Genomic DNA, 71,249 nt, shown 5'->3' with positions numbered 1-71,249 from the left:
CTCGAGGCTGTGAGGTGCTCAAGCCCTGAAATCTTGATCATATATGGTGCGCGAAGCACTCGCGCTCCATATAGAGTAGCCCCCAAGCCTTAGATTGAATCGCATAATCAGGCTGAGGGTCACTTCAGTCTTTTTGCTTCTTTATTTTCCAAAAAAATTGAAAAATAAATTTCTGATGCCTGTATCCCGCAGCCCCCGAGCCTTAAATCAAAATCCCTTTTGCTGCGAGTAGCCCCCGAGCGTAGATATGAAATTAAGGATTTAAGACGTGGCATCAGATTTTATCCTTCAAATTATTTGCAGGATTCATCAGATCCAAAATCCGAAAAGACCTCTTTTCGGGTAAAATCCCAGAAAAATGATACAATTGGATCCACCACACTGATTGCACCCGAAATAACATCAGGAATAAAACCCGGGATGCACGGCTCTATATTCAGTGCTCACGAGAAACGTTACTATTTTGGAGAATCTGCATTATTGCATCTTTGACTGCATTCGTGAATGCTGCCAAATGCACTGTCATGAATGCGTCCGTGAAACGTGCACTGTTGATTCACGGGTTCTCCTCAGTAGGCCCCCTTGTGGCTATAAAAGGTAGGGGTGAGGCCTTTGCCAAAAGCATCAAAGTGTAGCGACCATGGCTTTTCCTTGGTGTTCTTGCTCTCGCCCTCCTGAGATTTGTATAGTTCCTTCCAACAGAAGATGCTAGAAGAGAACTTGCTAGTGACAAGAGAAGTCTCAGCTGCCTCCTCCTGCATCTCCACTGCTCTCATCGGATCCATTTTGGACATCATGTCCTTATATCTTCCAATGAGGCTGGGTTTCAGGGGATGAGTGGAGTCTTGTTGTGTCACATCCTAGGGATTCCTAGGGTGTAAGCCCCCAAGAACTGCATCTCTGGTGGGGAGACTTAATCTTGTCATAATCGTACTCTAGGAGAAGAAGAAGTTTCTCCAGAAGATGCTACAAGAGGACTTGCGAGGTGATTACTGTAATCTACCTCCATACTCTTGAAACTTTTCTCCCAGAGTACAAGTATCATTATTCCCTTGATGGAAATAACAAGTTTGTACTTTATCACGGCCTCGGGCCGATCTAGCTGCAGCAGGCGTCGACTAGAAGCTCCAAGAGATCTAGGTGTTTTGCATGCAGACCCGAGTCGTTTGTAAAGTTAGGTAGAAAGAAGTACTCGAGTTGTAATATCGAGTAGTTGTACTGAATCGAGTACTTTTCATTTGTCCTGGAATGTAATCCCAGTCAAGGAAAAAAGAGTCAAGTAGTTGACTAGTGATGTGAGTGTTTTCTTTTTCCAGAGTGTAATCTTTAGAAAAATGAATGTCTCAGAAAATCCCATTTTTTCCGCAATTTGCAACAGACTGTTGGCCTGTTGGGTGTTTTTACCATGTTGCCACCGCCATTATAAAATGAAATGGTAACTTAGGTTTTACCCCACCGGCCGCCACTTGTTTTTACTGTTTTAGATCTGTCTTCGCTCTCAAGCTCCCAGATCCAAAGTTCTTGCTTCCTCTTGCTCCCCACTTTCGCCTTAGGGTTTCCGCCAGTGTATGCGCGTGAAGCGATCCGTACATTTTCGGATGGTCCCCAAGAAAGCGACCAAGTGGAAAGGTGTGGCTGCAGAGCCAACCCGTGATGAGGGTTGGAACACAAGTAAGTGTTCTCAATCTGACTTAGATTCTCTGGTGTCGCAGGGTCTTTTATTCCCTAGATCTGTTATCCAATAGCGTCCTGCCTTGGGTTCAGATCATCCATATGAAAATACGGGGGAAATCATTGCTTTTACCTCATATTTGGAACGGGGATTGGGGTTTCCATGCTCTTCTTTCTTTCCTGGGCTCCTGCGCTACTACAAGATCCAGCTGCACCATCTGACCCCCAATTTCTTTGTTCAAATTTATATCTTCGTGCATTTGTGCAAAGCTTTTCTGGGCATCGAGCCCCATTTTGAGCTCTTCCGCTATCTTTTCCATTTGAAGCCGCAACCCGACTCCTTCGTTTTAGATGTAGTAGGCGGTGCAGGTCTCCAGCTTAGACAATGGAAATATAGAGAGTATATTCCTTATAAACTTAGTAATCAAGTAATCGAGTGGAAACCCAAGTGGTTCTATATCGAGAACCAGTCAGGGAGCTTTCCATCAATTACCCTAGGCCCACCAATTCAATGGCCTGAGTGGAATAAAAAACCAGTCGAGGAGAGTCATATCTCTGAACTGCTCGAGTGAATTGCCGTTCTGAGGCAGAATATGTTGACTGGGGAAGCAGTCATATTTGACTGGATGAAGCGAAGAATCCAGCCATTGCAGGCTCGGGAATCGCTTGGATTTCAGTACCAAGGAACAATTGATCCGTCAAGATATTCGAAGGAAGAGATCTCGGATGATGTAGCATTCAGTCGAGTACAACGACTGCTAAAGAATGTAAAGAAAATCCCAGTTGTTCCTGGTGCATTTTCTGCTGTGAATCCTCCAAAGCAGGTACTCGATAAGAGTAGTCGATGCGCAGAAATCGAGTACTTTACCTTAATGTGTACCTGATAGAATTTTGCTCTCTGTAGGAGGATGTGGAGCGCTTTAAAAGTAGTCCTTCACTGCCAGGCATATATTCTCCCTGTTGTTCTTCCAAACTCTCTCGATCTGTTAATCAAGTCTAAGTATGTTCATATGCAATTTCATACAAACAATACTGACGTATAACTTTGATTGTGCAGATGAGGAGGAAGCTGGGGAGAGGAGTGATAGGGAACTTAGCCCTCCTCCAAGTACCGGTACCCAAGCCGGGGATTCCAGTGGTACTCGATGTGCGGCGAGGAAGCGTCGCAACTCCTCCCAAACTACTAGCGATAGGTAAGTAGCTGGTTTTTGAGTAGTCGAGTAATTCTGTCTTCGATTTGCTGATTTGTGTTTTGCTTTTTTAAGTCTGGTGGCTAAAGTGCCACGGATATCAGCATCTGGGGATGATACTGTAGTGGGACAAAATGTCCCTTCCACCACAGTGGACCCGTCAAGTAGGACCGGGACTACTCTTTCGGTGAGTAGTTCCGATGTAAATACTGCCAGCGATGCGGGTAAGAAGGCCATGGTTGTGAAGCCTGCCCGCAAGTTTGGCATCAAGGGGCTTACTCTGATAAGAGCTCCTACGTAAATTCCTTAGAACTTGTATGTATATGATCTGTTTTTGCATCTAGTAGTTTTTTAACTACTTTGTCTTTGCAGAGATGCAATCCTGGATGAGAACATGGAGGCTGAGAGCCACTCAGCTTCCCAATCAGGGGTGGAGAAGGTCCCGAGCACTCCAGACATGAGTGATCAAGATGCGGAGGCGATGGCCAACTCCTTGCTTCGGGATTCTCCTTTGCCTAATCTTGAGAGGGCTGATGAGGAAATCCCGGAGGATGGTGGAAGCGACAAGCTTCCATAGGAGGAGAAGGTGAGAAGCTTCCTGAGGGAGGCAATGAGAAACAGCCCAAGACGACCCCTACAGGTAAGCTTGTAACACCTTGTAGTAAAGGTATCTTTTGGTTGCTCTTAATGTGATTAAGTAGCATGTACTTCCTTTAGATTCCCAAATCACAGGGAAAACTATAGGAAGGATTGAAGAAGTGCCCAAGAGGGCTGTGGCTGAGGCGCAGGCGAGTACTCCCCAGATCACATCGGGGGGTGACTTGCCGCGAGAGAAGGTGTAGCATGCTTTCAAGCTGCTCGAGGTAAGTAATCGAATACTTCGAGTACTTTTTTGTAATAGATCGAATAGTATACTTGTCAGACCCGGGGCAGCGGGACTACTTACAGACGTAGAATGTTCTAGAGTAAGGGATAGCTCATGGATGTACCTTACTTCTTTTTGTAACTACCCGAATAGGCGTAGAACTAGCTGCAGTACAAGGAAACTACCCGATCGTATTGCAGAAGGACTCCAACTGTACTCGGCTAGGACTTTCCATATAACCCTGTCCCCCCGGATATATAAGGGCGGGCAGGGACCCCCTCCAAACAATCATCTACACCTAAGGCAATACAAACCACCACACAGGACGTAGGGTATTACGCAACTCGCGGCCCGAACCTGTCTAAATCTTTGTGTTCATTGCACCATCGAGTTCCACAGCCGTCGATCCCTACCTACAAACCCTAGTGCTAAGGGTATCCCTGAGAAGGCTTGGCGGTAAACACCGACAGCTGGCGCGCCAGGTAGGGGACACGGCGAGTTCATCGACGAGTTCGATGGCCACTTTCGCTTTCAGCACCATGATGCCTCCCAGAGGCACCACCTTCATCTTCGGTTCGTGGGTCTGCGTCGCCAATGGTTCAAGCGGCTTCGATAGCCACTTAACCAACTCTCCCACGCCGAAGAGCTCCACATCGGAAGACTCCAACAAGCTTGCCAGATTTCATGATCACGGCGTTATGTTGCTTCCCGACCTTGCCAAGGAGATCGAGCCGAAACTCGAAAACAACTCAAGTTCTACTCGGACTCAGATTGATCTCAAACCGAAATCCACTTGGATTGGGACTCTTATCGTGCAACCCGTCTTTGGTTTGCGCTATTCATCGTCTATTTACAAATAGATAATTAGATCCTCCTAGGAAAATAGCTTGGATCACCTACTTCACGTTGAAATCCAATTAGCCACTACTAGCTGGGAGGCACCCGTTTTTGACGTTTACCCAGATCCAGTCGAGTCACCTCAAGACAGCCTGGATTTCATCACCAATGCGCTGGCTAAGATGCAACTCAAATATTGCTGAGGTCATACCCTCGCAGAACTACTCGACAACCTACGAGAAGTCGCCAGTATTGATGATCTCCCGTTTCAACACGGCACTCCCCTCGAAACCGAAAGGGAAACTGGCTCCGGTGGAACTGTCCTATCTGATTATGAATCAGACCTGTAAAGCTTCTCTCATGAGCATTTGGTTCTGGTAATCATCAAGCCCGGAGGTGCTCCAAGCCACTATGATCCAAACGAAGCCTTAGATCAGATCTCAACAGACAACCTGACCCAAGACGCTCCAACTGATGAAGACGAAGTCACTCGTACAGCCCGCAGGGAAAGGAATCAATGCAAAAAAGTGTGCAGGACTCGTGCGGCCGAACGTACTCATCTCCCGCCACGCAACCTCAACAACGAATTCAACAATGCTACGAATCCCATCTTCAGAACACCAATCGCCGCAATGACAAAAGCAACCCTGCGACTCATGACGATGCCCCAGAATCCCGAGTTGGAACGAGTCATAAATCTCACCAAAAACACTGTTGAACAACTCGAGAGACAGAACCCCATGTCCTCGCTTCACGGTACGTGATCAAGGGCTACCGCAACAGCAATACCTCAAGCAAGCCGTACCCCCAGAGGCCACCAGCGTCAACAGCAGCAGGAACAACAGAACCGAAGAAACCAAGAGGATCAGGAAGCTGCGAGTAGTCATCACCCCAGAGGTGGCCAACCACAAGCAAATCAAGCTCCTGGCCCTTAGCAAAACCGTGACAACAACAACCATGGGAACAACAGGGAAGAGGTAGCCGATTCCATTATGGACGCACGGGACATCATCAACTCAAGACGCAGAGCGCAATCTGCGAACAACTCCGACCACTTCCAAGCCCTGAGCAAGGCTTTCGACAACATCGAGTACCCGAAGGATTTCATGCCTACGTACATCCAAAAGTATGACAGTAAGCAAGACCCTGCTCAATAATTACGTTTAAACTCGACCGCTATTAGTGTTCCAGGGGGAGACACCAACACCAAGGTCCTCTACCTCCCGATGGCCCTGGAGCCCGCACCCCTCACGTGGCTCGAAATCTTGGCGCGCAAGTCAATCCACTCGCGGGAGGACCTCAAGAAGGCATTCATCGACAACTTCCAAGGGTCGCTACATCAAGTAGCTACTCATCACGTCCTATCCGTGATCAAGTAGGAGCAAGGCGAGTCGATCAGATCCTACGTCAAGCGCTTCTTCGACACAAGAGCCACCATCCCCAATGTCGCCGACGACGATGTCATCGACTACTTCCAGAGCGGCATCACCATCCAGTCACTATACCACGACTTTGGGCGTAATCGGCCCAAAACGGTGGTAGATCTACGTGACATGATGTAGCGCTGGGCAGATGAAGAGGAGCAAGAACGCAGTCGCTTTCCCCGCCGCAACAACGACAACAACGGGAAGCACCACAACGACCGTGGAGGGCCTAGCAACCAGCGGGATCCTACGCGTAAGCGTAAGCCTGACGACACTATCAGCACTATGGATCGCACACCGCGTGGTAAGAAGGGCGACAAACTGCAGGACATGTTCGACAAGATACTTCACAACAAAAGATGTCCAATCCACCCCAAGAGCAACCACTCGATGTGGGAGTGTACGATCCTGCGCAAATCCTTCCAGTCGGCACCTGCAACTGCTCCAAAGAAAGAACAAGACAAAGATGATGAAGACGACAAGAAAGACCGTGATGGTTTCCAACAGCAGCAAAACATCATCAACGTCATATTTGGAGGAGATTCTAGCTTCTCCAAGCGAGCTCAGAAGCTCCTACTTAGAGAGATCCTCTCAGTTGAACTAGCAATTCAGAGGACACTCAAATATAGCGAGGTCCCCATTACCTTCTCCAGGGAGGATCAGTGGACCAGCTTCTCTGAACCTGGAAAGTTCCCGCTAGTACTCGATCCAGTCATTCAGGGCTCCAAGCTTACTCGAGTACTCATCGACGGCGGAAGTGGGCTCAACCTGATCTTTGCAAGCACACTGGTAAAGATGGGCCTCAACTATATGAGTCTGCTTACTCCAAGCAAGGCTCCGTTCTATGGCATCGTCCCCGGAAATTCCTCTACTCCAATTGGCTCGGTTACCCTCCCAGTCACATTTGGTACAGAACAGAACTTCCGGACAGAGTACATCAAATTCGAAGTAGCTGACTTCGAGTCCTCTTATCATGCTATCTTGGGAAGACCTGCACTAGCCAAGTTCATGGCAGTGCCGCACTATGTCTACCTGCTCCTCAAGATGCCAGGCAATACAGGAGTCCTTTCACTACGAGGAGACCTCCTCAAGTCCTTCGAGTGCGACAAGGAAGCAATAGATCATGCTTCTACTATCTGGGTTCCTAGCTCTGTCCGCGAAATACTTGCTACTGCTAAAGAACTCTCACTCAAGGAGTCGATGCCTTCCAAGAAGCCAAGCCAATCATCGGTTAAACCAACCAATGGTGTGGGCACCAAGACTATCCAGCTACAAGAGGGAGACGACTCCAAAACAGCCATCATCGGAGCAGGACTGGGTGACAAATAGGAACTCAAGATTGTCAACTTCCTTAGGGCCAACCGAGACATATTCGCGTGGAAACCAGCGGATATGCCAGGGGTGCCCAAGGAGTTGATCGAGCATGCCTTGAAGGTCGACCCTAAAGCAACACCAAAAAAGCAACGGTTACGGCGGTTCTCACTGAACAAGCGAGAAACCATCAAGAAAGAGCTGTCAAAACTACTCGCAGCTGGGTTCATCAAGGAAGTCTACCACCCTGATTGGTTGGCCAACCCTGTGCTCATCCAGAAGAAGAACAACAACGAGTGGAGGATTGCGTCGACTACACTGATCTAAACAAACATTGCCCGAATGATCCTTTCGGGCTACCACGTATTGATCAAGTAATCGACTCGACAGTAGGATGTGTCCTGTTATCCTTCCTCGACTGCTACTCAGGGTATCATCAGATCGCCCAAAAAGAAGAAGACCAAATCAAGACGGCCTTCATCACCCCTTACGGGGCATACGCCTACAAGACCATGTCCTTTGGGTTGAAGAACACTGGCGCTACTTACCAACGTGCGATATAGCTATGCTTCTCCGACCAGCTACATCGCAATGTTGAAGCCTACGTTGACGACGTCGTTGTCAAAACGAAGACCCAGGATCAATTCATTACTGACCTGGAAGAGACCTTCAATAGCCTCCGAAAATTCCGCTGGAAGCTCAACCCAACCAAGTGCGTCTTTGGTGTACCCTCTGGAAAACTACTCGGATTCATCGTCAGTAACCGAGGAATTGAGGCTAATCCAAAGAAGATCAACACCATCATGGCCATGGATGCTCCAGCTACCATCAAGGACGTCCAGAAGCTTACAGGCTGCATGGCAGCCTTTAATCGATTCTTGTCCAGACTTAGCGAACGGGGATTACCCTTCTTCAAACTCCTAAAGAGACAAGATAAATTCGAGAGGACTATAGAAGCCACAGAAGCACTCGAGAATCTCAAGCATCATCTCCAGTCACCGCCGATTCTAACAGACCGCTTCGCCGCCGAGATCGAGCGGACCCTACGCCCCGGCGGCGTCGCCGTCTTCCACGTCGCCGTGCACCACCGCGGGGACAAGTACTCCGCCAACGACCTACTCGACGTCCAGGGCCTCGTCGGCCTCTTCCGGGGCTGCAACGTCGTCAGGATCCCACTGCTAGCTGACAGAGCCGAGTACTATTGCTGGCTGCTGCTTGCTCATCAGCTCGCTCTTTGCAGGTGCATCTACCAGAGCTCATCACCTCACATGCTGCTTCATTTACCAGTGCTTGGATTTGGTTTGTTTATTTATTTGATTGACGTGCTTTAATTTTGGGGTGCTGCTGGCTCCCTGCTACGAGATGCATGACACGTACTACAAGATCTGATCCTCTCGTATCGATCAGTTGCTATGGACAGAGTATGTAAAGATTGTTTTGGCTTACTGTAATTAAGCTGGGATTCAGGTGCGGTAATTAGTCTTGTTGCTCTTGCACTGGTAGTTACTATTTTGATTGCTATGGCACACAAAGGACAAGGACTTTGATTGCTCCGGCCCGACATTGTGGTGTTTCCGATGTGGCATTGCGGTGTTTTAGGTGTTTGTGTAGAAATTTTGATCAGATTTATGCAAATGCTACTTAGGCGCTGTGTTTGGCTGCCTGCATTCATCTACTATTAGTTTTGGATATTTTGGATATTCTGATCAGTTCTAACCGTGGGTTGTCCAACTTTGATGATATAGCCATCTAGCTGTATGCAATCATATGAGATCTGATGTAGTTTGTTTGATTGCTTCCTTTATTTGTTTGTTAAACATTCCCTGATTAAGTTAAAGAAATATGTATTATCAATGTATTCACCAAACAATATTATAATCGCAATGTTTCAATCTTAGGAGTTAGGACTTGTAATTTTGTGTGAAACTGTGAATTACAGTCTCAGTGTTGTTCTTAGGATTTTGTTGGGTGCTTTATATCATGTTTGTGTATGCTTATACTTGATTAAATCTGGAAAATTTTGAACTAACTACCTGATTGAGTATGCTAAACTGGGGTTAGGTTGTCAGTTAGTCCTATCAAATGATTTTCAGTGTTTATGCCCACTGAGAGTAGGATGTCATCTGCTTCTTTCATTTTTAATCCTGAAGTCGCGGGAGAGATGCATGGGTTAAACTAACAGCTACCCTATACATCTTTAATAGGCTGCATAGTTGTTACAAAAGATGTCAATCAGCTCCAAAGTGCGCAGTACCCTGAAGAAATAAACCTCGCTTTCATGTGATCTGTCACAATCCTTTTTTTTGTCCTTTTGATTGGGTGAGTTGGTGTGCATGCTGCATATAAATGCTCCTTCCTAAACAAAAACTATAATTTTGATTCTTTGGCAGAGCAAGATGGAGGTAGGGTGTCTTTGTCAGAGCAAGCTGGAGGCAGGAGATTAATAAGACCAAAGAGCTTCTATATTGTAGAAAGGGCCAAGTCTGGTGTCAAGAAGAACATGTAACTTAAGCATTTAGCTTGTGTTTTGGCAAAGGATCTGTTGATTCTCATGGAAGCTTATTGTTTATGTTGCAACAATTTGGTACTCGATGTTAGACCATATGTGTGTATGCTTTTGATTTCTGATCAGCTAAGTTCCTTAAGATTGTGAATTCGCTTATTGTCAGTCTATCACTGAAAAGAGAAGCACAGTTAGATACTTCTCTGAGATTTTTGGGAGAAGCACGGTTATGTGTGTGTAATTTGTAGGCCTGCTCGATCCTGGGAGCCCGATTGCAATTTATCTTATGTTTCTCTGAGATTTTTTAGAATAGATTAAGCAGTTGTTACGCCTGTGCAGTGATGCCGTTTTCTGGTGTGTTTTTAGATTGCTAGCAGAGTTAAGACAGATATTCCAGTGCCCCGGTTTCTTTTTTGTCGGGAATGTCAAGTCTAAAGAATTGCAGTTACAGAAGAATTGTAGTTACAATAGCTTCAGAGAAGCTAATGAGAACGAGTGTTGATCCATGTCTCAGCGAGCAGAAGATAGAGCACGGAAGCCAATAAGTTCAGAGAAGCTAATGAGAACATGCGTGGATCCATGTTTCAGCAAGTAGAAGATAGAGCATGGAAGCCATGCACGGAAACCATGGATTGAGAAATGGATTCTAATGGGTTGAATCCATGGACTGTCAAACAATTTAATTTGGTTTGGCTTGAAATTATACAATGGTTTGGTGTAGTTTGGATTATCAACGTGGAGGGTTGGATTGGATTGGGGGGACTTGACTTGTACGGTGGAAATGGATTGGTGGGTTTCGGATGGGATTCTGGCCCATTTGCAGGTTTAGCCCTGGGGCAATCACTGGAAGAGTGTTGCCGTGCTTTCCGATGTAAATCCACTTTTCCTTCCAGTCGATTACTTTGCTTGATAACTTATAGGGGATATACACCTTATCCATCCTCTGCCTAATAAGTTGAATACCCGCACCCCCAACTACATCCATCTTTGTATAGTTGGGCTGGGGCTTGAGATGGAAAAGATGGCAGAAAAGTTCAAAATGGGGCTTGATGCCCAGAAAAGCTTCGCACAAATGTACGAAGATGGAAAGATGAACAAAGGAATTGGGGGTGAGATGATGCAACTGGATTCCGTAGTAGTACATAAGCCCAGAAAAGAAATTCGAACAAGGAAGACCCAATCCCCATTCAAAATAAGGAATAAAAGAAACGATTTCGCCCGTATTTTCATACAGATGATCATGGCCCAAGGCAGGACGCCATTGGACCACAGATCTAGAGTACAAAAAACACTGCTTCACAAGGGATTCCATGTCAGATTCACCGCACTTACTTGGTAACAACCCTTCTTCACGGGTGGGTCCGGTCTCTGCCTCCTTCCCCTTTGTGCCATGTGGAATGTCACAAGATGCTTCTCGCACATGCACTGGCGATCCTAACTAGAGGACAAGAATGACGGAAGCGTAAAGAGGAAGAGTAGATAAGGAAGTAGATGCGTTGAGAAAGCAAGAATAGTTCTAATCTCGAGTGGAGGTGGAGAATGGCGGCTAGTGTGGTAAAACCCTAATTTACCGTGCACTTAAACAGAAGTGGCGGTGGCAACAGGGTAAATATCACAAAGTTTAAGAGTCAGTTTACCGGTTGCGGTAAAAATGGGATTTTCTGATATTTGCTTTTTCTGGAATTACATTCTGGATAAAAGAAAATACTCAGTCCCTATAAAACTACTCGACATTACACCTCGAGTACATATTACAAAGTTTTACATCGGCTTAAGCCTGTACGCGCACCTCCTATACCTCCTGGACGAGGACGGCTGCAGCTACATCGGCCGTATGTCGTTACAAGCTTAAAAACTTGCTATTCCCAGATTGGGAATAACGATGCTCGTATCCTAGGAGAAAAGTTTCAAGTGCAAGGAGGCAGACTACAGTAAGTGCCTCGCAATTCTTCTACTTGCATCTTGAAAAGGAATTTCTTTTTCTCCCTGAATACGTTGCAACAAGGATTAGTCTTTCCACCGGAGATGCCATTTCTTGGGAACTTCCATCTTGGAAATCCCAAGAGTATCACACAACTAGATGCAACCCGTCCACAGATAACCTTCCTCCAGGGTAGTTGCAGGGGCATGATGCCCAGAATGGACCTGTCGGGAAGGCCATGGATGAGGGTTGTGGTGGCTAAGACTACACTTGTCACTCACAAGTACTCTTCTAGCACCTTTTGCCGTCACAATGCCTACTTATATCAGGGGGACGAGAGCTTTCTAACGAAGAACACCAACTTAGAGCCATGACTCTTCTAGCTGTGTGCTTCACGATTAAACCCTCGTTCGCCTTTTATAGGCATGAATGGATCACTGGGACTCTGCCCGTGACTCTAAAGGCACAGTGAATTGCCACGTGAATGCACAGTAAAGAGATAGACATCCCGGGTTTTATTCTTAAAAATATTACGGGTGCAATCAGTGTGGCATATCTAATCATATCATTTTTCTGGGATGTTTTCCGAAAAAAAATCGTTTAGATATCGGATCTGATTTTACTTGCTGATATTTTTAGAATAGAATCAGTGGCCACGAATTAGATCCTTAATTCCAAATCTTGGCTCGGGAGCTCCCACAAGATACGGGATTCCGATTTAAGGCTGGGGGGCTGCGGGATATGTGGCATCAGAGATTTATTTTTCAAATTTTTTGGAAAATAGAGGAAGAAAAAGACTGAAGTGACCCTCAGCCAAATTCTGCAATTCAACATAAGGCTCGGGGGCTACTCCATACGGAGCGCGAGTACTTCGCGCACCACATATGATCAAGATTTCGGGCCATGAGCACCTCACAGCCTCGGAGCAACCAGGAGTACTTGGAAGACTACTTGAAATATTCAAAAGAAGGCCCAGAAGCAATCAGATGGATGTTCTGACTACTTGAAGTACTCGAAGATACCTCTGCAAGTACTTGCTGCCTACAGGACTCGGCTACGAGGAGCTCAGGGGCTTGTCAGACCCAGGGCAGCGGGATTGCTCATAGGCATAGAATGTTTTAGAGTAAGGGATAGCGCATGGATGTACTTTACCTCTTTTGTAACTACCCGAATATGCGTAGAACTTTTTGTAGTATAAGAAAACTACCGGACCAGGTTGTAGTTGGACTCCAACAGTACTCGGCTAGGACTTTCCATGTAACCCTATCCCCCCAGAGTATATAAGGGCGGGCAGGGACTCCCTCAAAACAGAGACAACCATAACAATCTCTAAGGCAATACAAGCAACCACACAGAACGTAGGGTATTATGCACCTCGCGGCCCGAACTTGTCTAAATTCTTGTGTTCCTTGCACCATCGAATTCTTGAGTTAGTCGATCCCTTGCCTACAATATTATTGCTAAGAGTATCCCTGAGCAGGCTTGGCAGCTAAACACCAACACCAGCGGGCCCGCCGGCCCACCTGCCAATATTTGTTGGGAGCATATCCAGCAAGAGGCGAGTCGGGGACCAGCAGGTCATCAGCCGCTCGGGCGCCTCCGAATTAAAGTCGCGGTCAGCGGCACATGCTTCAGGAGAGGGCAGTGGGAGGTGGCAAGTCAGCAGCCACTTGGGCTCAGGAGGTGGGCTGCGGGAGGCAAAAGTCGGGCTCCAGGATTTGCGCAGCGCCCTCCCCCAGCGGCCGACGGGGGGTGGTCAGCCACTGGCGCAAGCCGGCAAGCTCCTGGAGGTGGTGGCGGGAGGTGGGACAGTGGCCGCAATAGGAGCACGAGGCTGCGGGCTCTAGAAGGTGGGCGGTCGCTAGTGTGGTGCGGCTGGAGGGATGGGAGCGAAGAAATGAAACCCTAGAATTCCATATGTTTTGCTTATATACTTGTGCGAGGTCCACATGTTAGGGGTTCTAGTGGGTAGACAGATAGAGTGGGCATCGGTAGGATTTTTTCAAACCTGTCAAGTTTTACTTGTCAAGTACAAATATAAATCCGTACCTGTACCTGTGGGCATAAACACATACTCGTATCCTTACCTTATTGGGATTTTGCCCCCGGGCACACAGGTAATTTGTATCTGTTGCCATCCATAATGCCAACAAGGCCCTCATTCTTTCTATGCCACCTCCGCTTCTCACACGCACACACGCGCGCGCACACACACCAAGGCCTTACTGATTATATTATTATGCATTAAATGCATGCATGATAAAAGCAGGTGCACACTCTACACCTTATATATTAATACTAATTGCCCCCATAGGGTAATTTATTACAAATGCCCCCCCTCCCCCCACCCTACCCCACTCGGTTTTGTTGCGAACCACCGCAACCCCACCCACCCCTATAGATACACTATGCATACATTTATGTGATTGAATATATTTTCAAAACTTACGAGCCATCAATGTGGTCCACGCGCTATTCAAAATGAGAATTACATTGATGGACCTATTCTTTTCTAACACGATCCATGCTAATAAGGCTCAAGCATGTACATATCCAAGTCATCAGTACTCCCTCTGTTTTGGATTTTTTTGAGGATCCATCCTAGAGTTTTGTGGGTACATCGGGACACTATTCATTAAATATAAGGAATTTTTTGTTGTCTCTAATTACGGAATTTAAGGATCCATCCTAGTACACTCTTTCTTCTCACCTTCTCTCTTCCATATAAGCAAAATGATGAGTTAGATTATTATGAACTACCTGAGGTATCATTGCTAGAGGAGTCTAAAGTCTCTATTACACTTTATACTGAAACTAAACCTTATATGGAAGACGGCGAGAATATTGAAAAACATCCCTAGTGCACCACATATTCCAAGCCGGAGAGAATATCAAACAAGGGCAGCAACGCTACTGTTCATTTCATCAAGGAGAAGCATAATACAACTTATCTCTATTGGCACTTATTAAGCCGTATATTCCCTTCTATGTACATTTCTTCACCCTCACGTACGTAGGTAGGACGGGGTCACACCGTGCCAAAATACATCACGTACGCATACCCCCACCGCGAGTACATACACGCCAAAATAAGTCATCAAAACATACAAGAAGAAAGAAGGATGCGCGCGCACATTCACGCATGCACATGCACGCACGTGGTCGTGGCAGCATCGATCGATCAATGGCCGACGGCTATGGCTTCCTCGTCGGCGAGCTCGATGCCGGCGTCGGCCAGGCGCTTCTCCACGTAGACGTATCCCCTGGCAGCGAGCGTGAAGAGGACGATGTTGATGGCGCTGATCACGGCGAGCAACCAGTAGAAGTAGTCGAGCCTGCCGTAATTGAGGTTGTCCGCGAGCCATCCCCCGTGGGCGCCGTGGCCCGTGACCTTATCGACGATGGTGACGAGCAGCGTGCTGAAGAAGAAGCCGAGCGCGCAGGTGCTGAGGAAGAGCCCCGTGCTCATGGTCTTCATGCCCTTGGGGCACTCGCGCAGGAAGAAGGCGAGCTGGCCCATGTACGTGAACGCCTCGCCGGCGCCGACGAGCACGAACTGCGGCATGAGCAGGAACACGGTGATCGTGGCGCCGCGCCCGGAGGTGGCCTGGCGGTGGCGCTCGACGAGCGCGGCCGCGGCCATGCCGGCGATGGAGAGGAAGAGGCCGACGAAGACCCGCTGGAGCGGGCTGAGGCCGTGCGGGTTGCCCGTGAGGCGCTTGACCACGGGCGCGACGAGGCGGTCGTAGAGGGGCACGGTGAGGAGGATGGAGCCGATGAGGAAGACGGTGAGGGAGCCCGCGGGGATGAGGAAGCCCGAGCCGCCGATGCCGCGGTCCATGAGCTGGGCCTGCGCCACCGAGAAGGTGGTCATCTGCGCGTGGATGGTCCAGAACATGATGGTGGTGGCCCAGATGGGCAGCATCCGCACCACCTGCTTCACCTCCTCCACGTCCGTCCGCGTGCACAGCCTCCACTTGCTCGCCGCCACCGGCGACTCGCCGTCGACGACGACCGCCGCGTGGTCAAGGAACCTGCATCAGCATTCATTTCATCCGGTTTAATTTGCAGAAAGTCATCATCTGTGTTACAGTAGTACTAGTGAATTAGTTACTGATTCAGGTTTGAATTATTGAGTCAGTCTAGGACCTGGCTGGAGAGAGAGGACGACTCAAAATGCAAGGAACTTTGGACGTCAGATCAAGAACGGCCTGTGCGTCACATCCACGGAAGCTGGTCGATTCGGTGGACCGATCAGCGCTGCGCGCCTCGTGATGGAGCCCGTGCACATGACCTTATTTGCGTTCGTGGGGGCTTGGGCGGCGGCAACGAGAGCCACACGAACGAGTGGCCTTCTTGGCCGTGCCCGTGAGCCTGCTGCCACTGTGCTGGACTGTGCCTTGCGCGCGCCGGCCATGTGATCGAGCAAATGGGGAGCAGTACGCTCCGCAACCCGTGGGCAAAGCTTCAGAGCGTCCGTTTCAAGAAAAAAAAAGGAGTTTCAGAGCGGGGGCCGCCTGGGCGGCTGGCTACCTTGCCTGCCTCGCACCTCAGCCTTCCTGGAGGTTTTCCAGAGGACAAAGGCATCTGTTGGGGGACTAAACAACGAGCTCTGGAGCGGCCGATCGGCAGCTGAAGGAGCACCCAGCACCCTGATGTTGCAGGGTGCATGCATGATGCATCATCCACGTTAGCTCGCCCAGTAATCGACTCCCCCAGCTGCATAATCGCTATCTTCTGGGTGCAGCTAATTAATTAATCAGTTGCAAAGTTTTGGTGAAAAGGTGAGGTCCTTGTTGTCGTCACCCGCTCTCTGCTGCGTCTGCCCAATCTCAAATTCTCTGTTTCATTCGCACAAGTATATTATATGGTGATGCATGGAGTGACGCTAGCTATCTGGGGTTATTAGAAAAGGTTGCTAGCTTATTGGTATCTGTGGTTCAGCAGGCATTGACCGGTGTCGTCGTTCGTTGTTCTCCGGAAGCACAGGTAGCCTAACATTTCCGATTTTAAGGGGTTCAAGCAGCTACCCCCTCGGTTCTAAATTATAGTTCATTCCAAGAATCTTAGAGAGTCAAATTTTTTCAAATTTGACCAAATTTATATAATAAGATAATAACATTATGATACCAATTAAGTATCATTAGATTTTTTGTTAGCTATATTTTCATAGTATTCCTATTTGATGTCATAAATCTTTGTACTTCTCTCCATAATTTTGGTTAAACTTTGAGATTGTTTGGCTCTCCAAAATTTTTGGAATCACTTGTAATTTGGAACGGAGGGAGTACTTGTCTATCCTCTACGATTTTTCACCGACAGATGCAGTGTTGATCATTTTGTTCTCCCAGACCCCACATGTAAAGATCTATGCGAACACGACACGTGAATGGTTTGTATTGGTGCCATCCGGTGCGAGCACCACGACGACGACGGTAAGAGACAGAGGTGTAAGTCACGTGTACCATGGAAGGTACGTGCAAGTGGTGGATGGGTGCCAGGACTCGACGGGCTGTATGTATCGATCTGCAACGTCTCACTCTGGACTCTGGATCAGGCTCGCGTCATACCCGGCTCCTGGCTCCACCCATCGGCCCCTGGACGCTAGACCATATCCCCTTCCCAAACCGTGTGTACGTGCATGCCCGTGCCAAATGCTAGCTAGTTTTGTCAGGTCCTGCTGCGTGTACATACAGGCCCTCCAGTACTGTACCAAATGAGTTACCGTGACGCCGCATCGGCAGCAGACACGGCAGCAGTGATCTTGTGACAAGCACGCGTGCGTGCACGTCAGCATGTGGCCTAGCTAGCTCCTTGTATCAGATTGTATAGTTGTTTCTGCCCTAGGCACAACACAATTGCTGTTTCCTTTGATCGAGAAACGTATTTCCCCCCTTAAAGGCAACTTATTAACTATGTCCTGTTTGCATGCGTGAGTGCTGAAAGAGTGAGCACGGAGCTACATGCAGGGTTCACCAAACCGGCCGGAACCGGTCCGGTTACCGCGGTTACCGGTCTAACCGGCCCGGACCGGTTCCGGTTCCGGCCGGTTTTAAACCGGCCCAAATTCAAATTTTAAATTTGAATTCTGAAATTTTAAACCCTGCGAAAGCACGATGAGCAGCTGCGGACTGCAGAGAGGGGTTGAAAACTTCAGAATTATTGGCGGGCCGCATGGGCCCCACCAATGATGAGTTCGTCCCCAAATATTCATTTCGTGATTTCGCGATTAGCTGCTATATCTGATAGATGGATGGATACATGTGTGTGTCTTGTGTAGCGTATGCACGAGTGACCCACATGCGCCCGGACAAGCAGGAGCAGGATAGAATGATTCATCAATCATGAATCTCCTATAACTCGCGCGTCGAACACACTTCAGGTTTACTGTTTGTTCCTAGTCAAGCATGGTCGATTAAGTCATTGGTACTGTTAATTTTATCAGTTCTACCTGACTAATAGGTATACTACTGCTATAGTAGCTACCATCGAGTAAATAAATCCTTTCTAGATGCAAAACTATATAGTACTAGTTACGGAAGATTGCTCGCTCGTCAGTGATTCTTACCGGCACTCCTTGCTGTGGGGCAGCTTCTGCTTCCCCTTGACGTCGGCGCCGGCGGCAGCCGCGTCGTCCACGTCGTAGAGCATGTCCGGGTCGGACGGCACCGGCAGCGCGCGCTTGTTCCAGGCGGCGACCGTCACGGCGGCCACCTGGGTCAGCGGGCTCCCTACCAGCTTCTTGAACCGGTACCTCCTGGTGCCCAGCAGGAAGACGGCGAGCCCGACGAGGATGCCGGCGGCGCAGATGCCGTAGCCCCAGCGGCGGCCGACGTTGTCCTGCACGTACACCAGCACCGTGACGGCCAGCAGCGCGCCGATGCTGACGAAGAAGTAGAACCAGTTGAAGAAGCGCAGCATCTTGCCGCGCTCGCCGTCGTGCGCCTCGTCGAACTGGTCCGACCCGAACCCGGACACGCTGGACTTGAGCCCGCCCGTGCCCAGCGCTGTCAGGTACAGGCCCAGGTACAGCACCCCGAGCTGCGTCCCGTTGGCCGGCACGCAGTCCGGGCTCGCGCCTTTGGCGTCCGAGCACGGCGGCGGCTGCAGGCCCGGCGCCGCCGTCGAGATGGTCAGGATCATCACGCCCTGCACGCGCGCCATATATAGTCAACAATTTATCAGCCAGGTGTCACGCCACGCTGCTGTGAATGTAGCATTCACGGGGGTCGGGCCGGCGGCGGACGAACCGTGGCCTGGACGGCGGTGAAGATGGCGATGGTGAGGTAGCGGCCGAGGTAGCTGTCGGCGACGAAGCCGCCGAGGAGGCAGAGCATGAAGGAGGTGCCGATGAAGTTGGTGACCGTGTTGGCGGCGGCGGCATTGCCGAGGTGCATCGTGCCGGTCATGTACGGCACCAGGTTCACCGCGATGCCCAGCGTCGTCATCCGCTCGAACAGCTCCGCGCCTTCATCACCAAGAACAAAACCAACAACTCTCATCAGGAGTCTGGACCACGCACATGGAGGCCCATGGCCAGCACGAGCGGTGCAGTAATGGCCGCCCGGCGCAAGTCGTGTCCCTGGAAGCAAAATGGCAGGTAAATTAGAGTACCTAGGATCATGGCGGCGCAGCCCCATCCGCCGGTGGTGGCGCGGCTGGCCGGGCGGCCCTTGTAGTCCCAGGCGTCCGTGAGGGCCTTGCCGTCCGACGCGGTCTCCGGCAGGATGGTAGCCATCGCGGACGCACTAGTCTATTGCTCAGCGCCGGCTGATCAGGGTGGAGACTGGAGAGGCTACAGGCCCGAGGTACTGGTGGTGGTGGTGGCGCGGCGACGAGCGAGGGGGCTCGACTCGATCGAGCTCGCAGAGGCAGAGCGGTCGAGAGGGGTTGGGCGGCGGCGCGGGGCTCCTCTGCTGGATCGGCGCACGACGCTGGCCGCTGCTTTTGCTGCCGGGAGCCTGCGGTGCCCGGCGCCGCTTTTATAGGCGAGCGCGCGTGTGGTGGTGGTCGATCTTTGCGTCGGGTTCCGGGTTGCCCCCCGGATCTGAGAGATCCTGCTCCCACCACCATTACCTTGGTTGGCTTGGCATTACGGGCAGCTAAGCCACCTAGGTGGAAAATTCGGTTGATTATAATTATAGAAAGGCAGTGTGCTATGCAGGGGAATGAGTATCTCGCTCGCTCCCACGGTCATCCCCTCTCCCATGACTCTGGCACTCGTTAGTTTATTGCGCAATAATTGACCTTTCTGCTGGTGAAAATGGTGGTGGGGGTGATCTTCCATGGCCTGACCCTGACGGACGGGTAGCTGTGGTGGGTCTGAGAGACACGGTAACTGTGGCTTTCAGTGTCTCGCAATGGACCGATGGAAGAACGTTAACCTCTTGTGAGCTAGCTATACACGGCGCCATCCTATTTATGGGTACCATTGTAAAAGCGACTGTGGAGTGATATTTTTGTGACATCGTGAACCAATTCGAATTAGACACATGATGGCCTCTATTTGTGTGCATATGTGAGTCCTGAGGATTTTTCTTTGCTTGCAATTTCTTCCCTTTTTCGCAACTTTATATTTTTATAAACTTATAATGTATTCATACAACATTTGCGTATCATTTTCTCACATAGCTTCTCAAACGATAACTTCTCAGTACAACTTTTAAGATAATATTGTTAATTAGGAAGAGTTGTTGCATAATTTTTTACAAAATTACATGCTCACATACGTGCGTAGTTCACCACTACAATTACACGAACACAAATATATCCCAATGAGCACCTTACCATTAGCATCACATAGGGATGTAAATGGTACGGATATTTTCCGACCGTATTCAAATTCGTTCCGGTTTGGAAGGGTTTTTATTCGTTCGTATTCGATTCCGGATATTCAATATCCGTAAATGATCTATATCTAGATAATAAAAGTTACATATTATGATGTCGATATCTATTACAATTTTATCCGGAAAAAACTAACAATATCCGTATCCAATCCGTATTCGAACAAAAATATGAAAACAAATACGGTATCGGTAATATTTGATCCGTTTACATCCCTAGCATCACACGCAACAACGAATCTACATATATAGTGATTGTAAAAGGTTTCTAAATTACATTTGACAAACGAAGATGAAAGGGTTAAGGGTTGGTGGAAGTGTGTCATCCACCCCGCGTATGAGTGGATCTGAGTTATTTGTATTTGGGGACAAATGTTCTTTCTTTGGTTAAAAGAAGGACAAAGTAAAGATTACTCACTTCAAGTTTGTCAAAGTCTAGGTAACCTCATAACCTATTGTTTGGTTTAATTTAACCTCCCAAGTAGTATGTCAATAAGACCGATTTACCCCTTAACAAGATTTGTTTTTTTCCACGCACAAATTAAGTTCTAGTTCAAAATTTGCAAGGTGATAGCACACATCATAATATATGTTAAAAATTACATTATAATTTTTTATATATCATTATTTTTATAGGTTAGGACATCTAACTATTTTTTAACTTAAGTACGGTGCCCATTATTATCCTACACTTTTAGCTTAGAACTACATTTGTGTATGGAATTTTTTTTAAAAAAAATAAATTTATTAAGAGGTAAGTTGATCAATTGACATAGTTGCCGGGGGGGGGGGGTGTTAAATAGAAAGAAAGTTTAAGGAGTCATTCATATTTTTGCAATACATGAGGATATAATTTGAACTTTTTTCTAAAATGAAAAAAGGTAGATTGTTCCTGCATTCGGTAGGATAAAATTTGTGAGTATACGCCATCATGGAAATAGCCCCCAAGAAGGTTCCAACCTCGTGATGTGATGATCTCCTGCGTCCAGTAGCAGAGCCGGCGTTCGAGTCCATTTCTTCACACAGTCAGTGGACCACGACATCCCATTCAGGTCGGCAGAAAATTCACCGGGGGCAGTTCAGTGGCCGCGAGAATCAGGAAAATTACAACCCAGTGGGTTCGAAAAGGGACCCTCGAAAGATTCCGATGCCGATGCGTACGTGTTGTCATGAAACAGGAACAGGAAGGCTCCAACTTTGAAAAACGCGATCCTGGCTTGCAGCGTGCGTCCACTCCCTGCTGCCCTTTCAGCGGGGCACGGCGTCCATTTTCCCATCGACAATACAGCCACACAGGCGCTAGCGGTCGTTACCTGGTAGGACGACACGCGTTGACATTGCAGCTCTGGATTGATCGTCTGTACTCGCACGTAAATCCACCGTGCAAGACTTGGGACCTTGGGTCTCCTCCTTGCTGCCGACCTCCTCGATCGGCTCCTTGCTGCCGACCTCCTCGATCGGCTCCTCAGCTGGTCGAGCGCCCACGGTTCGTGCTAACTGCTAAGGTATCTGTAGAAGACAGAAGTCACAGTGCCCTTTCGGAAACTGGAAGCAACAGAACTCTGCCCCTGAGCTCTGGAAACTGGAACTGGACGGGCCGCTCACTGGATCGTATATGCCGAAGAAAAAGAAATAATTTTGAAAGGAATCGAGTGCTCGTAGCCTAAGAGGGGGAGGGAGAGGGGGTGAATTAGACAAACTAAAAATTTTAATCTCAAACTCCAACTAATTTGTACAAAACATAAACTAGATCATGCTATCTAGATGTACAACTACGGTTCATCTAGTGTGAAAACCCTCATCCAAAAAGAGTTATGCAACATGTAGCCAATTCTATCAAGAAACTACTCTAGAAAAGTAGAGGCACACAAGTTGCAATATGAAATGCGGAAGCTGAGAGGAAGCAAACTCTTTGACACGAGGATTTATCCCGTGATTCGATTAGCCACAAAGACACACCTACATCCATATTTTTGAAGCACTCACAAAGTGAACACAATCACGGCCATCTTGGTCCCGGGTTCCACTAAGTAGCTTCACCAAGAAGGGTGAGGGTCTCCACGTCCCCCGCACAAAGATGTCGTCGCCGCTCCACACCAAGCCGGAGGGTCAACGACGTTCCGGCGAGCCACCAAGACTCCAAGGGGCCGGCACACCGAGTACAAGAGGTGGTTCTCTCCAAGAACTAGAGCACAAGGCACACAACCTTGCTCTCACACTCAAACTTGAGCTATCTTAGCACTCTCACTTACAAAGTTTGTGCTAGACCTAAAGATTTGATCAATAAGCACTTGGGTTGGCTTGGAGGTGTTCTTGAATGTGTGTGGGACTTCTCTGAACTCCAGCAACTTCAAAATGGCCGAGGTGAGACGCTTATATAGGCCACCAATTCAGATTAGCCGTTATGCCTTTTCTGCTTAGGCGTCGGATAATCCGACGGTGCTCAGAGAGGGGCGTCGGATCATCCGACCCCACTGAGATCTCCACATTAGCCGTTGCAATTTAAATCGTTTGCTGACGTCAATTATCCGACGCTTTAGTCCGATCATCTTTTAATCATGCGTCGGAACATCCGTTGCAGTAGGATATATCTTGAATTCCAAACACCTTCTCTGATCATTGCTCCGACACTTAGTCCGACGCTCAAGACAAAAGCGTCGGATCATCCGACCCTGAAGCATATATTCCATCCCAAGAAAACAGGCTCTCTGGAGAATAATCCGAGTGTTAGTCCGGCAGTTAATTTCCCTAGCGTCGGACTATCCGACCCTGAAGGGATTTTCAGCTCTGCGCAACAGCCTTCTCCGAAGAATAACCCAAGCAATAGTACGATCCTCCTTTTCTAGCATCGGATCATCCGGCTGCATTGGTCAGATAGTCCGACCATGGGGCTGTCGGATTATCCGAGCTCACTCTGTTTTTCCTGTTTCCTTGTTCACTTGCCCAACTCGTCGTGGCGGTCATTTGAACACTCCAAATATATTTTATCTCTGCTTTTTCACTGCGACTTGATATTTTTATGGTGGGTTGGACACCTCGTCGGTGAATTGGACATCTCGACTATGAATTGGACGCCTTGACGGTGAATTGGACGTCTCGACGGTGGTTTGGACATCTCGAATATGATTTGGACTCCGTCCAAGGGACCTAAGAAATCCTACAAATATGATCTTATAAACTCGTTAGTCCCATTGATTGTGTTGTCACACGATCACCAAAATCACTCGAAATGGCCTAAATGGAGCCATGTTCGTTACAAACTTGGACTACAGTACATAGATCACGCATGCATGAAAATCGTTGATTTCACGGTGTAATAATTGGATCGAGCTAAATTTAGAAAGAAAAAAAAATGATCTAGCTCAGCCAGAGACACCAAGTGCTCCAGGTAGTTGATCCTGTTTGAATTCGGGAGACAACCAGGAGTTGGTCAGACCAGGTGCAGGCCATCCAGCAAGTCTGCCTCTCCAAGAGTGGATAATTCGGTACATCCTGACCTGCTCAAGGCCATCGTAAGTTCTGCAGCTGCACTGATTGAGCTTCCATAACCATCCACCTCTTGCCCATGCATCATTTTACAAGAGCATTCATAAGCCTTTTACATGGACCAAAATAGAAGATTCATTCATGGAGCACGTGTTAGAGCCTCGCAGCATGCATGGGATACCATTTGATCCCTAGCTTAGCTGGCCTCTCTCGGATGGTTTAACTCTAATGACGATCACATGATGGAAGGTAGATCTGCTAGATACTAGGACCATTTTATTGCGTTGCTCATTCTCATTGGTCCCCCACAACATGTCCTATGTACTATGTACTGCACCAGACTAGCTAGTCCTTCGATCTACTGAAATTAATATGAACTAGTCTATCAATCCGTGCTCCCTTGGACTAATTAGAATTAATATAAGATTAAGATCAATAATTATAATTATCTATCTCACACCCTTTTCATCTATGTAATATTCTAACACATCATTATCTGGTTACAATAGATTTCATTTTGCATCGCACCTCCACATGTATTCAATATATGTTTAGTTGAACTATTTGTTTATGAATTGGTATTTTTATCTCTTCCATGATACATGAATATATGGTGACATATACCGTGCGTAGTATTTTTATATAAATAATATAAATAATACATTGATAATGATACAAATAGTAATTTAGAATTTTATATTTGTGCACTTTAATATATTATTATAATTATATAATTTAGATTCATATTTATGAGTACTTTAACTTGTAATAACAATGACATAATTGGATAATTTCTATGCAAATTTAGAGGATATTTATATTATTTTTATAATGGTATAGGTGAGTAATTTACACAAAGATTAGGGGGTTACTTTAGATTTTTTTATAATGGCATAGGTGGGTAATTTAGATACATGTTTAGAGGTTACTTTAGACTATTTTCATAATGACATAGGTGAGTAATTTATTAGGAAAGCTAACAGATCTGATGATTATTATAATTAGAGTTGTTTGATTCATGGTTGGATGTTTCTTATTTTTGTGAGAATTTATAGAACTAGCCTATCAACACGTGCTCCCGCACGGGCTAATTAAAATTAATATAAGAATAATGTCAATAATTATAATTACGTATCTCACGCTCTTTTTCATCAATTAAATATTCTAACACATACTCTAAAATATATATTTATCATTATTTAGTTACAATAGATTTCATTTTGCATCCCACCCCCATATGTATTCGATATATATATTTAGTTGAACTATTTGTTTGTGAATTGGTAGTCTTATCTCTTCCATCATACATAAATACATGGTGACACATTGTGGGTAGTATTTTTATATAAACAATAATATTAGTAATGATAGAAATTGTAATTTAGATTTTTGTATTGATACTTTAATATTTTATTATAATTATATAATTTAAATTCAGATTAGGAGTAATTTAACTTCTAATAATGATGATATAATTGGATTATTTATATGCAAATTTAGGGGGCTATTTGTGTTATAATGGTATAGGTGGGTAATTTACACGAAGATTAGGGGTCACCTTAGTTTTTTTATAATGGCATAGGTGGGTAATTTAGTTACATGTTTAGGGGATTACTTTAGTCTATTTTTATAATGGCAGAGGTGGATAATTTATAAGGAAAGATAACAGATTCAATGGTTATTATAATTAGAGTTGTTAGATTGATGGCTAGATGTTTCTGATTTTTATGAGAATTTATAGGATTTCTCTATTTTTTAGAGTGTCCACCTAGAATTCTAGATGGCTTCATGTGGAGACTTCAAAAGAGTCTCCAATTAGTAATAGTAAGATTTCTCTATTTTTTTAGAGTGTCCACCTAGGATTCTAAGTGACTTCATGTGGAGGCTCCAAAAAAGCCTCCAATTAGTAATTGTAAGATTTTAAGTTGCACGATCACTGCATATGCATCGCTATTAGATTATTTACATGGCTACATCAGTTGTGCTATCTAGCCCCCGTGCATGCATACACATGCATGAATGTAAGCAATCTCTGTGAAGTGTATGCCTGCATGTGTATCCATCAAGGCAAAAGAATTTTAAACCACACGAATTAAACCCTCAATATTTTGAACTCTTGCTGTAAAAGTTGCCCTGCTTACACATTCATCACATCCAACTCTTATGTTCATGACCTACTGCTACTACGTACACAGACGGGGCGTCACAAAAAAAATTGACCCCTGTTTTGACGACAGGAATACCTAACCCAACAGATTCACTCTCCAAACGTCACACCACAGAATATTAACCTCCATTGTTTTTCTGCGTGCCTGACGGAGTCTGGCTGCTGATGGTTTTCCTTCCCCCGAAACAAAACAAATTTCAACTTCTGAAACGTCATACAACTGTTGCAAATGTATATATACAAATTTCAACTTGCTGCTAATTAATTTCGGACTTGTTTTTGTCAGCCTCAGGGTGTTGCATTTTCGAGTTTCCCTCTGATTGATGATCGATTTGACGTATATGTAGTGGGAGAATTTTACTCAAGAATGTATAATGCAAGTGGGTGATAACATAGTTAAGTTGCTTTCTTATCTAGTAGTGCAGTAGCATTAATAACTACTTTTAACTTGGAATGCTTGGACACGGATATATATGACCTGACCAATTTTCACTCTCTGAAAGTTACTGCAGCTTTTTTTCCTCCACAGTTCTTACAGCTACTAATTTTCAGACCAAATTTCACAAAATATATACATTGTACAATCCACAATAAAAAAAATAATAAAGGTTTAATCACAGCCACTTGGATTTTTTTTCTTTGCGATTAGCCGCTAGGAATTAACCATAGTACGGTAGTCGTCAGCCCACTCTGTGTTTTTATTTTCAGGCAACCATGCATGCAGTTCCTCTTATACTGACAGCACAAGAACCAAAGGCGACGGATCCATTCACAGTCAGCACTAGGGAAAACAGTACTAGTATATACGAGTATCAAAAGCTAGCTCCATGTCATCAAACACCAATTTCTTTGGGAGCGCTTGCGGTGGGAGAATATGCTGGCTATATGGAGCCCCCAAAGCCCTGAAGATGACATGACCCAATGCCATCTCTATCCCAACTGTCATTTTTAACCGGCGCAATTTGGTCAGCTAGCTCGTTCGTATTCCGCTCCGCAGTCGGCTTGGTTTGAATTTTTGACACATCATGTGGGTGTGATGTTTGTATGTTTGATTGCCTGTCTGAATCTAGGGTTTGATTATTCGCCTATCCCGCCCTTCTGAATGCGCAAAGGGTAATCCAGCTATTCATAGGGACAAAACCATTTTTGGTAATGCATGGCTGTACGCGGCAGCGGAATTTGGACCAACCATTACCAACAACCAACCTATCAATCCGAGAGTCTTGAAGTTCTAGTTGAATTTGTTTAGATTCTACTATATAAAATCTTTTGAGTAATATTATTTCGGGTCAGGATGACAGGATCGTTTGTTTTCGGTCAGCAAAAGTTTTTCCTTTCTATATGAGCATAGTCTATGGCAGCCGGCGTGCTGCGTCTGGTAGGCTATATGAGGAGTGAGCAGTACTCACTCCTGGCTGTGATGAGTGAATTGTCAATCGTGTGGTATGATCGTGTGCTTGGTCTTTGGTTGCAGGTACACGGGCGTCGAGTGTCGATGGTGAGCTGCCGTGGAGGTGCTGTGGCCGATGGACCGTGCGGTGGACGGCGGTGAAGGGCAGCCGGGACCGGAGCTCGGGCCGGGCGGCAGCTGTGGCGTCCACTCCTGGATCGAGGGCGCAAGCACCGGTGGATGACGGGTTTCTTGGTTTGCGCCACAAAACCAAGCTGGCGGACGGCGGTTGAAGACAAAACGTCGTGGAGGCACGGGCGTCGGTCTCGGGACTGGCGGAAGTGACGGGCGTCGACGGCGTTTAGGGCCTCGCTGCGGGCGAGGGGGTGACGGGCGTCTAGGGCCGTCAGAAGGCCGAGGCGGGAACGGCGTCCATGGCCACGGCGTGGAGGCGGGAATCTTCCCGCGCGTGGAGTTTTGGCGGTTTTCACAAAACTGGCCACCTCACTGGGTTTCGCGGACCCTTCAAAACTGCGGATCAGATCTGCATCAACGTGGCGGCATCGCGGAGAAGGTTTCGAGTCGAAGAAAGAAACACCGCCGTCGGATGAGATCTTGTACCCTATCCGGTTTTGCCCCTACGGGCGTTTTAGTGTACGAGTCAGGGTGGAGGTCATTTCTGGGAAGGGACCGCTCTGACCGGTCTGTGAGACCGGTCTGACCGATCGCCCCCGAGGTCGTATAAATACATCTCACCTACCCCCTTGGACGGGTGAGCCTCTAAGCCACAAGTCCTTTTCTGTTTTTCCTTGCTCCTCTCTCTGATATAGGGTTAGGCCGAGGTCTCCATGAAAACGTGGTCTAGATTATAGCTAGATCCACAAATTTGAGAGGGTGGATGAATGGGTGGAGGTCTAGCTCTTGTATAGGTGAATTCCTCTGTAAATCACGATGAATTTGAATGAAATCGAGGACCCTTTTGAGCAGCTCTCTTGTGTTCCCGTTCATCTTTTGTTCATGGATTGATTTCCTCTCTTTTGGTGGTTTTTGAGATTAAAGCTTTCTCTTGGTGGGTTTAGGGACTCCGTGATTTGCTTCTCGACCATCTAGCCTAGAGCTAAACCCCCGAGAATCATGAGTCACTCAGATTGAGGTTTTTGGAGTTTTTGGAAAACCCTCTTTTACCTCTTCCCCCCACGAAATTCTTGTGATCCTTTGCGTTTTGGGTTGATTCTTTTTGTGGAGAGGTTCGTCTCTATCCTAGGAACCTCCCTGCAAATTTTGAGACCATTTGGTGATGATTTGAACGAGTAATCTTGAAATCACCTCGAGTTCGCGGGCTGGAATTCTGTTCTAAGCAGAAGCGGTCTGACCGGTCGGGAATTTCAAATCCAGCCCGACCGGTCTGACCGCCCAGAGCAAGCGGTCTGACCGGTCCCTGACTGCTAGATCTGCAGTTTTTCTCGATCGCTTCCGTGCTTTCTCTCGCTCGTTTTTAGGAGTGATTTGTGTTGGTTTAGCTCTTCTATAGCTACTCCACACCTCATCTAGGATTTGAGGGTTTGTGGTAATTTTCGGGATATAGGCCGACGGATTGATTTCGAAATAAATTTTGATCGACTCTCATTTACCTCCTCTGGTCGCCAGTTTCGGTCCCTCGCTATAGTCATTCGTATGTGAACGATCAGGGCCGGTACTCATCCATATTTAAAGAAATATGGGCCTACATACATAATAACCCATAAAACTCTTCTTATTTCATCATGCTCGGTAAAAGGGAAAATGACTCGTTCAGGTTTATGAATTAGCTCCAACTCTCCGGATGCTCCTCTTTATATTTTAGGCATGAAACTAGTACTGCTACTACAGAAACTTGAAACAGTTCTTGCGAGAGAGACATGAATGGAGGAACTGAGTTGACCCTATCTGCAAGACTGCAACAGGAAGCCCTAGCAGGTGAGCATTAGCCATCAGACATGCATGATTCAATGATGCATCACTATGCTTATCTGCCTACATATGCACCGGTCTGTTCCGTGGTATGTGGCTACATGCTTGAACATGTAACGCAGCCGAGAAAAAATAAAAAAAGTTCTGACAATGATCGGTCGTAAAGCTTAGCCACAGCGACTCAACATCTCAACTAGGAGGTGCTGTTTCATACGCCTACGCCTACACCTGCAGGAGATTAATTTGAAAAAGTTCGGAACTGGCGATAAGTTATCAGGCAACTGGGCCAATAATTGAGCTAGAAAATTAAGGAAAACCTTCCATGGACCATGGCCGTGGCATTTAGCAACCTAGTCTGAACAACTGTTTGCCTTTTGATTTCTTGAGACTTTGGGCAACTTCAAATCAACCGCAAGACCGTCAGCCGTTTGCAAGCTAGTACTTTCTACCTGTCCACTTCTCAGCTCGCTTTACTTCACCCATCTCTGAAAAGATAGTAAAAACGATTGAACATCTAGCACTTGGACGAGTTCTTGAGTCTCTGTACTGTTTCTTTCGCTCTTTTTAAGCAAACCAATTACTGCTGATAGCTTGGCAAGAACACGAACAGATAGGAGGGTGACACCCTCGCTATCAACCAAGTAGCAGAAAAGGTTGTTAAAGTGAAGTTGAATCCAGAAATATCCGTTCTTGGAATCCTAGTCCAACCCTACAATCCGTTGGTGTCAGGACACTGAATCATTATGCGCAGTATTCATTTTCTTTCCACTTCGATTCGATCGACTCCGATGAAACAGCGCTAGAGATTCTCCTACAAATGGGACGACAACGGCGCCAATAATTCCATACTTTATATACATTAAAAAGTAACAGTGGTCTACAATCTCTCTATGCTCTAGACAGGCCATAATCGTCACCCCATTTTCAACCCATGCTGACAGTTCATAAGATCACCTCACAGTAGCAAAATGCAAAAGCCCAAAACACTATCTGCGCAGCGATCTCCATGTAGATGCTTGAGAATCACATGGTGTGAGGTTGAAGCTAGGAGGCAGAAAAGATTCTGAATTCCTGTGAGCTGGGCGAGCTAATCATTCCGGGGATAAGCTCCAACTGACCCCCCGCTTAGGGAGCAAGCTGCCACGACATCTACTCGGTCCAGCTTCAAGTCTTCTCCACGCATCGGTAATCTGCAACTACTACGACTACTCCACCGTTCGAGACCGACGAGGCCGAACGACACGGGCGGGTGCTGCTGATGCTCCAGCTGCGTTACACCGGTTCATGGACACCGATGAGGCCATGGATGACGCCCACGCCCACATCTACACCACCACCACCATCATGCATGGAGAACGTGAAGCGAAGACTGAAGACGATGACCACGACAGCTTAATCGGAGGTATTCTGGCAAGCTAGTCTTGCGAGGTAATTAATCGGGAGCTTTTTGAGGCCCCGGGAGTCAGAAGACCACTATCGTCCAAGTCAGATCTGCCCAATGGCAGGCTATGGAGCGCACACTTGTACACAGGAACCTGTATTTGTATTTTATAAAATATGAATAAAGCTTGTGTTCCCGTATCTTTATTTATTATGTATTTTCTATATATACTGGCACGCCCGCAATTTATTTTCCTCCACGTGTAGAGAAAACTCCTTTTCTCCCCCAAACAACTCTTGCAGCCTTAAGAAACAAGAGGCAGCAGAGGAGGAAAGCACCTGGTCGCGAAATGGTTCTGGAACGCGATAGTTGTGGCTGTGCATTTGCTTGTGCATTTGCTTCCCCCGCCACTTGTCGATTCCTGCAACACACGAGCATTGCTAGATATTTCTTCGTACTACGTCTACCTGAGCCTACTTCTGTTAGGTGAGAAGAAAAATGGAAGGGAGCAGATGCTACCTCGGATCTTGGGCACCAGCGGCACCGTGCAGTGGCCGCTGCAGACGGCGACGGCGACGAACGCCTCCTCCGCGACATCGCCGTCCTCCCCGCGCCACGCCACCGCCCACCGCTCCCCCTGCCCGTCACCGAGCGGCCGCACCCGCAGCACCTCCGCTCGGAGCCTGACGCGCGCGGCGACGCCGGACTCCTCGGCGAAGGCGAGCACCTCCCGGTGTCCCGGGAACGCTCGCGGGTCGCCCGCGAAGACCCGGCCGGCCAGCGGGAAGCCCGAGAAGCCCATGAGCTCGCGCGGCAGGTTGGTGCGCAGCGACGCGTAGAGGCTGCCGTGCACTGCGCCGGGCGCGCCCGGGTCGCGGCTCAGCGGGTCGGCGTCCGCGCGCGGGTCGTACGCCCAGGTGCCCCCCGCGCGGCCGGACTTCTTGAAGACGGCCACGGCGTGGCCCTCGCAGAGCAGCTCGCGCGCCGCCACCAGCCCCGCCGCGCCCGCGCCCACCACGGCCACCTCGGCGCGCCGCATTCGCGAGGCCTGGGGGTTCGTTGGCTGCGTGCACCGGCGCGGTGTGGCTGCGTGCGATGGGGATGATGGTTGGGTCCTCGTGGCCAGGGAACGTGGCGGTTTGCGCTTGGTTAATCGGTGTGCGACAGTGCGAGCTGACGCGCGTAATCAGTGGGCGGCTGGTGAACGGCGCCAAGAAATTTTCGGCGCGAAGTCTTGGCTGTGTTCAGTTCCCCAATTTTCTCCAAAATTTCCAAAATTCCATTGCATCGAATCATTAAATGTACCAAAAGACGCATATATAGAGTATGAAATGTAGATAAACAAAATAACTAATTTCACAGTTTAGATGTACATTTCAAGACGAATCTTTTGAGCCTAGTTACCCCATGGTAGGATAATATTTACCACAAACAAACGAAAAATGCTACAGTTCGCACGTTTGAGCACACTGTAGCACGTTTCGTTTGTTTGTGGTAGATATTGTCCTACCATGACCTAATTAGGCTCAAAAGATTCGTCTCGCAACGTACATCAAAACTATGCAATTAGTTTTTTTATTTACCTACATTTAGTACTTCATGCATGGGTCATTTGCTATATTTAATATTTTGATGTGACGGAGATGTGATGTTTTTGTGGGGATTTTTGTGGAACTAAACACAGCCTAAATATCGCTTGCTTCGGAAGGGAACTGTTGGTAGCTATGGAGTGCTGCCTCCTTTCACAATCTCGCAAGAAGCAGCGGAATTGTTCACACCTGTAACCTGTTATGCTGTTCTGTGCTCTGCATCTACTGCTGCTGACCTTACTAGAATGAAGTTTGGGATCCTTTGGCCATCTAATGTATGTTTGGTTCATCAAAAGAAAATGTCCGTTTGGTCGGAGGACAATAAAATTCGACCCGTTCCCGTCATCCATGCTTTTTTTTTAAAAAAAGGGTCTATTTTCTTGTAAGGTGATTTCAGAATTTGCTTATCTATTATTTTATTATTTAGCCAACAAACAGAGTGTCACGTTCGCTCTCATGGTCTAGAAATTCCCACGTTAATAAGAGAAAATAAGAGAAATTGAAATTACCCACCACTGTCATTATAATAAAATTAGCCTAAAATACCCATGTGCCTAATTAAAAATCACCCACCAATGCCATTATGAAAAAATAAATATAAAATATCATTTAGCTAGATATGTTATAAACATATACTTAATAAGAACTAAAACTAATGACAATCAATCAAAATAAAACAAAAATAAGAATAGTTATATGCATAATATTATTAAAGCTTAACAAATCAAATTATTATTATAAGTAGATCATATTTGAATTGTTTTAACTGACAATAAGACATAATTTACGATAATGAACAGGGTGATGAATGGTAAAGAAAAATAGTATAATCTTTAAGTAAGGATAAACAACATGTAAATTTTTTAATTTTCAATACTAGCCGCGCAAATGCGCGGGCTATACGCCTAATTCGATACATACAGCCAAACTTGTCACGAGCCCCTCGGATGAACTTTTTAATACCAGAACACATTGGACGAATGCTCAATTCTAAATCCAAAGGCGCTTTGTATTTGGTTCGAGATACTCAGTTCTAAAACTGTACGAGGTGGAACGTGGATTCAATCACGGAGGTGCCAAAGTGTCTTCAAAGTTCGAGACCACGGGCCTGTGTTGTGTCCTCAAGTAACGTCTTCACGTCCAGGAAGTATGACCATCATAGAATCACACAGATTCGTATATTATGTACACGCTGATGGGGGGTACATCTCATACTACCCAACAATCGACTTGCCGATTACTTTTGGTATGTCACACCACAAGCTAGCATCTCGACGAGCTCTCACGCGCCGCCGCTCGAGACGCGATCAGTGATGCTGCTGCCGACGGGGCGCCGCCGGCGCCTCCTCGGACTCGCTCGTCGCGCTGTACTCGTTGCTGTACTCGCCGCTCTCGAAGGCCACCTTCCTGAACCTGCTGATGTCGGAGGTGTAGTTGCCGCCGCCGGCGTCGTACTCCGAGCTGGAGCTGAACATCATGCTCTGCCCCGGCTTCTTCACCCCCTCGTTCAGGTCGTCCAGCAACGCGTCGCCCTCCAGGGCACGAACGATCTGCACACCGATCGATGATGACGTGGACGCGACGCGACGCGGGGGAAGGGGAAAAAGAAAGTCACTTGCTCTTCACGATGATGAGCTCCAGGGCTTCAGAAGCTGAGGCTGCAGCTGGCTCACCTGTTTCATCTTGGGGCGCCGCTTGGCGGAGTGGCGGACGGCGGCGGCGGCGGCGGCGGCGCACATGTGCTCGAGCTCCAGCCGGTCGACCTTGTTCTCCAGCTGCGGGTCCAGCAGCTCGTTCATCATAGATTACCTTTTCTACCATCCGGATCTACATTGAGCCGTTCAAATCAAGTTCAAAAATATTTTATTTAGCATGAATTTTTTTGTTGAACAGAATTGTCCTTTTTTATGTAGAAAAATGATGATTTTATTCATGGATATGGTCCCTTGTTATCGAGCAAATCTGTCAATAAAGACCAGTGAAGTTTGGTCCATTGAATACTATGAGGCCATTTTAAGCTTTGGATGCGGGTTCATCTCTGTCCAAAATGATGGAACGGGTCGATCCACTTCAACCCCGTCTGCCTCCGTCTCGCGGGTGTGGAGGTGGACGCCGGGACGCCGCGGTGCATATGGATGGACATTCGATTCGGTTCGGTTACTTGTGTTTTTAAAAATTCAATTCTTAAAAAAATAGGAACAGATCGGTTCCAAGAAATTTTGGAAATACCGGTTTTCAGTTATTTTGGTTCTAACTAAACGAACCAAATTTTTTTAGCAGAACTTAAGATAACAAGAAAAAACATACATATTGTATAGCAAATTTAGACAATATTTCTTCTATTTAGAGAATAATAATTAAGAACGAAACAATAACGATAAAGTAAGAGAAATACATAGTAATTGAAATATGACACATCACATATAAACTAAATATAATGCAAGGTTTATGTGATTTGGTTCTTTCACTTCATTCGATTAACTGAGAGTAGGAACAAAACTTTTTCGGTTCCATGCTTTCTGGAACCGAATAGAGAACCATTTTTTTCCGATTTCAATTACTTCGGTTTCAATTCCAGTTCTTTCAGTTTGGTTTTCGGTTCTCGGTTAAATATGCGCACCCCAGCTAGCCTAGGGCAAGAGCGCGTGGAGGCTGGCGCATCGCGGGTCACCAGTGGGGGGAGGGGGGTACGGATGGCTGGCGCAGCGCTGGGTGACAGCGTTCTTATGTATTTATATGCATGTTTCTTTTTATATGTACATTCATTCGTTTTGTTCCTTATCCAAATATGATGAGGCATAAATTTGCTTTCTCTTTAATTCTTTATTCTCGTTTTCTCTCCCTCTCAGTGATACTTTTCTTCCTTCCTTTTTATTTTGCTTACATGTTTTGTTTAAATAATTTGTTGATCAAATTATAGAAATTATGTAAGTTGTGGACGTATTGTGTAGAGTTATTTAATAATTTATTTTATTTATATACTAATGCAATTTATATAGGTAGGAGCAAAAAATAAGCTTGTGTTAGCACGTGTTTGCTCATTATGTAAAATTATGTGTTCGCTTTGTAGATTGAATTATTCGGTAATATTGACTTATTTGTTCATAATATTTATTTTTTATTATTTAACCTAAACAATCAGATGTTTGTGATGTTTAATGTTTTATTCATCATACAATATTATTTATTTGTTATATTTATTTTTGTCTGTTAAAAAAATTATTTGCTCGTGTTGTTAAAATATTTATTCACAGTATCCAAAATTAAATATTTTGTAGTAAAGAAAATACTTTTAAATTTTTTGCAAATATAGACAAGTGTGGTCTTGTTTGGAAGATCTTATCATAAAAACAATGGTGCAAGACTAATTTAATATGGATACTTGGTTTAATTTTTATAACTTTATTTAATTCTAAATTTGCATGCATGTGGTAACATCATCATCATTGTCTTTTTTGCATGCATGCATGTGGTATCATCATCATCATTGTCTTTTTTGCATACATGCATACAATCTCTCTCCTATTTATAGCTATCAAACTATTAAACGGGCCGATCCAAAATGATGACCGGCAACAATAGCTACGAAATGGACACAGTTAACGCGCGACGGGTCGCGCTAAGGTGAAGCGTGCGACCCTCTCTCACCTTATCTCTGCGGACCACCTGCACCTCCCCCACCTCATGCATCTTTCCCTGACCTTGCCTGATTTCGCTGCCACTCACGTATAAGATGCATGTGGGGATTTTTAATATGCGCTTGTTCATTAAAAAAAATTATCTTCTTCATATGATCTCTGTTTTGAATACAAATTGCACCATTGTATTCTACGTGACGAGATGAACAAAACTAGATACCACTTTCATATATTTTAAAGATGTTTTACACTAGTAGCAACTTATGTGTAAATTTAAGTTTCATAATATTGAAAGATTTGCTACAATTTACATATATAAGTTGCTAGCATGTATATGTATCAATTTTTGCTAGTGTATATATGTATCAACTTACGTGCCTAGCATGTAAGAACTATTAGCTTTTTTGGCTATAAAATACATACTAATCATAATATCTCCATCTTATAAGTTGCTACTGTAGTTATGTCCGTTGCTATAATATTTTCAGAAAGATCTTAATAGATAAAAAGTTATATAATATAAGATGTCATATTATATGTGTATAACTAGCTATTTGTTTTACACATAAGTTACTGCAAAATCGGAAAGTTCCATACATATATAAGATAAAAGTTGCCACAAAAATATTTATAAATTATTAAAAAATAAAGTTGCCACAAAAGCATAATTTGTTATAAGCACAAGTTGTAACAAAAATAGAATATATCATATACATAAGTTGGCAAAAACACAAGATGTCATACACATAAGTAGTAAAAAAGAGTAAGTTGTTGTACATATAAGTTTATATACAATTATCATAAAAATTATTACATATTTATATAAAAGTTGCTAAAAACAGAATCTATTATACACATGAGTTGCCACACATATAAAATATAAGTTACAACAAATAAAATATATCATACACTCATACACCACAAAACAAAAGTTGTTATTCACATAAGTTGTTACTACAGTGAACCAATATATACACATAAGTTGCTACAGAAATAGAGCCAATCGTTATATAAGTTAATACTACTTCACAAATATCGTCAAAATATATGCAAGTGGGATCTAGTTTTACTCGTCTTGTCACATAGAACACAATAAGGTAATATAAAGAAGATAAAATATTTATATGGACATGCATCTTTAAAAAAAATATATGTAAGGGAAGGGAGGGAGAGGGAAGGACACGAGGGAGATGCCACGTACATAGCAGGCCGCTCTCTTGCTTTGACGTGTTTTGCTTGGACACGAGGGCTAATGAATGTGACTCTCTTGTAATGGGCTATCAGCGGAGGAAGCCCAGACAGATCTGTTGGGCTCAAGAGTCGCGCTGTCGCGCACCTGCGCGACTAATCGCGGGTTAGATTTTTCCCTACGAAATATAATTCTACCCGCTTCAGGTGATGGTTTGCGGAACCTCACCTCAAGTAATGTATATAACCGCACCCTAGAGCCGGGGTTATGGACTTCAAGCCTCGATAAGCCAAGATGACCACTCCGTATTTATTTGTGTTACTATTGATATAAATAATAAGTATATTAAAAGTAGATAAACTACAGATTGGTAGCCCGAAACGTTGGCCCAACGTACTATACCCGTGGGCCCAAATGTAAAGCAACCTATCATAAAGAGCTACAACATTTGGGGTTCTGGGCCTTTGTACCCTGAAATATCCGTTAGATATTAAGTCACTGAAATATTCATTAGATAAAAATAAACGGATGTCTCGCTCCGTTCGGCTGATCTCATAACCCGGCTAATTTTCGGCTAATTCAATATTGTTCTATGAGAGAGAATAAGTTGAATTAAGCCGAAAGAAAAGAAGCCCAACTATATTTAGCCGATCCTTCAGCTAATCAGCTTAGCAGCTATGGGCAATGGGACGCCTTCTTCACGTTTCGTGCTGTTTTGTCTCAGCAAGGTTAGCTAATGGCCAGCATCTCGCATCAATAATCGCTTGCTACGTACTTTAGTCATGTCGGCACACAAGCGGCCACTGAAACGCAAAAGTGACGAGTAGCATAGTAAGGGTTCGTTCTTTCTTGGTCCCACCTCATCTGCGTATTGCGTACCCTCTGTCACATCTAGCGTGCGAGCGGCATGCCGTGGGCTGCAGCACCGTCCTTATGAACACATACAGCCATGGAAACCTTTAGCCAGCCCGTGACCTTATTACCCGCCAAGCCGGCTGAGCCACGTATATACAGAGATAGAGAGAGGGTTTATCTTAACGTAACCCCGGAGATCGAGCATTAGTTATTAGGGCCTAGGGATTCCGCTAAACACGGGGGCCCGCTCCACGCTAAGACGCATTGCCAATCACGGATTAGTTTTAGAGACTACCCGTATGCGTGTGCAGCTCGGTAACAAAGCTCCAAATTTTCCACCGCTGTCACCCACGCACGATCCGCAGCGCCTGGCGCCTGCCAACTTGCCAAGGCCTCCCAAAGTCTCCGAGCAGCCCACGGGTTGGCACCACCGGCCGCCGGCCATGGGCCATTTCTGCGGCCTGTGCGCGCATGCTTGCCCTTGCATGTGTTGTCCAGTCACGGCTTCTTGTCCTACCCGGCCCGTCTCCCGACGAGCAGCGCCGTGCCCTATTGGTTTCCGCTCCATCTTTGTTCTGTTCTGCTATTTCTTGCAGACTCGCACCGCCCTTGGTTAGAATGTAGGAGCAGCTAGCGGCGAGCTCTCGTCTTTATATAACGCGAGCTTCCGCCAGTAGGAGGCTCACACTTGCAGCTGCTGCCGCGGTAGGTGCTTTGGCCTAGCTGCTCGGGGTCACCAATGGCGTCCAAGGCGTCGCTCTTCCTTGCCCTGAACCTCATGCTCTTCGTGGTCACCAACGCCTGCCCTTACTGCGGCTCGGGCAACAATGGCGGCCACGGTGGCAGCGGGAGCCACGGCGGGAGCGGGGGTAGCGGGAGCCACGGCGGCAGCGGGAGTCATGCTGGCGGAGGAGGCTACGGGCCGGGTAGCGGCAGTAGCGGCGGCAGCTGGGGAGGCAACAATGGCGGTGGCGGCGGCGGCGGTAGCGGTGGCAACGGCGGTGGGTACGGCCCCATTGGCGGCGGTGGCAGCGGCGGCGGGATAGGCCCTATTGGTGGAGGAGGCGGTGGGATCGGACCCATCGGAGGAAGCAGCGGCGGCGGCATCGGACCCATCGGCGGCGGAGGCGGCGGTGGCAACGACGGCACGAGCGGGTGGTACGGGCACTGCCCGACGAACGCGCTGAAGCTGGGCGTGTGCGCCAATGTCCTGGACCTGATCAAGGCGAAGGCCGGCGTCCCCGTTGACGAGAAGTGCTGCCCGCTGCTCAACGGGCTGGTGGAGCTGGACGCCGCCGTGTGCCTGTGCACGGCCATCAAGGCCAACGTGCTGGGGCTCAACCTCAACATCCCCGTCAACCTCAGCCTCGTCCTCAACTTCTGCGGCAAGGGCATCCCCTCGGGCTTCAAGTGCACCTAATCACGCATGCTCAGCACGTGACAAATTTGCGCCCGTGCCAACCTAGTACCTGCATGATGGGGCGATATTGGTAATAAGCAAGCTTGTCATCGTTTAGTTGCCATTGCATTATTGTTAGTTTAATTTCGTTTCAGCTAGAGACTGAGTTAATCAAGTCGTCGGTGTAGCATGTTGCTGCCTTTGCGTTTAAGAGGGGTACGTGGTGTCCAGGTTCAAGTTCTTGGGTACTTGTACTTCTCCATTTTTGAATTCACATTCAGATTTAATTTATAAAAATGGTGGACGGCTCCTCTCCTTTGTCTATGTTTCCTTCCTAGCGAATGCGCCCTCTAAATCGATTGTTCGGCATATCTCCAACATCCAGCTAATTAGGGTTTGTTTGGTTGCTCCAATGAGGTTTGTAAAGTTGCATTCGTATAACTTGATGTAGGGAAGCAGGCTTAGTGTAAGAACTGTATTCTGGAAAAAGAACCATTTTTTAACGTGTCTGAGCACGTATTTCATTAGAGGGAAAGAAAAGAGGAGTAGTATTTGGTTGGCTGCTGCTGTGGATGTACGCTGCACTAAGTCTGTGATTAATCCGCCGAATCTAAAGTCGCATGAGTCTACGACAAGATACTTGAGAAGGTGATGCATGAGCCGGGTGGGTTTGGGTCTGGAATTTACCCCACCGGGATCCATGGGATCTGGAAAATAAAAAAATAAGGGAACCGGCCTATCAATTGAGTCCAATATTGTGAAACCCTAATTATTTGTCCACTCTTCTCACTCTCTTAGCCTCCTCCTCTCCTCCTTCGGTTCCACCCGACCACCCCCATCCGCCGCTGGCCTGCCGTATTTGCTGTCCTCTTAGCCTCTTCTTCCTCCTTGGCTCCTATCCTTATCGGCTCCTCCCGTCCTCCGCTGATCCTCCCCTTCCCCGTCCGTCGCTGCCTAGTGCCCGCTTGGGCGCTCTTCGGTGACAAGCCCGCTCCAGAGTTCTCCCTCCTAGCACCATGCGTCTTCCCCTCCGGTCCTCCCCGTCCTTCGCATCTCCTCCGTGTCTCCTCCCCATCTTCCTCCTTCCCATCTTTGCCTTTCTCCTCCGCATCTCAGTCCTCCACGGCCCCTATCTGGGATTGGGGACCCATAGGGAATGGTGCCAAGGGGCATTTTTGCCCTATCAAGGATTTCGGGACCGGCGCGGGGAAGGAGATTTAGGGATTGGATCGGGTACGAGGATCTCTCCCCCGGCCCGGCCACCTCGCACCTTTGCCACTCTGAGTTGCGCTTGACACATGGGCCATCACCTCGGATGGCTGCATTAGTTGAGCCTAGCTCGGGAGCAATGCTCGATTTGAATGTTTCCGTCGATGCAAGACCTCACCATATGTTTGCATCCACCAAGCCAAAACTGCTGAGTATTTCCATAAAACATTCGTTAATGCTACAGAATGACCATCCATTCGCTAGACACAAAATTTTTACGGTACGTATCTCAAGGACTGGAATGGGCGATCAGAGAGAAAGGAAAAGAATGAGAGCTTTTAGAAATTCTTTTCGATAGGAACAAACCTATGTCCCAATTGTCACTCCATCACGCCTCTCTTCTATCCACCAAGGTGACACATGACAACTCGTGATGAGCTCAACCTAAGAATGGTTAGGAAAAGCTTGAAGCAAAGTGGAAACAGAGATTAACCAACGCCAAAAGCTCGACACAAAGCAGAAGCAAACTCAAGACAATCTACTCGAGCAACACTATCATGAAAGTTCCATTTGACCAAGCATGCGATGGTTCAACAAATATTAGCACATCTTAAAAAACAAGTGGACGCAAAGATTAACTAACAAGCCGGTCAAGAGTCTCAACAAAAAAATAGAACTAAGCACTATAAAAGAGGCCTCTTAGCTAAGTGTGCAAACACTAACAAATAGAGCTAATTAACACAAATCAATTAAGCCTGCAATTTACGAAAAAAGATTAGTAACAACAAATACTATTAAACTAGCTAATTATGTGATCGGGAAATAAATGTAAGGGCAAAAGGAAATGCAAACTGTGCCTTGATTTCTTTGCTTTTTTTAGGGAAAGGCGTACTGCTTATACTAAAGAGCGTTTACAGCAGTACAAACTCCATTTGGTGGAGTGATAAACCACACATGTCTACCAAAACTCTCATGCACCGACCCTTTAGTTAGTCTATGAGCATCTCCATTAGCTTCTCTACCTTCATGAGTAAACCTGACCTCAGTGAAGTCCTCCGCTCTTGCCTTGATTTCGCGAATAATATGTCCATAAGCTCCCATTGCGTTTCCTTGCAAATTCCGAACCACGTTCAGGCAAACCGACGCCAGCTTGAATTTCTGGAGCACCAGATCGCTAGCCAGCGCCATCCCTTCACGGCATGCCATCACCTCTACCATCTCCGGGTCAGTTATACCTTCCATCACCAGTGCTGAGGCTCCCAGGAAATTACCAGCCTCGTCATGAGCCACAGCCGCCATCGTGAACTTGGTTGTGTTCTTCGCGAGAGCTGCATCAACATTGATCTTCCCAAACCTGGGTGGTGGTGGAATCCAACCAGGTTGCTTGGCTTGGGCCGGTTTCTACTCTTTCTGCACCGGTTTGCTCTCAGCCAGATGAGCCAAGAATCTTTCCACAAAACAATGTGTCGATGATGGGCTCTGGTAATTATTCTCATGGATGATCTTCCGCTTAGCATACCAGATCGCCCACATTGTGACCACCATCTTCACTAGCACATCATGGCTCAGTGAATTCATCACTTCATGAAGCCATCCTCGAGCATCTTGCTGCTGTGTAGAGCTAATGAAATCAACTATCTCTTCACTCTGTAGCGCCTATACACACCTCGCCTGATGGCACTCAATTAAGGAGTGCTTCCACGAGTCCAGTCCTCCACACACAACACACCTGCTGTCTGGGGCCATGTGTCGTTGATGTCTAACGTCTCCTGTTGGGATCGATTGCCGAGCGAGGCGCCACAGGAATTGGCGCACCTTGGACGGAACTTGAACTTGCCAAATATCTGTCCACTCCTTGCGCTCGACTGAATAGTCTGGTCTACCTGGATTGTGCTCGATCCAGTCCGTTTGCTTCTCCCGGTTGCTCACAAGCATCCGGTAAGCTGATCTGACGGTGAAAACACCCGTCTTCTCGTATAGTGCCATGCCCAAAAGTCCACTTGTCTTCTGGTACTCAGTGGAATACTAGCAATTGCTTCCCAATCCATTGGCAAAAAAATTGTTTCAGCCTCTGCATATCCCAGCATCCAGTCGTGTTATCAATAAGATCACTCACCATTCTCATATTGTTTCCTTGTAACCTGGACATAGGTCTCATAAGCCCATCTCTTGGGATCTAGTTCATCGCCCAAATGTCAGTTGCTTCACCAGTCCCAATGCGAGCCTTGGCACAACACATCTTTGCCATCAACGATCGCCCTCCAAATTCTAGATGGTGATGTACCAATCTGAGCTTCCAAGAAGTCGCCATCAGGGAAGTACACAGCTTTAAGGACCCATGCACTCAATGACAACGGCTCTTGTAATATTCTCCAGGCTTGCCTCGCTAGTAAAGCCAAGTTGAACAGCTCAATGTCACAAAAACCAAGCCCACCCATGTACTTCGGTTTCGTCATGTCCTCCCAAGCTACCCAGCAGGTTCTTCTCTTTCCTTCCTTGCTACCCCACTAGAAACTTCGGAGGAGCCCATCAATATGGTTACACAAGCACCAAGTGCCCCTGTTCCGGCCGCGACCTGGTTGCAGATGGGCTGGCTACAGGTCTGCACCGGCCTGCTGCCCAGGGCCACAGAGCCGGGCCTGCTCGCCAAGCCCGGCCTGCCAGTGAGCCACCCCGCCTAGGGCACTGCGGGCGTCCGCCGCGTTTGGCCTCGCGCGTACGAGCAGGCAGCGCCGACGACACGCAATGCTGCACCTCAGGACCTGACGGGTTTTACTGACGGGTATGGAATGATTTTTCTATCCATGGATATATTATTGCACAAAATCCTATACCCATCAGGTATGGCGGCTACGGAAGCGGATTTATACTACCCATACCCGCCTACCCGCGGGTAAGAAATACCCATAAAAAACAAAATAGGCTAAGTGCCTAACTCATTTTAGCCCATATGAAATATGAATTTAGCTTAAATCCAATTAAACCTGCCTAGTATATATATTGTTGAACCCTCTCCAACTCATTTAACCCATATGGCCCATTAGCTTGTTGCAATAAAACTTGGAATGATTTATTTTTCATGTGAATGTCTAATTTTATATGTAATACTTGGGTATGATTTCGGGTGCGAGTTACCCGTCGGGTAAAAATTACCCACGCGGGTATGGGTATGGAAGCATTTTCTTACCCGTATGCGGGTGCGGGTAACCCGACTTGTAAATTTAGTCCTGGCGGGTACGGGTATGGGTGGTCACTACCCGTCGGGTATATACCCGTTGCCATCCCTAGTCGCGCCTGCTGCGCTCGGCTTTGCCGCTGCCACTGTGCCACGCCTCCTCTTGTTCCACGCGCCTGCTGCAGCGTGTTCCCTAGGGGCATCTATTTACGGCGCGTGGCTGGCTGCAATTTCATCACAGAAGCCACTCCATTGCTGCTCCCCCATCTTCCACCGCCATCCTCGGCCCTGGCTATGCTCCTAGTGCCTTCACCACCGCCGCTAACCAAGCTCGCCGCCATGTCATCCGTCCACCGCCGCCACCTTCTCCTCGCCTCGCCGCCGGCCACCATCCACCGGATGTTCGGCCCTGTCCAGTCGGCGACGCTCCAGTGCCGCCTCGCCCTCCCCCCGCCAACCCGCCTCCACCGCCGGTTCGCTGCCGCCGCTGGCCCCGAACCCCTCCTCTAGGACCCCCGGCCATGGAAGCCCCAGCAACCCGAAACCCTAAAGGACCCCCACCCCGGCCGCATGCGTCCGCATCGGTGGCCGTTCCGCCCACCTACCACCCCTTTCCCTCCCCCAGCTCGCTGGCTGCCGCCCCTCTCCACTGGCTAGAGGTAGAAGATGAATTGGGGGCCAACACCGGGCGTGTTCTGCGATGCGTCAGTAGGAAGTTACATGGGCAATGAATGGACTTTTCGTCCCCTTCCTCCCATGTGAATTGAATTCGAATAGATCTTCACGCACCGGAAGAAAGAAAGGGAAAGAGCCAAGCAAAACCAAAATTTCAAACCAAAAATACTCCCTCAAAATTCAATGAATCAAGATGAAACTTCGGCCAACAATGCATGACGTCAAAGACTAATAGATCCATGAAGAAAAATTCACAACAATCAAGGATCCATCACGAATCGAGGGAAAAAATGAAAGTCATACAAAGAGCAAGTTCTTAAGATAAACTCAGAATCCGAACCAAATCGAATTGAGGAGGGGATTGAGACAAATGAGAGGACCTCACCAAAAGAGAGGTTGTCTCAACAGCCCATCCACGTATATATAGGTGCCTAATAAATTACCAGAATGCCCTTACATGAAGCACACAATCCAAATACCCCCAGGGGTAAAACCGTCCAAGTTTTTATCGAACCACTGGACGGACACACCGCCTTCACGACTTTGCTTCGCCTCGACTCAAGATTCACGATGGCACCACATGCCGTCCATCACTGCCATCCGGCCGCACCAGACGCGGCCCCAGTTTTGAGGCCCAAACTAGTAAACCTACCTGCTTTGATGTCGACACGTGTTCGGCCTGCGCCAAGGTTTGACGCCTTAAAGTCTTTCCTGCTCCCGCCGCACAGGCAGCCTACTCGAGCTTGCCATTGCCTTCCTTCTGGACTTGATCGGTGCTGTCTTTATCACAATCTCGCCCTCCATATACTCTTGCTCTGACCGTGCACCATTTCGCCCGTGACTTCAGTTGGACTCCTCGGCTCCCTTAGCGCCAAGCCTCCACTTGTTCTTCATCAATGCATGATGCATCGGTGCCAAGCCTCTTATTTGCCTGTTGTCATCGCATGGTCCATCACACCCAAGTTGAAGCTCGCTCTTCACCGTACCACATGTCATTGACTGTCACATCGCATCTTGCACTTGCACATCATAAGCGAAAAGATACATGAAAGAAATCTAGGCCCTTAAGTGGGTTTTGGTGTTTGACGACAAAACCATGTACGTTTAATGTGTTATCTTAGCATGTGTACAGGAGCTACAGTTGGATAAGCGATCAAGAATGATGAAGTACGCCCCTCAAAAAGGAAATGAAAAGCGGTGTTGGATATAAATTTAGAATTAGATTTTTGGTTTATGAATTAAGTTTAGGAACGCCGTACTATCAAGGGGGACATCAATCTGAAGGTTGTGACTAGGTTCTAGTGCTCAAGGAACATAAATAAAACCAACGAGAGATCTTTGTCACACAAAATCCAGAAAGAAGCAGCCGTGAGTGAGATTGTGAGCTGAGTCTGGATAGTCCGGATGTTCGGAGTGTCTGGGCAATTCCCCGGAGTGTCCGGGTATCTTTTTGCCCAACGGCTACTTTTCAGTGTGAGGAGTATAAATACCCCTCTTACCACTTCAGTCCCTATACCTCTTGCCCATTTCGAACCTAACCAGGTCCAAACCCTAGAACAAGCTCTCTCACTCCCTCCCTTTGATTCTTGAGAGATTTCTTGAGGGACTCAAGTGAGAAACTAGCAAGAGAAGAGATTCGAGCTAGTGAGCATCCATTCCAACCCTTGAGCACTAGTTCTTCGTCGAGTTCGCGGATTCAAGTCTATTACTCATGGAGCTTTGAGCTCCTAGACAGCTAGGCGTGCTCGTGAGTGCTCAAGCTGCATTGTGAGCTCCACGAAAAGTTTGTAAGCTTCATTCTTCTCTGAGGAATTCATAGTAAGTGACCTTGGGCTTGAGCGTTGGTCTCGCCCTTGGGTGAGGAGCATAGGGGTTCTTGAGCACCGTCTCTTGAACTCTTCCTCAACGGAGATGTAGCACCTTCGGGCGTGAACTTCGAAAAACAAATCCTGAGTCACTTGTTGTTTCTTTACTTGGTTTACTTGATATTTGTTTGCAAGTTGACTTTGTTAGGGTTTGACGTTGATCTACTTGACTACAAGGTTCTTATCAAGCTTGTCTAGTAGAATAGTCTTAGAAGCACCTCCTGGTAACTTCAAGTTTATTTGATTCAAGTTTCATACTCGTTTATCTGTTCTCTTAGCATGTTGCAGTGTGACCCGGATAGTCCGGAGTATCCGGACATAACCCCGGACAATCTGGATCACCTGTTACTAATCTGATTTTTAAGTGCTTTAATTTCAAATTTAGCCTATTAACCCCCCTCTAGGCATCTTCAGATCCTCTCAATTGGTATCAGAGCTTGGATCTCCGTGTTCGAGATTAACCACTTGGAGAACAAAGGAAGATGTCGGGTGAACACTCTCCCAAGAGTCCCATCGATCCGACGGGTGAGGAAGACAAGGACAAGCACAAGAATGATGATGGTAAACCTGAAGATGAGAAACAAGATGAGTCAAGTGGTTCAAAAGGCAAGAAGAAGAAAACCAAGAATGATTATGATGATTCGGAATCAAGTGATGATGAGTTGTCATATAGAGAATGGAAAGCATGAAAGAAGGAGCAGAAATTTAAGAGCAAAAAGAAGAAGAAAGCTAGCTCCAAGATTTTGATTGACTCAAGTGATGACTCGGATTCCAACCACAAGCGAAGACCATTTTGTAATTCTAGCAAGAGTGAGTCATCAAAAGACAAGAAGAGAGTTGAGTATCACCGTGTGTCTCATGATTATACATTTCAACTTCCTAGTGACCATGGTGCATCTATTCATATGGGAAAGCCTCCATTCTTTGATGGAACCGGATATAATCAATGGAAAACAAAGATGTTTGGCTACTTGAATGCAATTCACAAGGATCTGTGGAAAGTTGTAGAAGTTGGATGTGAAATTTCGGATGAAGATGAGACTCCAACACCACTGCAATAATATGTACTACAAAGAAACTTTCAAGCCTTGAACTTCCTTCACACATCCGTGAGCCTGGAAGAGTTTGACAAGATAGAGGATGCACCAACCACCAAGGATGCTTGGGACACTCTTCAAGTCAACCATCAAGGTTCAAGAAAGGTTCGTGAGTCAAGAATCAAGACATTGGAAGATGAACTAAGTCTTTTCTCTATGAAAAAGGATGAGAGTGTCAAGGAAATGTACAATCGGATGAAGAAGATCACCAATCAAATCAAGTCACTTGGAGGTGATAAATGGGGTGGTCATGAGTTTGTGGACAATCTCTTGACCATGTACATGGCTAGGGATGTCACTTTACCTAGCTTGATTAGATCCGAAAGAGGATTCAAGCATTTCACCGCCGAAAATATTCTTGGAAGAATTGAGGCTCATCATGATCAATTAAGAAGAGTCAAGATAAATCAAGATTTGGCCGAGCTTCAAGATCAAGCGGCAAAGAACAATGGCATAACATTACAAGCAAGCTCCAAGGGCAAAGAGAAAGCAAGTCAATCATCCAAGAATGAAAAATCTAGTCATGATGATGATGATGAGCTTGATGATGAGCAAATGGCCTTATTTATCAAGAACTTTAGAAGAGTCTTTAGAAAGGGCAACTTTCGGAATTATGTCAAGAACAAGGGCAAATATGAACCAAGAAGAAGATCTAACAAGCCTTGTTTTGGGTGCAAGAAACTTGGACATTTCATTGCGGATTGTCCGGAAGAGAAGAAAAAGAACAAAGATGACAAAGAAGACTCTTCCAAGAGAGATAGACCAAGATACAAGAAACAAGCCGGTGAAGCTCACCTTGGTCAAGAATGTGATTCTCAAGAAGAAAGTGAATCCGAGAATGAAGACTTTGCTACCATGACATTCAAGGCCTCTCCTCATCATTCCACTACACTATTTAAAGATCGCACCGATGATGCGGATCAAGATCAAGTCATATGTCTTATGGCAAAGAATATGAAGGTAAACACTCCAAACTCATCGGATGATGAACTAGATGAGAAAGATGAAGTTGCTAGTCTAATTAGCCAATATGGTAAAAAGAGTGCAACTAAAATAATGAAACTAATGATGAAAATGGATGAGTTACAAGAAACTCTTGAATCTCAAGAAGAATTGCTTAGACTCAAGAGAGAAACCTCTAAAACACTTGACAAGGACCTTGCCTATGAAAGGAAGGAGAACAAGAGGATTAAGGATTCTCTCAAAACCAATGATAACATTCTTCTTGAGGTAAGAGAGTTGCTCACTAGTGAAAAAAAAAAGGTGAATGACTTAACCAAGAAATACTCCTTGGTAGAGGACACAAATGCTAACTTGAGAAGTGAAAATGTAAAACTTCAAGAAAACTTTATAAGCTTACAAGCCATTCACAAGGCACTTGAGGTTGAGCACAACACTACTCTTGAGAGCTACTCAAAAGCTAGTGAGAAATCTAGTTCATCCATTCCATCAACAAGCAATGGTTGTGCATGTTGTTATAATATTGATATTCAAGCTTGTGCTACTAACCATGTTGAGATGAATGCCATGAAGAAAGAAATTAGTAGGCTCACTCAATTGTTGCAAGAAGAAACATCTCCGAATGAGCAAGCATCCAAAGCAAATCCCAATTCAAGGGTAGGTGAGTTTGAGAAGCATACCAAGGGATTTGGCTCAAGGTACATGAGCAAGTTTGGATTTGAGAAAGTCAAAAGCCTTGGGAAGAATGAGCAAGGCATTCCACGATCCATTACATATGTCAAGAACAACAAGACCACCGCATTCGGAGCAAATGGGGGTCTTGTGAACATGACTACTCCCATCCGCAAGGGAGAAAGAAAGAATCAAGCATCTAGTCCTGTCAAGTTCATCAAGAGAGGTACTACATGTGATGAGGGTGCCAAAATTGTTGCATCCTCATCAAAGCAAGACAAATTCAAGACCTCAAGCAAGTACAAACACAAGAACCGTCTTCTCATGTATCCTTTTATGCGGATTTTGTGCTAACTAGGAACCACCACGGTAAAGTGATTGCTAAATTTGTTGGTCATCGCACGTTTAACACTAAAGTAAAGAGTTGTGTGTGGGTGCCCAAGGTGCTTGTAACTAACATTCTAGGACCCAAGTATTGTTGGGTACCTAAAAGAAAAGAGTAAACTTGTTTTGTAGGGATACTCCTCCGGTGGATCAACTTGGGTGATCGATAGTGGATGTACAAATCATATGACCGGAGAAAGGAGTATGTTTGATTCTTTGACAAAGTCAAGTGGCGATCACTACATCACATTTGCTGGTAATGAAAGAGGAAAAGTTTTTCGAACTGGTAACATCACTCTAAACTCACAATTCAATCTTTCAGAGGTTCTTTTAGTTGATACACTTGGGTACAATTTGTTGTCCATTTCACAACTTTGTGACTCGGGCTTTAATTGTCTTTTTACTAATGAGGGTGTGTCCGTCATTAGAAGAAGCGATGACTCCATGGCTTTCAAGGGTGTGCTCAAGGGAAAGCTATATCTTGTGGATTTCTCACAAGAGAGAGCTCAACTTGACACATGCTTGGTGGCAAAGTCTAGCTTGGGTTGGTTATGGCATCGCCGACTAGCTCACATTGGGATGAAAAATCTCAACAAGCTTCTAAAGGGGATCACATCCTAGGACTAACAAATGCTTCCTTTGAGAAAGATCATGTGTGTAGTGCTTGCCAAGCGGGAAAACAAGTTGGTGTTCCTCATCCATCAAAGAGCATAGTCACCACCATCAAGCTATTTGAACTTCTTCATATGGATCTCTTTGGGCCGGTGGCTTACATAAGCATTGGTGGTAACAAATATGGTTTTGTTATTGTTGATGATTATTCTCACTTCACTTGGGTATTTTTTTTGCATGACAAAAGTGTAGCACAAGAAACTTTCAAGAAATTTACAAAGAGAGCCCAAAACGAGTTTGAAACCTAGATCAAGAGAGTAAGAAGCGACAATGGCACCGAGTTCAAGAACACCAACATAGAAGAGTATCTTGATGAAGAAGGAATTGGTCATGAGTTCTCGGTACCATACACACCTCAACAAAATGGAATTGTTGAGAGGAAGAATAGAACTCTCATAGAAGACGCAAGAACAATGCTTGATGAATACAAGATCTCGGATCAATTTTGAGCGGAAGCAATCAATACGGCATGTCTTGCAATCAACTGCCTCTATCTTCACAAGATCTTGAACAAGACGGCATATGAGCTCCTTCTTGGTAAAAGGCCAAATGTATCATACTTTAGAGTCTTCGGGAGTAAGTGTCTCATTCTAAATAAGAAAAACAAAATTTTTAAGTTTGCTCCTAACGTAGATGAAGGGTTTCTTCTCGGTTATGCCTCAAATGCTCACGGCTATCGCGTCTTTAACAAAACCTCTGGTTGCATTGAGATTGCATGTGATGTGACATTTGATGAATCTAATGTCTCTCAAGGAGAGCAAGTTGATGATGTTGTAGGATTTGAGGAATCATCAAGCAAGGCAATCAAGAAGCTAGTCATTGGAGAGATAAAGCCTCAAGAACAAGAGGATCAAGATGAGGATGAGATGGTGTTTCCAAGTCCATCAAGAACACATTCCGCAACGCATTCCGGAAACTCCAGAAATCAAGCCGGAGACTCCGGGTCTCAAATCCGGTCTAACCGGAAAGAGGACCAGAGTATCCGGGATATGGATCAAGAACCATCATCCGATCATCTAGATAAACCTCAAGTTGAAGAAGAGGCTCAACAAGTTCAACAACAAACGCAAGTTCCTCATCCAAGAGTACATCAAAGTATCCAAAAAGATCATTCGGTGGACAACATCCTTGGAAGCATAACTAAAGGGGTAACCACTCGTTCTCATTTGGCTACTTTTTGTGAACATTACTCGTTTGTTTCTTCCTTGGAGCCATTAAAGGTAAATGAAGCCTTGGATGATCCAGATTGGGTGATGGCCATGCAAGAGGACTTGAACAACTTCACACGGAATGAAGTTTGGTCCTTAGTAGAAAGACCTAAGCAAAATGTCATAGGAACCAAGTGGGTCTTTCGAAACAAGCAAGATGAAAATGGCGTGATAACAAGAAACAAGGCAAGATTGGTTGCTCAAGGGTTCACGCAAATCGAAGTTTTGGACTTTGGTGAGACTTATGCTCCCGTAGCAAGGCTTGAGTCAATTTGTATTTTACTTGCCTATGCTACTCACCATGAATTCAAGCTATATCAAATGGATGTGAAAAGCACATTTCTAAATGGACCAATCTCCGAATTGGTATATGTTGAGCAACCACCGAGCTTTGAGGACCCTAAGTTTCCAAACCACGTCTACAAGCTCCATAAGGCGCTCTATTGGTTAAAGAAAGCTCCTAGAGAATGGTATGAATACCTTAAGGATTTTCTCCTAAGGAAAGGCTTTAAAATAGGCAAAGCCGATCCTACTCTTTTCACTCACAAAGTTGATAAAGATATCCTTTTGTGCCAAATATATGTCGATGACATTATATTTGGCTCTACTAATCAAACTTGGTGCGAGGATTTTAGTAGGATTATGACAAAGAGATTCGAGATGTTCATGATGGGCGAGTTGACATTCTTTCTTGGATTTCAAATAAAAAAACTCAAAGATGGCACTTTCATTAGTCAAACAAAGTACAACAAAGACATGCTAAAGAAGTTTAACATGGAAGATGCTAAGCCCATCAAACCTCCAATGTCAACTCAAGGACATCTTGATCTCAATGAAGATGGAAAGGCCGTGGATCAAAAGGTATATCGCTCCATGATTGGATCTCTTCTTTACCTTTGTGCATTTAGGCCCGATATTATGCTTAGTGTGTGCATGTGTGCAAGGTTTCAAGCTAATCCGAAAGAATGTCATTTCATGGCGGTTAAAAGAATTTTAAGATATTTAGTTTTCACTCCTAACTTTGGCTTGTGGTATCCCAAAGGCTCATCTTTCGGCCTACTTGGCTATTCCGATTCAGATTATGCCGGTTGCAAAGTAGATCGGAAGAGTACTACGGGGACTTGCCAATTTCTTGGTTGATCCTTGGTAGCATGGAGCTCTAAGAAGCAAAATTTGATCGCTTTGTCCACGTCGGAGGCTGAGTATGTCGCCGCAAGTGCGTGTTGTGCACAACTCTTGTGGATGAAGCAAACCTTGAGTGACTTTGGTTGTCATTTTAGTGTGATTCCCCTCTTGTGTGATAACGAGAGTGCAATCAAACTAGCTAACAACCTGGTACAACACTCCCGAACAAAGCACATAGATATAAGACATCATTTCTTACGGGATCATGAGGCTAAGGGATATATTGCTTTACGACATGTAAGCACCTACGTGCAATTTGCCAATATCTTTACTAAACCTCTAGATGAGCAAAGGTTTTGTGCTTTGAGGAGTGAGCTAAATATTTTGGATTCTCGTAACCTTGCTTGAACTCTTGTGCATACTTGTGTGAAACTAGTATAGGATCTTTCGAAAAGAACATTTCAATTCATAGCAAACAGTGAAAGTTTGATTTTCGAAAAGTTTGGTTTTAATTTGTTGCTTACTTGAGGTCATTGTTCATCTTGATTGATTGTTGGCTGATTTCAAGTAGGTAATGTATCTCAGGCCACTAGATTTTCAGTCTATATATATCCCAAATCGCTCTCTTTCAAACACATCTGCAATCCTTCAGGGGGAGCCGGATTGTCCGGACTTTCACTCGGACAGTCCGGCAACCCGGATAGTCCGGACTTGAACCCGGTTCGTCCGGACCATGTTTTTGTGGGTATATATACCACATGGGGGGCGGGGTTTTACTGTTTCCTCTCCTTTTTCCACCCTCACGCTGCCACTCCTTGCCTAGATCCGCCCTAGGGGCGATTTCCACACATTCTTGAAGGCTTCAAGGTACTTTGCACTTCACCCCTACCTATCTCTTAATGTAGAAGGATTTCTAGGGTTTCCTTTAGGACATTGTCATCTAGCATCACTAGGAACCTGTAGATTCAATTTCATTCAAATCCCATGGAGAAATCTTTAGTTGTGTGGAAGTTAGGGTTTCGGGCGCCTGGCCCGGACACTCCGGGATTGGAACCCGGATACTCCGGACCCCGGAGTATTTGGGCTCAACCCCGGACTGTCCGGACCTTGTGTTCTCGAAGTTTCAACTTTCAAATTCCTTTGATCCTAAAGTTTATTTGCTCTCTATTCTTCTGTCCAGGCCATGGCTAGAAAGCACCAAGTGAAGCAGCGCCATGATCCTAGCTCTCAGAGGGATGAAGATGAGTCACCTTCTAGTCCTCCTCGGCATGAGTTGCGTCCTCGCCATCGCCCCAGAAAGGAACCCGCGGGCAGCAGCAGTCAGGCACCCCCAACTCGTGAGCCTCGTCGTGCTCCCTATATCTTGCAGAGCAGTCCTAATCCTCCTCCAACCAGAGCTAACCCACAGAGGCGGGGCATTGCTTATGACATCTATCCTCGGACACCGCCTCGTTTGCAAGCAGAGTTCGCTCCAGATCAGAGAAGGTACAACAACTTCCCTAGACTTGGCCGTCCACAGCGTGTAGAGGGTTTTGCTGTTGAGTTAGCCAGAAACTACAGTGGGCAAGCAGTGGCACTCAGGGATGCTAGACATGAGGATGTTTATAGATTGCAGAAGTGTGAGGGCCTTGAGAGACGTTTTTGGTGTCAGCTTCACCATGACTTTTATACATCCATTGTGCTCAAAGGGTCAGAGGCACCAATTGTCCCATGCAAGTATGTGGATTGGGTTTACTTTGAGAAACTGAATGATCCACACTACAATGCTGCCATGGAGATATGCAAGGAGTTTGGACTTTATGACATCATGGGGTTTAGGTATGATTGGAACACCGAAATCCTCACTCAGTTTCTCTCCTCTTTGTATTATGATGCATATGGAGTCACTTTCTATTGGACTACTGAGGGAGAAAAGTATGGCATTGACTACATGACCTTTTCAAGACTCCTTGGACTTGGATCAAAAGATGAGGAACGTGACCCAATTCACGTTGAGCAGGTGCTTAGGAGTCATCAAGTGCCACAACTGTTCTTCAATCCTGTTCTGGCAAATGAGGGAAATGCAAGCACTCTTCAGCCATGCTACTATGGATTGAATAGGTTTTTCAGAAACACAGTTGATGCCAAGAAAGGAGATGGTACAGCTCTTCGCCACTATGCAGTAAATCTCTTGGCAAGAACTTTGCCTGGTGGTAGGCCTTTTTGCATCATGGATTACATGTGGAACGAGCTTCGGAGAGTGATGATTGATCTAGACAAGCATCTCCCGTATGCACCTTATATCATGTACATGATTGAGAGGGTGACCAAAATTACATTCCCAAAGGATCATAAGCATGAGCCCCTTCACCTTCGTCCTTGCTCAGGTGACGCACCACCACCTCCTTCTAGGCATGCTGGGGCCACCAGGATCTCTAGGCCAGACTCAGCACCGTCCTCTTCTACTACACCCAGCTACTCGGGCCCCTCTCATCGTGACCGCAGTCATCAAGAGGGCCCTTTGTAGCATTTTCTGCATGTGCAGGACTATTGCTTCTGAGGTAAATGAGAATCGCCGGGATATTCAGGCTATCAAGGCTCATATGGGCCTTCCCGTGGACGTTCATGATGGGCTTCCAGCTTTCGATGACCCCTTCGCCGAGTGGGATGCGGCCGATGCCGCTCCCGAGCCGGACTTTGTTCCTCTTCCTCGCCAGCGTCGCCGCCAGGTCAGCTGCACTGCTCATGCTCCCCGTCGTCCTCCTGCCGGTCAAGAAATATTCGATGAAGACGAGGAGACCGAAGAAGAAGAGCCCCAGGGCTACAAGGAGCACCGCGACTCCGATGAAAATGAGGACACCTCCGACGACGTTCCCGACGTCAATGAGTGATGATTTACTTGGTTTTTCATTCCCTTTTTGGCGCATGTTGATAAAGGGGGAGAATGAAAAGATCTCATGTACTCATTTAGCACTTCGCGCTTGTATCGGCTTGTACGACTTATCTATCGTGTGTGTGGCACTCTTCTCGATCATTCGATTGTGAGACTCTCTAGTATGGTCACTAGAACTATCTATTCGTGTAAGGACCTTGTGTGGCTTGAGAAAACTTATGTAATGTGTGCTACTCTGTGGCTTTGATCGTCTAGTTATTATGTTTTAAGGCAAATATGTGGTAGTGTGGTTCTTAGAATTTGAAATGGTGAATGCTATTTTTGTGTTTTGCCATGCCAAGTCCGGACAATTCGAGTTTCAGGTCCGGATAGTACGGGTGTCTGGATGCAAACACAACTTTTTGCATGCATAACTTGTCATATGCATTCTCTTTTGATTCTTTAGCGCACACACACTCACCCCACAAGATATTATATAAAGAGCGACTTGAATTGTATCATTTTGCCATTATTTGATGTTTGAGAAGTCAAATTTGAATTTCAAATTCATAGCATATCTTTAGGGGGAGCTCTTTATATACTAGTGAGTTACATTCATTTTTGATTATCAAATGAAGTACATGAGGTTGTCATCAATCACCAAAAATGGGGAGATTAAAAGGAATCTAGGCCCCTAAGTGGGTTTTGGTGTTTGACGACAAAACCATGTACATTTAATGTGTTATCTAAGCATGTGTGCAGAAGCTACGGTTGGATAAGCGATCAAGAATGATGAAGTACGCCCCTCAAAAAGGAAATGGAAAAGCGGTATTGGATATAAATTCTTGAATTAGATTTTCGGTTTATGAATTGAGTTTAGGAACGCCGTACTATCAAGGGGACGTCGATCTGAAGGTTGTGACTAGGTTCTAGTGCTCAAGGAATATAAACAAAACCAACGAGATATCTTTGTCACACAAAATCCACAAAGAAGCAGCCGTGAGTGAGATTGTGAGTTGAGTCCGGATAGTCCAGACTTCAGCCCGGATAGTCCAAATGTCCGGAGTGTCCGGGTACCTTTTTTCCCAACGACTATTTTTCAGTGTGAGGAGTATAAATACCCCTCTTACCCCTTCAGTCACTCTACCTCTTGCCCATTTCGAACCTAACCAGGTCCAAACCCTAGAACAAGCTCTCTCACTTCCTCCCTTTGATTCTTGAGAGATTTCTTGAGGGATTCAAGTAAGAGACTTGCAAGAGAAGAGATTTGAGCTAGTGAGCATCCATTCCAACCCTTGAGAACTAGTTCTTCGTCGAGCCTGCGGATTCAAGTCTATTACTCTTGGAGCTTTGAGTTCCTAGACATCTAGGCATGCTCGTGAGTGCTCAAGCTGCATTGTGAGCTCCACAGGAAGTGTGTAAGCTTTATTCCTCTCTGAGGAATTCATAGTAAGTGACATCGGGCTTGAGCGTTGGTCTCGCCCTTGGGTGAGGAGCATAGGGGTTCTTGAGCACCGTCTCTTGAACTCTTCCTCAATGGAGAAGTAGCACCTTCAGGTGTGAACTTCGAGAAACAAATCCTGGGTCACTTGTTGTTGCTTTACTTGTTTTACTTGATATTTGTTTGCAAGTTGACTTTGTTACGGTTTGAGGTCGATCTACTTGACTACAAGGTTCTTATCAAGCTTGTCTGGTAGAATAGTCTTAGAAGCACCTCTTGGTAACTTCAAGTTTATTTGATTCAAGTTTCATACTCATTTATCTGTTCTCTTAGCACGTTGCACTATGACCTGGATAGTCCGGGTTTTCACCCGGATAGTTCAGACAGTCCGGAGTGTCCGGACATAACCCCGGACAATCCGGGTCACCTGTTACTAATCCGATTTTTAAGTGCTTTAATTTCAAATCTAGCTTATTCACCCCCCTCTAGGCATCTTCAGATCCTCTCAATACACTAAATCCACATGATATTGTCAGTCACTCATCATCAAAGAGTAACCACCATTGGTCCTCAGCATTTGTCCGCTGTTTTACTTCCTACGCATCATTCACTTCTACAGAACTTGCTATTGCAAACGTCCTATCATCACCGGTTCCAAATGAACCGGCGGTGATAGACTATCACTTTCGGTTTCATTTAGACCCCACGGTGGTACTGGGCATCATCACCAGGTCGTAATACGAACCGGCGGTGATAGATTTGAAAAGTATCACCCACGGGTTGAAATATGATCCAACGACCCCGTAGTTATGCCCACTATCACTGCCAGGTCATGAAACAACACGACAGAGATGACACATTCTTATTCTTTTTCATTATCTCCCACTCCCTCTCCCTCTCGCTTCTCATATCCCAGCCTGCTCGTCTGGTAGCCAACTCCCCTCCCCTTCTTTCCTTCCTATGGCGTCGCCCCTCCCCTCCCCTTCTTCCCTCCCTACGGTGCCACCCCTCCCCCCGCTTCTCTCCTTACAACGCCCAACTCCCCTAGGCCGGTGAGCGCGTGGGGCCGCGGAGGCACATGGAGTGGCACCACCAGCGGCTGCGTAACGGTGACACATGGAGCAGCACGCGGGGCAGTGGTAGCGTGACGCGTACCGAGCAGCAGCGACGGCGCAGAACAATGCGGTTTTGTTTTATAATAGGGGACCACCACTGGTTTTGTAATGGGCAGTGATGCGCCCATCTATCACCAGAGTAGTGATCTTCTCATCTCTCCAAACTCCAATCGTATCCACCCCTCCTGCTCTCTCTCTCTCTCTCTCTCTCCAAGCATGGGATTGATTCGTCTACATGGTTGTCGTTTGATGAAATACGAACTGCTACTTCTCTAGCACTAAATGGTATGCAGTGCGCATCGTGCTGCTATGCTCTTACACTTGCACGATCATGGCGATTACCGCACACACATGGTAATCCTATTCTCGCGCCCGCTGCACATCTATCCTGGTACAGCCGCTGGGTGTGTTGCTCTTTCTTCCATGTCCATCAACCAAGACCAAGCTCTTCCTGCTCCCTATCCCGGCACCATGCCTCGCGCTCCTTCTGCCCCCAAGCTGGCCAAGGGGTAGGTAGGGAAGGTGAAGAGAGGATGTAGATTTTTTTCTTATGTTGCATCGACCAATTTATAATTTTGTAATTATTGTTTTTTAGTGTTGCAAATGAGATTTTGAGATGTTGTATTGGATGATTTTGAATGTTGCGCCTCCAATGAAAAGACTTAACTATACGCTAATTTTCTATTAGACTTTTGATGTTGTAATTATTCTCTGATGATGCCGCGATTATGATTTATGGATGGATGTTGCCGTACCATACATTGATTGCTGTGATAATTTTCTCTTGCAATTGATGAATGTCACATGAACATATAGTAAAATGTTGTTGTGGGAATTTATCCTTGATTCGGTTTGTAGAGGTAGTACACATTTTTGAATGTTGCATATTGTTGATGCTAAAATTTTGCAACTATAATTTTGGTAGGATAACTTGAGCCGATGGAGAAATTTACAAGAAGGCCGATGGCCCATTCGGTACAAGATTACTGGAGGCCTTGTCAAAGCTAACGCTAGTACAGTCAAGGTGCAGTTAAGGATTGGTCAAAAGGGGGCCATCGGCAGGTCACAGCTCAAATGAGAGGGTATCATCATCAGAAAATCTAGGAGTCCGATTTTGTTGGGAATTATCTTGAAAATATTGTAGTTTTTTATTTTCTTTTGGAACAAGTTTGTTAAAGTCGTGTTAAGTTAGGATTCCTAGTTCAGGTTATAAATGGCAGACATTAGGATTTTGTAAGTTACAATCCAACACATCAATACAACTTCTTCTCGGTGTCATGCCAAATCCTAGGAGTAGAAGTGGAGTAGAACTCGGCGTATTCTTTGGTAAATAGGCCTGCAACGGTTAGGTCCAACCTCCGATTTGCTCGTAAGTATCATCTTTATTAGGTTTGCTAAACTTTATTTACTGGTGCATTGCAATAATTTAGTTTAGTTTATCTACCAGTTGTTGATTTCTTGTAATTGCTCATAAGACTGTCTCTGTTAGGTCTAACCTCTTATGAGCTTTTGAAAGATTTTACAATTTATCCAACATTGATAAAGGATCTATCGGCTGTTGTTTAACCCTTTTTCCTGCTGATCTGTAATAGCCAATAGATTCACCGATCTTCGTTTCATATTTCTTGATCAGATCATATACCACTGTCCTAACAAATCTTATCACGGCTGACTCGTGTAACCTATTTTTATTGTCCCATACTATCTCGGTTAGGTCCGTGGGCGATTATATTAAGTTAGATTCGTTGGCATGATATGATCTATCAAGGCTTGGATTGTAAATCAGCTATTCTATCCGATCACCGTTACGAATTGATAAGAAATTCTTTTGTAATTAGATTCATCTGCAAGTTCTATTTCATTTATCGCCCTAGCTATTAGCGATGTCTCTATTAGGTCCGATCTGACTAATGGTGATGGTAAATTAAATCTAATGAGTTATATGTTTTTTTATAGTTGAATCTATTATAAATACATCTGTCATATAAGATTGGGCTCAATAGCCGATGACCCCCATGGTTTATCAAGCTGCTTAGCCGTTATTATTTTTGTGGAACAATTTGGAACACCTTTTGATAGGTTCTCTGTTAATTATTGATTAAATTTCTTTTTCTTGTCAGTTACAGGTCAAATTTATTGGCATGCCGCGAACCTAAAGAGCAGGACTTGCACCGAAGATAATCAGAGATCTCATGCCTTAGAGTGTCGTGCTCTGGAAGATACACCACACCGAATTTTGCAGCAACACGTATGTTGATATTTCTTGTTTCAGCTTTTTTTCCATATGTAAAATCTAAATGGAGAGGCCTCTCCATTTAGTCTTAAAAGGAGAGTCCTTAAACTTTCTTAAAAATAAAATATCCAATCACATCAGATTCCAAAAAAGGAAAGTTGTTCTATTTATCTGAAAAATAATTTGAGGACTTTAGTGTTAAAGAAAGTAACTTTGCGCTTCGTGAAAATTATATGAATGTAACTTTGTAGTACATGAATATTAGAAAAAATAACTTTTTATCCATGCTTTATTAAGAAAAGTAAATTTTATACTTCATGAAAGTTATGAAAAGTAACATTGTAGCATATTAATTTTAGAAAAAGTAACTTTCCAGTTGCGACGGGAAGTAACTTGTCAATAGTGTACATGACGTTAAGTAACTTGTGACTAATTTATATGCAGAGGAAGTAAGGTTCTTTTAAAAAAAGTAACTTCACCACTCCAAGCAAAAACATACTCAAGTGGGATCTTTTTTTGAAGCTCTTGTTAAAATGAATATAATAGTATAATCGGATTTTGATTTGGATGTGTGGTTGGAGAATCATTGGTTTTTTAATGTTGAGATCGATTTGCATGTGCTCATTATGGCTTACATATAACATATAGGATGATGGGGGTAGAGGGCTCTCGGCATCTGGAGAGCCCTCTCCCTGTAGCCTTACGGATGCTATTTTTTCGTCGGGTAAATTAAAGACTGCTGCCGCTCATCACTTCTGCGGCCGCTAGTTGTCCTCAAGCTCTTTTACAAAAAGACCCTTCAGTGTTTTAGAAATAAAATCACAGATCAACACACCCACCTCAAACAGAAGCAAAGTCTCATATATTTTTTAAAACACCTCTTATCTAGATTTTCGTTTCGACATGAAGACGAGAATATGATGAGCACATCATTGTTTGGGACTTGTTTGTATTTTACAGAAACACCTCTGCTCCCATCCCTATTCGCAGCGGCCCCACACCCTCCCGCCGTGCTAGCCACGCATGCCTCCACTCTCGCACGACTGCACGAGCACCACCTTCGCTCCTCCACCTCCCTCTGCTAGCACAGGGGGCGATTCCCGCATCCGCTCAGCCCTCCTTGCCATCAGGGGCGAAGATGGAGCCTCCCGAGTCAGGATGGCAACGGGACGGGGCGGGGCCGGGGAAGTGCCCCCCGTCCCCGAAATGAAGAGCCTCGCCCCGGCCCCGATATGTTAATCGGGGGAAAAAGCTTCCCCGTCCCCATCCCCGTCGGGTCCCCGAAATCTGTCAGGGGCCCGTGGAAAACAACGTGCCAACAAAAAATCTCACCAGAATCATCACAACGAGTATTTAACTAGCCAAGAAAATAAACAAAAATTTATTAGATTATTACAGATTTACAATATTGCTCAAATAAGATAGGCTGCTAGCTAAAATTGTTCCAGCTCTTAATTCTCAGGCCGCCATCCAAAATCCCTCCATCACTTAGCAATCAATAATCGAAGTCCTGAAAAGCAGAACGGCATAATCAGGACAGAAGACGATGCATCACTACAGTAGAATCTAGACATCTTTAAATATCATTTCGTAAACACAAAGAATATATCACTAGCAGATCAAGGATTCAAGCACACGGATCAAGGATTCAAGCGGTAGATGTTGTCAGAAGTGAAGGTATGGAGGATGGCACTGCGATGGGGCTGTCTTGGGTGACGAGTTGCAGTTTACCGCCTGGATTGCGATGACCCCAGCTAGACGATGATGGCCGATAGTGATGGACGGCATCGCCGGCACCTTGGCATCCCCTTGCGCTCTCACCTCAGCAGACGCACAGTAGAGACTGGAGAAGGTAGTGGCGGCCGCCGCTTATGGTGACGGGAGGTGGACAGGTTAGGGTTCCAGGGAAAAGTAGAATATATAGATGCTTGGATAGGTGGGCTATCGGGCTGCCGATTTATGGGCCGAATGTATACAATATACTCTGGTTCGGGCCCCGATGGAACCCCGCGGGGGAATATTAGATCCGCCCCACCCCGACCCTATTTCGAGGACCCGCCCCATTAGCCCCGCGGGGCAGATTTCAGCCCCGTCCCCGTTCAATTCGGGGCGGATCCCCGCCTCCACGGGGATTTTTGCCATCCCGACTCCCGAGGAGGTAAAAGCATATTTTTGATGGGTCATGCTTTTACCTACTCGCGAGGCTCCAGGATGGCCGGCCCAGCTAGGTTGCTGACACATGTTTCAGCTTGACAACTTTTCTATCCACTGCAGACTTTCAAATCCTCAAACCACACTACTCCTGTTGTCCCTACTTGCAGCAACTGTGGCTCAAGGCAATGAGCGGATGGGGCAGGAATATGGGCATCTGACCTGAGATGATGCTGGATCGAGAAGGCTAGGGAGTGGGGTGAAGCCGCAACTGGCAATCCATGCGTCTCCTATCGTGCGTGCACACATACATGCTACCCATTATTGGACTTTTTTTAAGCATCTCATCTCATCTGGTATAGGTGTAGTATCTTCTTATGCATGAACACACACCAACTCTACACACCACACTCACTCTATCCCCGCATATACAAATAAATCTACACACTCATATAGAAGATGACGTGCATGTAACGCATTACTATTATGGCTTCATGCGTGAGAGGCAACGAAATTGATTTCGGATAGAGGTTTTTTATGGTGCACAATACTATCACGTGGTAGTATGTAGTATAAGAGATCTAACCATCCATCCAAAGGGTGAAATTGTCATTAGCAATTGAATATAAATTAAGAAGAATTTTAGATATTTTGCATTTCAGCCCTCCATTTCGGCCCGCCGCCGCCCCTCGTGGCCTCGTCTCCTTCCTGACTTGCGAGACTCGCCGCCTCCTGTCGTTAGGCCTCCTCCTGCCCCCCTCGTGCATCTCGTGACCACCACATCCGCCGCCGCCTGTCACCGTCAATGCCTCCAACGCCTGCCACGTCCTCTGCGGCCGCCGCCACAGCGTGCACCTCCACGTGCTGGCATCCACGAGGTGCGTGTTGACTGCGCCGCCGCCACCATGGCGTGGGTGGGCTTCGGCACCACTATGGGGGAGCTGTACTACGCCGCGGCCAAGTCAGATCTGCAAGTGGCCTTCGCCGTTGGTGTGTGCCTCGTGCCACCCACTCGTTCCTGCGCCACCGCGCACGGGAGCCGTCGGCCTCCTGGCTATGGCACGTGGCGCTGCAGGTAGTCGCCTCTAACGCTAGCCGCCTAGCTCGCCTCCTGGCACTTGCGTAACTGATCTCTGCATCCTTTTGTCTTTCGTCGTACGGTCCATGGATGAATGTGTTCTGATTTGCTGGTGCAGTGTCAATTAAAATTCTGATTTGCTTATGGATGAATATATTGATGGCATGAGTCCTTAATTTGTTCCTCTATTTCTTATATCACCAATCTTTGATTCCAGAATCATTAGTAGTTTAGATAACAGTATTAATAGGCCTTAGGACACAATTTTCAATTTGCAGTTAAGAACATGTTGGTGCCACAGATTTAGTTTGAATTTCTTTTGTATTTGTTAAGATAAGCAATTTTTTCTGCTGTATTGTTACAGTTCATCATGTTTGTAAAAGGTAGGCAGCCATTATCACCTGATAGTATTGGTACTCATATAGGTCTTTGAAATCCTAGTATTTTGTTTAAGAAACAGAAACGTTTGAACCTTTCAATGTTGACAAGTCAGCATGAATATTTAAGCGCTTGTGTGTGCCTACATGCTGTCAAGGCCATGTATGATCAAGAATAAATCCATAAAGGATTAAATCCATCAGCACTTGTAATTTTTTTTTGTTACTGATTAAATCTTGAAATGGATGTGATCCTTTTTTTTATTCCAGAAGGGCACTGAATGGAGGCGAACGGTACGTTAGCATGGTGGAAATTGAAGAATATAACTATGTGGCAAATCAGACCTTTAATACAGAGGAAGATTTCTTCGAGTTTTACAATGTTTATGCATTCCATAAAGGATTTAGTGTCAGGAAGGATAGGGTCAGGTACAAGCCTAGTACCAAGGAGGTGACATGGAGGAGATTTGTACATTTGAAAGATACAGATCGGAGAAGCATTTTGAAAGGAAGGATCAGAAAAGACAGCCACATGCCCTGACCCGATGTGGATGTAACGCCAGGCTTGATGTGCAGAGGAGTGAAAGCAGTGGCATATGATATGTGACTGATTTTGTGGATGTGCATTCGCATCCCTTTGCTAAACCAGAGCATGCTTTTGTTTTGCGGTCGCACCTAGTGCTTAATGATCCTCAGAAGGCGGAGGTAGTTGAGCTGGGGCTTGGTGGGCTTCGTCCATACCGGATCATGGATGTCATGGACACAAGCCACGGTGGTCCAGGAGAGACTGGATTTCTTTCGTAGGATCTGTACAATTTTTTTTTCGAGGCAGAATAAGGGAAAGGTACAAGGAAATGATGCAGAATTCGTGATGAATCATATGCATCAGATGCAAGAGGAAGACCCAGAATTTTTTTTAAGTATAGTTTGGATGCAGAAGGGAGGCTTAGGAACCTTTTCTGCTCGGATGCACAATCTCATATGGACTATGGTGTTTTTGGAGATGTGGTGGTATTCGACAGCACGTACCGTGTGAACCGGTACAATCTTCCATTTGTCCCTTTCATAGGAGTCAATCATCATCAGAGTATGGTTGTATTCGATTGCAGTATATTGTCGGATGACACTAATCTATCCTATGTGTGGCTTCTTGAAGCGTTATCAGATCATGACATCAACTTGCATACCATCTTACCACAAATATATATTACTAGACCATGTCAGGAATTTAATTTTTTGTGAAGTCAACAACAATACATAAGCTAAACTCAGTTTCTGACAGCACGCAATATCCTTTTCTAATGCAGGGAACATGTAAATGCTCTCAGAAACTACTAGTCCAGATCAGAATGGTGTCGTTAATGAAGCAAGTTTGGTTCTTTACTAAAGTTGAAAGAACTAGAGATTAGAAGAGATCTATGCAAAGACATTGCCGACAGTTTCGACATCGACACTGAAGAGTTCATCATAAATGGAAAGAGAATCAAGTTAAGTATGAAGGATGTTCATCATATACTCGGCCCGCCAGCCCAAGGCGATGAAATAAAGGAACCTCCACGAAAGCATGTACCTGGTTTGTTCAAAAAATACACATGGAAAGATGAATCTAAAATCTCTTCAAATTCGTTGAGGGATTATTTCAACAGCAACAACTCGCATGGCGATGACTTCGTTCGCATATTTGTTCTGTACACTATTGGTTTCTACTTGTGCCCAACACTACAACCATATGTCAACTCGGATTATCTTGGCCTTATTGAAAATGTGAAAAATATCAAGAACCTCAACTGGACCAGCCTGGTTTTCAATTTCTTGATCGCAAGCATAAGGGAATACAAGGTGGCCAAGGCATCAAATCTGAAAGGGAATCTAGTTCTTTTGCAGGTATGCCAATTCTACAAACTTTAAAAATAATTCTATGGCTAGTATGTCCTAGATAAGTTTTTTTTGACCTTAAGGTCTGGTACTGGGAGAAGCTATGTCTCATACCTACCCTACACCAAGACACTCCGATTTCGATCCACCACTTATGCAATATTGGGATGAACAGCGAGCCAAAGAACGATGCAAACTAGCGCGGAAGTGCCAATTTGGAGGAGAGGTACAACTTGATTCCACTTGCCTATGTATAAAGTTATTGTATATAAATATGTTTTGGTCCTAACAAAATTCTTTATCTAAACTCAGGTAGTTGAAGACATCACAATTCCAATTTAAAAAAGCAGACCATGCAACACCACCCAAAACAATAGTGCAGACATGGAATCCGACTAGGAGCAATCGAATATAATAAATGTCAAGGTAATACTATTAACCTATTTCACATGCAGCACAACTGGTTCAGCACATATAATTCCAAATAACTCCAGGAAATTGAAGTACTACTCGGCAAACTAGCAAAAAAAAGTTGATGAGGGGTTCGCAACAATGAACAGATGATTTGACGAATTCAAAGAAGACAAATGGGTAAGAATGTTATAATATTTTTCCACATACCATGAGTAATCTTCTAGGTCCGTGAAAATTTGAGGCACTTCAACATGAATTGTAGAAATCAAGGGAAATAGAACCATCCTCGACCGATGTACAAGAAGACGATAAGAAAGACCCACCTGCCCAAAACATACAGGATGATCTGTACAACCAAATCTGCAGGCAAGAACTTCAAAAAGGAAAAAAAAACATCCAACATACAGATGCCAATTTTGAGTACAATACAACCTCAAAACGTAAGAAAACTAACAAGGGCAACAAGGAGGTAGAAGATGCCGAGGTTATAGAGATCCCTGAAGCACCACTGCCGACGTATACGACCTCAGAAGGTAAATATTTTATGCGCCTTAGTCTTTTCCTACATCATTTAATATAAGTTATTTATATTTTCTAGTAGACTACTTGTGCAATGCAGATGACATGCCCACTATTCAGTACATCACCTCAACATCAGAGAAAAAACAATTGGTTGATATTGGTATTTACAGTGCAAGAAAAGAGGATATGCAATTCCTGCTACAAACTTCTTTGTACCTGAACGTTCACAAAATATTTTCCTATTCCTACAACCCGACTAACTGTGTATAATTTATGATTACAGGTTATAAATGCATATATCCGTATCCTAAAAGCAAAGCCTAGTATCTAAACAAGACAGGACGGAGATGCCTATCTAGAGACAACATATTTCTCGACCATGATGCATGACGATAGCACCACTACATTAAATGATCAAAATGAGAAAAGCTTTCGAGTACTTCATACATTAACTTATCTCTAGCACGATATGGTAGGATTGATATTGATGTTTCCTAAAGTTTAATAAACATCAGAAAATTGTAACTTACCAATTTTTTAGGTCTTCTTTCCAAATAATGTTAAGAACACACATTGGTATCTGGCGGATGGTCAATGGACGCAAGGGTGTCATACAGGTACTTGACTCATTGGGTCCCAGCAGCCATCGTCCTGAACTGCAGCAACTGGTAGGTGACTAATCTACATATAATAGTTACTAGCAAAAAAAAAAAGTTTCCTCAACTGTTGATGATTTCAATGGTCTCAAAGGAAAGGGCTGCACAACTATATCAACCACCTAGCAAAACTAAAGATGGAGACAAATACAAAGTGGAAGGGTGTTAATAAGCTCAAATAGTGGCATGTCATCGAATGCACCAACAGTAGAATGCAGACCGACGGGTAAGTTGCACATTTTGAATTTGGCAAACAAATCAGATGTCACACTGTTGTTTCCTAGCTTTCAAAAAAAAACTACTCTAACAGCACATCGTGTGGGCTATTCATGCTGAAATTCATGGAGCTTTGGACAAGAAGTAGATTGGCCAACATATTCACCCAGGTACCTTCTTTCAATGTTCAAATAATACGTACCAATCTATGCCCCATCTAACACTACAAGTTAACCACTATTTCTATTGGTAATGCGCAGAAGGATATTACTAATTTTAGGCTCAAACTAGCAGTCATATTGGTTGAATATCTGTGGAACAAGGAGAAAGGGAGTCCTAGCTACAAATCTACCGATGCTGAGGAGACCTACATGCTGGAAGACGTGGAAAGATAGAATTAAATCCATGCTTCTGTTTATTTCAACTTCAAACTTTGTATGTTATTACCAATAGAAAATTGTTCTATACATTGTTCTCCCAGGGATATGTATTTCTATGGAGATGCGTAAAGTTGAATGATGAAAAAGGAGGCTTACCTTATTCCTTACAAGTTCAGCAATCTATATAATGTCACAGTTCATCTAATCATCGAGAATTTTTATAGCCTGCAAAACCAGCAAGATCAATATCAAATAAGTTCCCTAAAGCTATCCCAAACAAATGAAATTCTGAACTATTAGCCTATCAGCCTGCATGAGTAGATCATGCAAATGGCATACTATAGTAGTATACTCAAAAGAGATAGCAAACTAAACTAAAACCTGCTCAGATAAGCAAGTAGCTCAACATAATTTAAAAGTTGAGCAACAAGCTCTGCACATGATGCAGAGATCCTGACCCCTGAATGCACAAGGAAGTAATGACTGGACAGAGATTGTTTTCACCAAGATGGATAATGGCAATTTCATGGGCAGTGTACAAGTTGTGAAAAAACATTGCAAGGCCTAACAGAAACCAGAGTGGAGAGAAAGAGGAGCAATACTTCCAATTGGTCAACGGGGATCCATTGCCGAGATGCCGAATTGGGATGCGATGCAGGGTGCCCCCTGCTCCTTGCCCTTGTCGTGCTGCTACCGTGGGCCAGTCACTAGTGGCCATCCGGGCGTTGACCCATGGCCAGTAGTGGGAGGCGACGGGCGACCGCGGCCAGCGGCATGACCACCCCTCGGCTCGCAATAGTGCCGGTGGCCGGCGGGTGGAGCCATCACTGCGAGGCGCCGCCCCTTCGCCCCCAATGCCGGTAAACGAAAGGACGAGCCGCCTGCCTAGTGGTGACCCGCTGCCGAGTGGGGGCGCGAACCGCAAGCCCGGCGCGCATTGGCCCTGGGGGCGACCCGCTGCCCGCCCTCCTCCCAAGGCGCCTCCCTGGATCCGCCGCCACGAATTCTTCTCGGCGGCAAGCATTGGCTCTGGGGGTGACCCGCTGCCCGCCCTCATTCTAGGGCGCCTCCCTGGATCCGCCGCCACTAATCCTTCTCGGCGGCGAAAATCGGCCCTAGGGGCGACTTGCTCACTGCCCTCCTCCCAGGGCCGCCTCCATGGTGGGTACCGAAGGGTCGGCAACGAGCATCGGCCTTGGGGAACCCTAGGCGTGTCGGCGGCGAGCATCAGCCCTGGGAAACCCTAAGCGCCAATAGGGGAGCAGGAAAGAGAAGAAATGAACGAGAAAACAAAAGAAAGAAAAATAGAAAGAAAAAAAGTAATATAAATGAATAAGTATCAATTATTATCTTTCCAATGTTACCCCTATAATACTTATACTACCTGGATATACTACCTCATACTACTAATTAGTGTTTCAGTAGTATAGATTAATCTCAACCGTCCGATGTTTACATACGATCCTTCCCAGATGGTAGTATATGGTCGTATTGTGCAGCGTAAAAGACATCTTGGATATACCCAACGAGCGACGCATGTGTGGTTTCGAGGAATCGAACTCACGCCAGCTGCATGCCCACCGAGGCTAAAAGCCAACCAAGCACAAATGTTCCAGGTGCACGGCCTAGTAGGTTTGCCTGGCGCTGGCCTACCTCTATTTAGCCTAAATGTTAAATGATGAACAGTCGGTCACCCACCGTGTAGCAAATAGTCGGAATATACGTCCGTCTAGACGGCCTTGTAAATGGTCAAAACGGTTTTATACGGCTCTACACGGCTAATTGGCCTACACTGCTACCCATCGAGTAGCGTTTACACATCGTATAAACGACCGTATAAGCGAACAGTGCTATTTCGCTACGTTGTTGCCCGCTCTTGCCCCCAGGAGGTGACATGGTTGTGCAAATGACGTTGTGTGACCTACTGCAGTACTGCTTTGCATTGTCCTCATAGTATCATGGCTCATGATCTAAGCATGCTTTGTTAGTACTCTTCATGTTTATTTGGATAGATATTTCGAGATACTAGCTAAAATTTTAGTAGCTACCAATGCTCATCAGAATATATAACATATGGCTAGATAGAAACCAATAGGCTGTAGAGTCCCGTAGATAGATATATCGATAATATTAGGATAAGTTAATACCTGTGATGCTACATAGGTTCTTTGCGCGAGACGTTTGTCATGAATTACTTTCTCTGGTGAACTTTGCCAGCTTATCCTCTTTTGTTATTTCTTTGCATTCTTACGTATCCAAGTTGTCATATTTTTGAAATTATACCTCATGGACTATCTATATAATTTAATCTTAAGTAGCTGAAAGATTTGTGAGGCACCGAGTGGAACTCGTGATAGGGTGTGCCATTCTAGTGTTACAAAAGAGACATAGAGCAAAATCTCTTGGTGAAACCATCATCTTGAGTCAAATCAATATATGTGGTTAATCGGATTCCTTCATCGTTTGAGACAAGAGACAAGGTGTGATTGGTGCATAGGTGCTTATCATTGTTTCAGTGTAGTTTTGGCTTTAAGAAATGTTTCTTGGTATGCAAGCTTTATCAAGAAACAATGGTGCATATGTTGACACTCAAAATTGGCAAATACCGAGGTTTGCTAGACAATTTGGGCTAACCAGTCAGCATGTAAACTGGTCAGACCAGTTTGGATAACATTGTCAAATTTCCAATTGTACTGCACCATTGCATAGATCTCGTCGAGATGATCGAAATGCATATATGGAACATCCAATTTAGAGTCTCGATGAAGAAGTTATGCCTCCGGTAAGACCTGCACCCGAGTGTGACTAGTCAGACCGGTCCAGGGGCGGTCAGACTGGTTTAAACAGGCCAATTCAAGCTAGGAGTTGTATTTTGACAATGAATATGTAAGGGTTTCGACTCCTAATAAGTACAGAACTCCCACCCTATAAATATAAATGGCCGATTTGAGACACCGAATCGAACAAATCAACCATGCATCTACTTTTTATCTCAAACCCTAATTCTCTTTTCCAACCTCCTCATGTTGTTCATCTATGATCTTCATGACCATTGATGGCGTCCTAAGGCTTGCTGGTCAACCTGGGGCATGTCCGGCGACGTTTCACACCCTGACGGGTCCCTTAGGGCAAGAGCTTTGACGATCTTTGCTAATTTGCTTGTAAACTAGTCGTTCTTCATCACGTAAGCACGTTGGTTACCTTTGCTCATAAACCTCGCCGTCCTTCGCTGCGTAAGCGTGATAGTAGTTACCCCTCGAGATGACCGATTCCGACAAAACCCAAG

At 45.6% G+C, this 71,249-nt stretch overlaps 4 protein-coding genes and 2 long non-coding RNA genes across 10 annotated transcripts; 1 reads left to right on the top strand and 5 right to left on the bottom strand.

Moving 5' to 3' along the window:
* Window positions 1-14,611: 14,611 nt before the first annotated feature.
* On the bottom strand, window positions 14,612-19,693 carry LOC120691025 (protein NRT1/ PTR FAMILY 6.3-like). Its single transcript, XM_039973976.1, has 4 exons — window positions 19,337-19,693; window positions 18,973-19,190; window positions 18,291-18,871; window positions 14,612-15,756 (listed from the first exon to the last, which is right to left on the bottom strand). Exons 1-4 carry the CDS (start codon window positions 19,458-19,460, stop codon window positions 14,904-14,906), a joined length of 1,776 nt encoding a protein of 591 aa, XP_039829910.1. The 5' UTR covers window positions 19,461-19,693; the 3' UTR covers window positions 14,612-14,903.
* Window positions 19,694-30,392: 10,699 nt separating this feature from the next.
* Window positions 30,393-32,016, bottom strand: LOC120693154 (flavin-containing monooxygenase FMO GS-OX-like 7). The gene is made up of 2 exons (XM_039976560.1): window positions 31,462-32,016; window positions 30,393-31,363 (listed from the first exon to the last, which is right to left on the bottom strand). The coding sequence occupies exons 1-2, from the start codon at window positions 31,979-31,981 to the stop codon at window positions 31,164-31,166; spliced, it is 720 nt and encodes a 239-aa protein (XP_039832494.1). The 5' UTR covers window positions 31,982-32,016; the 3' UTR covers window positions 30,393-31,163.
* Window positions 32,017-33,838: 1,822 nt separating this feature from the next.
* On the bottom strand, window positions 33,839-34,330 carry LOC120689115 (putative proline-rich receptor-like protein kinase PERK6). Its single transcript, XM_039971450.1, has 2 exons — window positions 34,205-34,330; window positions 33,839-34,081 (listed from the first exon to the last, which is right to left on the bottom strand). Exons 1-2 carry the CDS (start codon window positions 34,328-34,330, stop codon window positions 33,839-33,841), a joined length of 369 nt encoding a protein of 122 aa, XP_039827384.1.
* Window positions 34,331-38,851: 4,521 nt separating this feature from the next.
* LOC120693155 (glycine-rich cell wall structural protein 2-like) lies at window positions 38,852-39,934 on the top strand. Its single transcript, XM_039976561.1, has one exon. It carries the CDS (start codon window positions 38,953-38,955, stop codon window positions 39,631-39,633), a length of 681 nt encoding a protein of 226 aa, XP_039832495.1. The 5' UTR covers window positions 38,852-38,952; the 3' UTR covers window positions 39,634-39,934.
* A 21,697-nt stretch (window positions 39,935-61,631) lies between these two features.
* Window positions 61,632-62,195, bottom strand: LOC120691120. Its single transcript, XR_005682111.1, has 2 exons — window positions 61,907-62,195; window positions 61,632-61,804 (listed from the first exon to the last, which is right to left on the bottom strand). It is a non-coding gene; the product is annotated as an uncharacterized LOC120691120 (long non-coding RNA).
* Window positions 62,196-65,079: 2,884 nt separating this feature from the next.
* Window positions 65,080-69,260, bottom strand: LOC120691617. 5 transcript variants are annotated; one of them, XR_005682315.1, is made up of 5 exons: window positions 68,566-69,260; window positions 68,120-68,188; window positions 67,242-67,498; window positions 66,397-66,751; window positions 65,080-65,470 (listed from the first exon to the last, which is right to left on the bottom strand). It is a non-coding gene; the product is annotated as an uncharacterized LOC120691617 (long non-coding RNA). The 5 variants fall into 5 exon arrangements; XR_005682317.1 differs by having other exon boundaries at window positions 67,242-67,376; XR_005682318.1 differs by having other exon boundaries at window positions 67,242-67,362.
* Window positions 69,261-71,249: the final 1,989 nt, after the last annotated feature.

This window comes from Panicum virgatum, chromosome 9N, assembly GCF_016808335.1.
Source record: "Panicum virgatum strain AP13 chromosome 9N, P.virgatum_v5, whole genome shotgun sequence".
NCBI classification, from domain to species: Eukaryota; Viridiplantae; Streptophyta; class Magnoliopsida; order Poales; family Poaceae; genus Panicum; species Panicum virgatum.
Note: the sequence above shows the minus strand (reverse complement) of the source record. Positions and strands in the feature narration are given on the sequence as shown.

Bases quoted from the DNA above. Each gene is read 5' to 3' on its own strand.
- LOC120693155 (XM_039976561.1), top strand. From the start codon at position 38,953: ATGGCGTCCAAGGCGTCGCTCTTCCTTGCCCTGAACCTCATGCTCTTC.
- LOC120691025 (XM_039973976.1), bottom strand. From the start codon at position 19,460: ATGGCTACCATCCTGCCGGAGACCGCGTCGGACGGCAAGGCCCTCACG. The intron at 19,191-19,336 runs GTACTCTAATTT...TTGGTGATGAAG, and splicing joins CTGCGCCGCCATGATCCTAG to GCGCGGAGCTGTTCGAGCGG. The intron at 15,757-18,290 runs GTAAGAATCACT...ATGCTGATGCAG, and splicing joins CCCCACAGCAAGGAGTGCCG to GTTCCTTGACCACGCGGCGG.
- LOC120693154 (XM_039976560.1), bottom strand. From the start codon at position 31,981: ATGCGGCGCGCCGAGGTGGCCGTGGTGGGCGCGGGCGCGGCGGGGCTG. The intron at 31,364-31,461 runs GTAGCATCTGCT...CGTGTGTTGCAG, and splicing joins GCTGGTGCCCAAGATCCGAG to GAATCGACAAGTGGCGGGGG.
- LOC120689115 (XM_039971450.1), bottom strand. From the start codon at position 34,330: ATGAACGAGCTGCTGGACCCGCAGCTGGAGAACAAGGTCGACCGGCTG. The intron at 34,082-34,204 runs GTGAGCCAGCTG...ATCGGTGTGCAG, and splicing joins GGCGCCCCAAGATGAAACAG to ATCGTTCGTGCCCTGGAGGG.